General features: G+C 39.3%; 2 protein-coding genes across 3 annotated transcripts; both read left to right on the top strand.

The window, feature by feature from the left end:
- The first annotated feature begins 16,626 nt into the window (after positions 1–16,626).
- LOC114647887 (serine/arginine-rich splicing factor 3-like) lies at positions 16,627–30,366 on the top strand. The gene is made up of 6 exons (XM_028796565.2): positions 16,627–16,750; positions 19,067–19,280; positions 22,390–22,524; positions 22,739–22,777; positions 29,010–29,096; positions 29,966–30,366. The coding sequence occupies exons 2-6, from the start codon at positions 19,075–19,077 to the stop codon at positions 29,991–29,993; spliced, it is 495 nt and encodes a 164-aa protein (XP_028652398.2). The 5' UTR covers positions 16,627–16,750; positions 19,067–19,074; the 3' UTR covers positions 29,994–30,366.
- Positions 30,367–37,681: 7,315 nt separating this feature from the next.
- LOC114647886 (serine/arginine-rich splicing factor 3) lies at positions 37,682–43,631 on the top strand. 2 transcript variants are annotated; one of them, XM_028796564.2, is made up of 5 exons: positions 37,682–37,887; positions 38,159–38,293; positions 40,792–40,830; positions 42,344–42,430; positions 43,097–43,631. In XM_028796564.2, exons 1-5 carry the CDS (start codon positions 37,682–37,684, stop codon positions 43,122–43,124), a joined length of 495 nt encoding a protein of 164 aa, XP_028652397.1. In that variant the 3' UTR covers positions 43,125–43,631. The 2 variants fall into 2 exon arrangements, with proteins under 2 accessions (XP_028652397.1, XP_051780484.1); XM_051924524.1 differs by lacking the exon at positions 40,792–40,830.
- The last annotated feature ends 28,458 nt before the right edge of the window (positions 43,632–72,089 follow it).

Below are 72,089 nucleotides of genomic sequence, written 5' to 3'. Positions count from 1 at the left end.
ATGATAGCACCACCGGAACAAGAGGGACATCAGCTCTCCAATAAATGAAAGTTATCGCAAATATACTAATCACCCAATTGTGCTTTACTCACTCAGAATATGGAACCAAATTAGGAAGCATTTTAAGATGGAAAATCTTTTATCAGTGGCACCTCTGCAAGAGAACCACCTCTTTCAACCTTCGCAAGTATATCCAGTTTTTAATACCTGGAAAAGTTTTCGGATTTAAATGCTCAGAGATCTTTATATAGACAACATATTTACATCTTTTGAACAATTACGTTCAAAATTTAACCTCCCAGCTACACATTTCTTTTACTATCTTCAAATTAGAAATTTTGTTAAACAGAAATTGCCCGATTTCCCCCACCTTGCACCCTCCACACTGCTGGAAAAAATACTGCTCAATTCCAAGGAAACAAACACTATTTCCGCAATATATAAAATCTTATTAGAGTCCCTACCTTTCAAAGATCCAAGAGGACATTGGGAAGAAGATCTCTTAATCAATATATCAGAAAACGAGTGGAAGGTAGCAAAGCAGAGAATTCACTCGAGTTCTATATGCGCAAAGCATAGAATTATTCAACTAAAAATTATATATCGAGCCCATCTGTCTCGCTTAAAACTGTCCAAAATGTTTCCAGGCCAGGATCCAACCTGCGAGCGCTGCAACCAAGCTCCTGCCTCACTGGGTCACATGTTCTGGGCCTGCACCAAACTAACATCATTTTGGACAAAAATTTTTAAGTGCCTCTCAGACAGCCTTAGTATCACAATCCCTCCTAACCCACTAACAGCTGTGTTTGGTGTCCTTCCAGATGGACTGGAATTGGAGAAGGACAAGCAAACGGTGATTGCATTCACTACACTCTTGGCACGCAGACTTATTTTGTTAAATTGGAAGAATCCTAATTCTCCTCTTATAAGTCAGTGGGAAACCGATGTTTTATATTATTTGAAATTGGAAAAAATCAAATTTTCAGTTAGAGGATCTGTACAAAATTTTTTCAAAACATGGCAGGATTTAATCAATATTATTTTAGAATAAGAGAAATAACTATTATTGCATTTAACTCCCTTCTCCATCTCTTATTTATATAGATATTTACTTCTCCCCTTCTTTTGTCTTATGTTGCCTTATTAAAAAGCTTAAAGAAATTTTCCTTTAGCTAAGCTCTCCTTCTCAGGGGTGGGGTTTGATTCGTTTTCAAATTTGTTGGGTTATAAATTGATCTGTTTGTATGGAATGATTACAATGAAAATTAATAAAATAAAAATATTTAAGAGGGACATCAGCCAGAGAACGAATTACCTCACTTCCGGCTGTCAGTCATCAAGCCCTGACCTGAACTGGGTTCACTTCCCGGGTCCTCTCTGAATGGAGTTTGCATGTTCTCCCCATGTCTGCGTGGGTTTCTTCCCACAGTCCAAAGACATGCAGGTTAGGTGTGTTGGCAATCCTAACTTGTCCCATATGTGTGTGTATGTGTGTGTGTCTGTGTGTGTGTGTGTGTGTTCTGCAGTGGGCTGGTGGGATTGGCTCCAGCAGACCCCCGTGACCCTGTGTTAGGATATAGCAGGTTGGAAAATGACTGACTGACATCATAAAATAGCATGTTGCAGATTGAACCATCATTTTACTCAAGAGTGGCTTCTGCCTATCCATTCAATTATGAACTCCTGATTGATGGGGTGCTGTTGAGATGGTCATCCTTCCATCAGGTTCTCCCATTTCAGCAGAGGACTTCTACTTGGAGTTCTGCCCAAAGAGTACAATTTTGTCTCTTCACACCGGACAATCTTTTCCCTTGCATTCTCAATGTCCTTTAGACTCTGTTTAGAAAACCCCAAGCAGGTGTTAGCTACTCTGTAATGAACACGTAATGAATGGAGCACTGCTGAGATGGTTGTCATTCTGATAGGTTCTTCAATGTCAGCAGAGGACTTCTAAAGCTCTTTTAGAGGGACATTTGGGTTTTTGGTCACCTCCATGACCTTCTTGCCCAGTTACTAAGTTTGGCTGGATGGCCAAATCTAGGAAGAGTCCTCGTGGTTCCAAACTATTTTTATTTCACATTCATTTAGGCCACTGTATTACTGAGAAAGCTTTAGAAATGATTTTATACCCTCGCACTGATCTATGCTTTACCATAATTTTATCACAGAGGACTAAGGAGGACTTATTGTCTTAAGGATAATTAAAGCAAACAGGATGCAACTGATCACAATTTGACGTGCAGCAGCAAAGGATCTGAATCCTTATATAAATGAGAGATTTCAGTTTTTGATAAACAAAAATTGCAAACCTTTCTCAAAACATGTTTCCACCTTGTCATTATGGGTCATTGAGTGCAAAGTGAGCACAAAGGGCAAATGTATCCATTTAAAATTAAATCTACAGCACAATCAAGTGTGCAGAAAATGAAGAGATCTGAATGTGACAAGTGTCTGGTCACACTTATAGGCAATCTACCCTAAACATAGTTAAAATATCTGACTACACCACCCAGTTTTATTAAGTGTCGGGGAACTCTAGAAATTTAAAGATAATAGCACACAGGTTTCTTTAAATTTGGCAGTGAGTAAACATACAATGAAAGACACGGCAGCAATTTCAAGAGAAACAACAGTAACTTGTATTACACAAGACAATATAAAATACACCAAGAAGATAAAAGTAGATATGAGTCTAAATAATATCAGGAGTGAAACCTTTTAAAAGGAGATTACACAGTCCACATTTTAAAAGTCAGTTAAAACATAACAATGGAGGACTGTGTGATTACCTTCAGTGGTGTAAAGTTCAAGTTGGGCACTGTGTTACCAAAACAATTAATCTTCAAACTGTCCCACTGAAACATTCTGTTCACCAAATGCTTGTTTTCCAACAGAAGTCTTGCTTTTTGTCCACCAGTTACACACAGACCTTTGAGTCTCTCACTGGACCTGGCGCCTCTCTGGTGAAACTGTTTCTGTCTCCCAGGTTGTAGGTGTCACCGTCCATGTACCTTTTGTCCTTATCACCCATATAATCTGCCTGCGAGTTCCTGTGCTTAGTGCGAGTGATCTTGACAGCGTTCTCAGTGGACCGTCTCACCCTACACCACCCACTGCCCAGAAGTATTGTATATACTCGTCTTGAAACCCGAAAAATCGATCATAAAATCAGACCCGACTTATACGCCCGTTCAAAAATACGACACTTAATTTTTTAATATTTTAAAATTTCTTTCGCCACTTCAATGACTTTTAATTTAAAATCAGCTTCATATTTTCTTCTGATCGAATTTTCCATCGTAGATAAGGGATGCTCTTATGATAAAGGTGTATGAGGGTGTGAGATACAAAAAGTACAAAAAGAATAGTTTGGGTATTACCGTGTTGTCAGGTAAGCATGATACATAAAAAAGAAGAGGCAGTGTCCTCTGTGGTTACTCTCTCAGGTGGGTGTTAGCATATCGTAATCTCTTGGACCAATAGCATGAGTTTTCCTCATTCGACTTATACAACCGACATTATAAAGTACCGGAAATTATACCATTAAATCAAGCCCCGAAATATCCGTGGGAAAACTTAAATGCAAGTATATACAGGGAACCCCTCTCAGCCTGCATAATAATTTACTCTACTTTCAGTAAAAATGATAACAGTGGTATGTCTTTCATTTCCTAGGAACATCTGAGTACTGGGGTGTTTTCCGAACAAAGATTTTTAGTGAAACAGTATTTATTTGTATGAAATTAAATCAAATGTGAAAAACTAGCTGTGTAAAAATTTGAGTCCTGTTGTAATTTTGCTGATTTGAATGCATGTAACTGCTCAATACTGATTACTCGCAACACCAGATTGGTTGGATTAGCTCCTCAAGCCTTGAACTTCATAGACAGGTGTGTCCAATCATGAGATATAAAGGTATTTAAGGTGGTCAATTGCAAGTTGTGCTTCTCTTTGACTCTCCTCTGAAGAGTGACAGCATGGGATCCTCAAAGCAACTCTCAAAAGATCTGAAAACAAAGATTGTTCAGTATCATGGTTTAGGGGAAGGCTACAAAAAGCTATCTCAGAGGTTTAAACTGTCAGTTTCAACTGTAAGGAATGGAATCAGGAAATGGAAGGCCACAGGCACAGTTGCTGTTAAACTCAGGTCTGGTAGGCCAAGAAAAATACAGGAGCAGCATATGCGCAGGATTGTGAGAATGGTTACAGACAACCCACAGATCACCTCCAAAGACCTGCAAGAACATCTTGCTGCAGATGGTGTATCTGTACATCGTTCTACAATTCAGCGCAATTTGCACAAAGAACATCTGTATGTCAGGGTGATGAGAAAGAAGCCCTTTCTGCACTCCCCCACAAACAGAGTCACTTGTTGAATGCAGATGCTCATTTAAACATGCCAGATTCATTTTGGAACAATGCCTTTGGACTCATGAGACAAAAGTGCTTTGGACTCATGAGACAAAAATTGAGTTATTTGGTCATAAAAAAAGCACTTGTCATGGTGGAAGAAGAACACCGCATTCCAAGAAAAACACCTGCTACCTACTGTCAAATTTGGTGGAGGTTCCATCATGCTGTGGGGCTGTGTGGCTAGTTCAGGGACTGGGGCCCTTGTTAAAGTCAAAGGTCGGATGAATTCAACCCAATATCAACAAATTCTTCAGGATAATGTTCAAGTCAGTCACAAAGTTGAAGTTACGCAGGGGTTGGATATTCCAATAAGACAATGACCAAAACACAGTTCGAAATCTACAAAAGCATTCATGCAAAGGGAGAAGTTCAGTGTTCTGGAATGGCCATCACGGTCCCCTGACTTGAATATCATCGAAATTCTATGGGATGATTTGAAGCAGGCTGTCCATGCTTGGCAGCCATCAAATTTAACTGAAATGGAAAGATTTTGTATGGAAGAATGGTCAAAAATACCTCCATCCAGAATCCAGACACTCATCAAATGCTATAGGAGGCGTCTAGAGGCTGTTCTATTTGCAAAAGGAGGCTCAACTAAGTATTGATGTCATATGTCTGTTATCATGTAATATCTCTGTTGGGGTGCCCAAATTTATACACCTGTCTAATTTTGTTATGATGTATATTGCATATTTTCTGTGAATCCAATAAACTTAATGTCACTGCTGAAATACTACTGTTTCCATAAGGCATGTCATATATTAAAAGGAAGTTGCTACTTTGAAAGCTCAGCCAATGATAAACAAAAATCTAAAGAATTAAGAGGGGTTCCCAAACTTTTTCATATGACTGTAACTCCTTCAGTCTCTGCCTGGATCAACATGACGATCGATTTAACAATGGTACATATGAATTTCCTTATGTTATCAATAGTGTAAACACATTTTCATTGGTTAAAAGAAAAGGGAATTGTTCTCAACTATTAGGAAGTACATATACCTCTGTATGCTGATAAGAAGTCAATGTCCCCAGAATCACAATTTTGTATCTTGATGAGATACCAATCAAAACAGTCTGACCTTCAAAGCAGGTGACTCTTTTGTAAGATAGTAAATATCTACGTCCTGTAGACAGACATAAACAATAACCTGTAACCAGCATCATACAGGAAATTTGCCTTTTCACTTATCACCTGTTCTCAACAAAGGGTGCCTATTGCTCCTTTATCTATTTGCTTTTTAACATTTATTATTTACCTGTTTTTTTCCCTAAGAGAAAAATAAAATCACACATTGTACAAAAATATTCTCCCTCTGACATGAATACTTCATGAATCCACTGTACATGTAAAAACAATAATTGCTCATAAAACCTGGAGAAATCAAGGCACTCAAAAAAGTCAGCAATCCTATTATAAAAGAAGCAGCAATGCATTTGAGTTGGGTTTGCATATAATAAAAGGTAACATACAGGGCCGGCCCTAGACAATTTCGGGCCCGAAGCAAACTGATACCGAGGGCGCAGTGGGTCCCCTCCAGCTGTGGGCCCAAAGCGGTCGCTTCGTTCGCTTCGCCCTAAGGCCGGCTCTGTAACATAAAAATGCAAGAACATCCCATAAAAGTCATTCTTTCCATACATGAAAAAAGCATCAACAAAAATGTACAGTATAGCGAAATCTTATCCAAAATAATCCAAATGAGTGTGACTAACCAAACAATGGGAGGACGGAATATTAAGAAAACGAATGCAATACCCAACACTGAATAAAATAATAAGGATTTTAATAATGCAAAAATTTAACATTAAATGAGCTAATGCACAAAAACCCATTGGTGGTAGTAGATTTAAAAAGGTACCACAATTAATCTGAAAATCAACAAAAAGCAACACATTTCTAAAACTCAAAAAGGTAAAGCCTGCAGAAAACCATGAACAATAATGTCACAGGTGCCCAAAGATTAGTCTGCCATCTAAACAATCTTCAGAATACAGTTGTTTGTCATGGGATGGGTGACCTAGAGTACCCTATTTTCCGTTTCAGACTTTTTACTACATAGACCTTAACAGAATCCCCTTGTATGTTTATTTTTATCAGCCTGATCACTGTCAGGATTGACTGCTATTGTAATTCAATACTTCCCCTTTTTTTAATTTATGACCCTAGGGAATTAGACAGAGTACCAGCACAGACAGGAGAGTAAATTTCATTTCGTATTCATATATTAATGCAAGATTTCCAGTTGTGCCCAAAATATAAGCAGAGTAAAATGACTGTGACAATAATAACAATGCAACATGGACAATAATCTTGCTTGTTTAGGCTACCAGGAGGCTCTTTGTCTTAGCATGTTGATTGGTCTGTGGTCTGATGTGGCCTGGCATGGCCCTTGGGTGAAATAGCACAGACACAACATGGCCCCTCTATGGATGTGATAGCAGAGACAACATTGGCGTTGAACCTCTAAGTCTACATTTATGCTAGTCTGGCTTTCCCGATGTAGTCCCCAGGCAAAAGTGTAGTTCAGCCTCAGGAATGACTCAGCCACTGTTCCATCCCTGGTCAGATTGTCCTTTCATCTTGGCCACCTATATTCCATCAAACCTTCATGTTACCTCCAACAAAACTCGATCCTACCTGCCACCTCCAACAAAACGTCATCATCCGTCCAACAAAACTCCATCTTCCCTCCTGCATCCAACCTCTGCCAAAATTTCTAACCCCACTTCTACCTCAAACACAAAACATGAAAAACAGAAGATGAAATCATCAGAAAGGAGCAGAGCAGTCAGTAGTTTATATGATACAATACAATACAATACAGTTTATTTTTGTATAGCCCAAAATCACACAGGAAGTGCCGCAATGGGCTTTAACAGGCCCTGCCTCTTGACAGCCCCCCGGCCTTGACTCTCTAAAAAGACAAGGAAAAACTCCCAAAAAAAACCTAGTAGGGAAAAAATGGAAGAAACCTTGGGAAAGGCAGTTCAAGAGAGACCCCTTTCCAGGTAGGTTGGGCGTGCAGTGGGTGTCAAAAGAAGGGGGTCAATACAATACAATACAATACACAGAACATAACAAATCCTCAAAAAAAAAAAAAATTTTTTTTAGAAGTACGGAGCAGAATTTAACAGTAGATGATATCACATAAAAAGATTTAGATAAAAGATGATGATGAAAGCAGTTAACTCACCCACATTTTTCCTACCAGCCAAATACTAGGGTAAAGATAAACACCTGGGACCTCCTGGATAAACAGTGCGTACATACAAAAATTTTGTGTATGCCCGTTTCCACGCTCACATCACGATGTATAAAAACTAAACTTGCTGTAAAGCCACGAACATTTTTATGCCAGCTCAATCCCTGGAATACGCAAGTTCTCCGCTCGGTTTTACAAACTGGCAGCACCCAGTGATAAAGCAGTGCTATTGTTCCAGTGTGGTTTCCCTTTCTTTTTTAGATCCACATCCCTGATGCGGCTTAATCAAAAACACTGAAATTAACCGCATATCGTTTATTAGTTTAAGGCATCTGATTGTTATCAACCTGTAACAATATAATAGTCCACGGAATGGCCAAACTATTCCAAATACCATAGCTGCTTTAGCATTGTTACTCTCACTGCACCACTCGGAGTATTTACCCTATTATCTGAGTGTGAAATCACAGCTGTACAGCAGCTGATCGGAAAGAGAATTATCAGTATACAGCATCAAGCACATGCTGCCTCAGCCATGAGCACTGTCTATTTGAACCTCTGCCATACAACAAAGAGCCTTTCTTGTAGATACCTCGCGGTTCAGAAACAGTTTCATCCCAAGAACTATAAACACACTCAATTAGTCCATCAAGTGCTCCTTGTAGAACTGTTTGTACTTATAAGTACAATAACCTCACGGTAAAATTGCGATACAGTTATAATATTGCACAACCTGAGCCACTTTATAAAGTGTGTATTTACATATGATGATGACTGTCTTCTAAGTCAATTAGATTTCCAAGCGCTATCTTCTTGGAGCTCTTGATATCATTTTTAAGATGAAATGCAGCAAAGTATGTTTATTACATTATACAGATAAAATTTTAACATCATTTAAATAATCTATATGGTCAATAATTAAATAAGTGAGGACACAGTGGACAGTGGTATCGACAATCATAGCCCCGTTCAGGGATTGTTCCTGCCTCGCGCTGTTTCCTTGCTAGGGCTGGCGCGAACCAGGATAAATAGATGAATAGAATAATTAAACATGTGCTACGAAGATATTTCAATGTTCCTTAAAGTTTTGAGGAATCAGCGTTCTCGACTTACAGATGGCTTTACATCTATTACAGAGCTGATTGTGTGGCGATTAGTTACTTGGAGAAAGAAAAGTAAGGACAGGAATTGGAGGTTATTATGATTGACAGTACTGCTGCAATAAATTATTTCATCGAAGGTTGCACACGGCGCAGCAAGCATCTTGCGGAGGGCTAGAAAAATTTCTGGATGGGGTGCCAGTTCGTCACTCTCACGGCGCCAATGTGTTCTCATATTTAATGCATGCTTTAATTCCTATCATCATGAAAATGATGTCAAGTGTACACTTTAGTATTTAAATTGTTCAGCGAGCTGTGATATCATGAATGTAATGTATTCTGTGTCCTGTCGGAGGAAGAGAAATCCCATTTAAGAAGCACATAGTGATTCACACACAGAGTACATAGAAGAACACATACAAAACAAAGCATTTAAGGTGCTACTTAAGTTACGATGGAATTTGAGAAACTAGTAAATTAAACGATTTTAAGATGAAGTTTATGACATTCTACTTTAATGACAAAGTAAGCTACAGTATGTGATTAAAGTGAAATTTCGAGATTAAAGTTTACATTTTTAGCTTTTTTTCCCACTGTGATTAAAGTGAAATTTAGAGATTAAAGTTTACATGTTTTTCCTTGCCTCCAGTTGGTTTTCAGTGAAATTCTTCTATTTCCCCCCTTGCTTTTACCATTGTCTTTTCACAGAACACTGAACTTAAGGGCTATTTATATTGATTTGCATATTCAAAGAGGTGTAATTCTGGGAAGAGATGGGGTGGGACAGCAGGCGCGTGCACGTGTGTTACTTTTCACACTGACCGGGATTTATGGAGCGGAAGAACGTGGAAGTTAGCGTAAGCACAGATTTATGCATCTGGATTTTTTTGTGCGTACAAACTTTTCCGCTTTTGTCCGTACACCATGTTTTAGTGTGAATTCTACCCACGGTGTCATGCATGAGGCTCCTGTTGATTTTAATTTTATACTCCAAACATTCTCTGTTTGTGTAGATATATACAGTAATACATTTTCAACAGCTAGTTACCTTCATCCCCTTTTTGAAAAGGACCTCCCTGTAGCTAACACTATGATTTAGGAAATTTTGCTTAAATAGCTTTTATTTATAATCCATGTTTCGACAATTTGTTGTTAATCAATTAAAAATTCTGTTATGTGCCAAATGATAAAATTTACTTCCCAGGTGTTTAAAGTATAGTTCTGTTTTTGTAGGGTTTTGTTTCTATTATTTAAAGTTGGTGGGCTCTTTAAGTACTGTACTGTGCATTTTATAACAATGATGTATTTTTCTAACAATTTCAATCATTTACAAAAACTGTAATCATATTTCAGAAAGAAACTGTTTCCCATATAGTTTTTAACAAATACATCATACTGGAAGCAGTATGTACTGTATTTTAATATAGTGTTTTTTATACCAAACATGTGGTTTTTCATGTTTTGTTCCAGAGGTAAGAATAAGGAAAGGGAACAAAAGACACAGAGAGGAAGGGTTTTGTTAGAGGTAGCAAAGAGAATGAAATATTTCTGAAGAGGGCATCCAGTTTTTTTTATCATTATTTGGTAATATTTGTTTTGAATATCCTTAAATCAATATTAGTGTCGATCAGCAGGATTCACTGAAGCACTTTTCACAGCGAATTTGAAGGATTAAGCAAATTTTTCCAGAAAATGTGTCAAATGACCAGCTTAGGTGAACTTTTTTTCCCAGTACACAGACACTGATATAATGATGATCTGTTGCTTATCAACATGTATCTCTGCCCATACTTTTAATGCATTATGTAGTTTTGAACAAAGCATGCCAAGTGTCAGCATAGGTGTCAGTGTATGAAGTACACAGCTAGCATCAGCTTTATGCAGGGGAAGAAGAACATGCGAGATGGCACATTGTGGACAAAGCAATCCACCAAGAGAATTGAGCTCACTTACCTTGTGCTCACAGATGTGGCAGGCATGACAGTGTATGCAAATGCAAGAATAAACAATCAGTGACATCAGATCATTTATGTGATAAAATACATGAAATTGTGTGTGTATGTAATTCAGTACTTATGCCAGCATTTTTATGTATCAGTGTTCGAATCATATTTTTCTCTTGAAGAGTGCTTCATTTTCAGTCATGTACACAGTTGCATTGTTCCTTCTATTTTTTCATAAAAAGACCACCATTTATTTATGTATTTATATTCATTATTGAGGCTGCCATGTCTGCAATAACCTTGAGACACCATCCACTGCTCTTCTCTTTAGTAAAGACTTGTTCGCTCAGTCCACTACTGTATGTGCCACTTCCTAACGTCAATGTTATTCTGGCTGTGTACTTCATATTCCACAATGTGGGAAAAAATTGCAATACTTTTGAAATTGAGTTTATGAAATAACTGGAGCTGCAAAGTTTTCAGATGTTTTTTTCTTCAGCACAATTAGTAAAGCAATGTGAGTGAGTTTTGTAGGATAGGACCTATTGGTTGTTTTTTTCTGTTTTTAAAAAGGACTTTTATTTTGTCAATACCCTGCATCAGACAATCAGTCATTTATAAAGAATTGTATTTCTGTGAGACGTGTGTGAACACAGTTCATCCAGCATTTCTGTGACTTCTATCTGTGTGAAAGTGTGTTTTCCTGTTTTTAACTGAGCCATCTCTAGAAAATAACAATGCAACCCAATAAATGACATAATTTATTTATAATCATAGCTCAGGTCACATTTTTGGTAACAATAATCAGTCCAGTATAGCTTGTAGATGCTTTCCTAACCCTCAGGGACAGTTAAGACCATTGTACCATTATAGTTGACTAAAAACTAGTGCAATCTCTCCTTCCCCATTAACTTCAATGCATTTCACAAAGTTTGCTAAATTTCCTGAACATTTTCACATTTTCATCAAACTCTGGGTAAAGCAAATTCTGCAGGGATCGCTGATAACTAATCAACACTGTAATAGAGATCATTGGTCCCTTGGTTGGAAGAAGATTGTTAATAAGATTAGTCATTAAAGGCTGATAGGGATTGCTCAGAATAACAGAGGAACAACTTTTAATCAACTAGAAGAGCACATAAGAATGAACTGCTGACTATACCTTGTCACAGGTAGGTTATAGCAGCCAACGATGATGTAGGCTAATGAACTTTTCACGATTAAAGTTAAAAAAAACGTTAACTGTTTTATTCATGCTGATGGGACAACCATGATTTGCCACTAAAGCCTTCAATAAGTCGTAGAAGAATAACAGTTACTTCTTAATAAAATGTGGAAACATCACGTATTAGTTCAAGGCAACTTTTGAAGGATCAGAAAGAAAACACTGTTTGGAATTTAGGTCAATTCACATATAATTTGTCTCAATGACATCAAAGAGGTCTTAGAGCAAATAAAGGACCTACTCGCAATTAGAAAAGCAAAAAGTATCTTTTATGTCTAAATGTATTCCTAAAGTATGTAAGGGTGCCATGGTGGCACTGCTGCCTCACTGCAAAACAGTCCTTGGTTTGAAACTTGATATGTGTGGAATTTGCACCTAATCTCCATATTTGCATGGGACTTTCTCCAGATACAATGGATTTCCTGTTAAACAATTAGACTTGTAGATGTGTGCATGAGTGGGCATAACAATAGACTGATGCCTTTTTCAGGGCTAGTTCCTGATTTGCTCCAAATACACAAAATTTACCTTTTTATTAATCGACTGGCTATTGTGGAAATCTGAAGCCAATGTGGCCTTTAATAACTAAGTTGAGAATGAGATGTGTCCAAAGTGTTAACATTTTAAAAATATATATAAAACATTACATTGTGATTTTTCATCTATTTTTGAAACTCAAAATTGGCCTCATGTGAGTGTAAGTATAAGTGTAGATGAACAGTATACTGTAGCAACCCACCTAAGAAAGACACGCTTCCCAAGTGGCCACAGACTGTGTGAAGGGGTGGGAATACCTGGAGAAGGCAGTTATTAAAATCAGTTCTGTGAGCAGCAAGCAAGGAAAGACTGGCACAGGTACAGCACTTAGAGGTCACTTCAATCATGCCACCTAGCTGCTAAAGCCCATTGGTCATGATGTGTGGCTACCGGCACACCTTTCATGTGGACCCTGGCATTGAGTCAGCTCACTGAATGGAGCATAGTGTGATATATAGGTTGTCCTTGGACCCCCTGTGAGCAGAGTGAAAAGGAATTGGGCAGAATGTTTGAGAGAACAAAGGGAAAAAGCAGCTGGGTGCGCAATTCGATGTTGAACGTCAGGGCAGCACAGTGGAAATGCACTGAAGAAACCAGAGGTCCTTTTTAGGGCCACTCTCCAGCAATAAGTGTAAAGATGCTGATTCCATTCCTACATCTCCATCTATCTTGTTACACTGGTCTAAACCCTAGAGATACGGTTGTGCTTGAAAGTTTGTGAACCCTTTAGAATTGTCTATATTTCTGCATAAATATGACCTAAAACATCATCAGATTTTCACTCAAGTCCTAAAAGTAGATAAAGAGAAACCAATTAAACAAACGAGACAAAAATATTATACTTGGTCATTTATTTATTAAGGAAAATGATCGAATATTATATATTTGTGAGTGGCAAAAGTATGTGAACCTTTGCTTTCAGTATCTGCTGTGACCCCCCATTGCAGCAATAACTGCAACTAAATGTTTCCGGTAACTGTTGATCAGTCCTGCACACTGGCTTGGAGGAATTTTAGCCCATTCCTCCATACAGAACAGCTTCAACTCTGGGATGTTGGTGGGTTTCCTCACATTAACTGCTCGCTTCAGGTCCTTCCACAACATTTCAATTGGATTAAGGTCAGCACTTTGACTTGGCCATTCCAAAACATTAACTTTATTCTTCTTTAACCATTCTTTGGTAGAACGACTTGTGTGATTAGGGTTGTTGTCTTGCTGCATGATCCACCTTCTCTTGAGATTCAGTTCATGGACAGATGTCCTGACATTTTCCTTTAGAATTCTCTGATATAATTCAGAATTCATTGTTCCATCAATGAAGGCAAGCCTTCCTGGCCCAGATGCAGCAAAAAAGGCCTAAACCATGATACTACCACCACCATGTTTCACAGATTGGATAAGGTTCTTATGCTGGAATGCAGTATTTTCCTTTCTCCAAACATAACACTTTTCATTTAAACCAAAAAGTTCTATTTTGGTCTCATCCGTCCACAAAACATTCTTCCAATAATAATAATAATAATAATAATAATAATTCATTACATTTATATAGCGCTTTTCTCAGTACTCAAAGTAGCCTTCTAGTTTGTCCACATGATCTTTAGCTAACTGCAGAAGAGCAGTAATTTTGTTTTGGAGAGCAGTGGCTTTCTCCTTGCAACCCTGCCATGCACACCATTGTTGTTCAGTGTTCTCCTGATGGTGGACTCATGAACATGAACATTAGCCAATGTGAGAGAGGCCTTCAGTTGCTTAGAGTTTACCCTGGGATCCTTTGTGACCTCGCCGACTATTACATGCCTTGCTCTTGGAGTGATCTTTGTTGGTTGCCCACCGAGGGTAACAATGGTCTTGAATTTCCTCCATTTGTACACAATCTGTCTGACTGTGGATTGGTGGAGTCCATGCTTTTTAGAGATGGTTTTGCAACCTTTTCCAGCCTGATGAGCATCAACAACTCTTTTTCTGAGGTCCTCAGAAATCTTCTTTGTTCGTGCCATGATACACTTTCACAAACATGTGTTGTGAAGAGCAGATTTTGATAGATCCCTGTTCTTTAAATAACACAGGGTGCCCACTCACACCTGATTGTCATCCCATTGATTGAAAACACCTGACTCTAATTTCATCTTCAAACTAACTGCTAATCGTAGAGGTTCACATACTTTTGCCACTCACAAATATGTAATATTCGATCATGTTCCTCAATAAATATATGACCAAGTATAATATTTTTGTCTCATTTGTTTAACTGGTTTCTCTTTATCTACTTTTAGGACTTGAGTGAAAATCTGATGATGTTTTAGATCATATTTATGCAGAAATATAGAAAATTCTAAAGGGTTCACAAACTTTCAAGCACAACTACAATATGCTACTCTAAATGACTCGTGTGTTGAAATAGACCTGGAAGGTTTCAAAACATAACGCTATGCTACCTGTATTTTACAGAATTTGACTATATGCTGAATTTTATTATGTTGATATAATCAGTAACGTGGCATTGAGGGTTATTGGCAAGGCTTTGGATTTCAGCATGTAAAGTTGTCAGTTTACTTGGTGCCACATGCTCATTATGTAACCCATAGTAAGATGCTACCAGTGCTGCAGTTGTAAAATTGAGCAATATCTCTGCACTTACAAAGTACTTTAAAACACTGTTCTCTACACAAATAGCCATTTGCAAAATAAGGTTTATATTGCTTATCCTCTTTATATATTTTTGTCTTTAGCCTTTTGTTAGTTAAGGTTATTACAATAGGAAAATGTAAGATTTCATTTGGAAAAAATGCCTCATTATTTGAACAAAAATATCCTTTGTGATTCATATAGTCAATGTGGACTGAATATGATTGATTCTGAAACTTCCAGTACCATTTTTAAGCTTAAGTAGATATCAAAAGACAAATTATGGTACATCTCTGACCTTGTTTTTCAAAAAGTTGGTGGTAATGGATTCCTCCTCTTTTGCAATTTTGATGTTAATAAACTCTCTTTTAAAGTAATCTGACATCCATAAGCAATCCTCAGTTTCTTAATTCATTACATACAAACACAATTCCTCCCCTCATATATGTTTAATTTGGAATAAAAACATAAAATATAATACTTTCCTTCAGCAGCTGGTTTAGAAATACTATGTTATTAATAACACATTTTTCATAATAATAGCCATTTACTTCTTATTGAGAATTTTTATAGAAATCTCGACTCCCAATATCAATTAAAGAATATGCAACTGGATTTGACACCGTAATGTCCGGGCTTATTACATTCTTATAAAAGTAATCATTGTGGATTGAAAGCTACATGTTGAGTTATACCTAATGTTAGAAGGTATGATTCGTTATTCAACTCTGTGCTGTGTGGCATGTTGGCATGATGCTAATATGACCTGTTAATGTGAAAGATTCACATGTCTTATACTAAATATGTAAAATCAAGAGAAACTGGCCTTATCTAAGCTACCTCAGTCACTAATTCAGAAAAGGGTTAGAATGAAAACCTAAAACCACAGTAGCGCTCTAGGACAGGAGTTGGGGGACCACTGGCCTAGGTGGATGTAAACCTTTGGACCCAACTGCAGCTCTAGAGACTCCTTCTCTTGTTTAGATCTAACGGCCTCGGGCACACCGCGCAAGTGCTACCGGCAATTATGCCTTTGAAAACGGGCGTCACGTATATAAATCGAGGATAACAGTTCTGAAGCATTTGCGTATAGCGTCAGTAGTAAAAACAACACCTTTTATAGCTTGTGATTTGGCGTACGTGAGTCAAACAGCAATGCATACTTAACACAGTTTTCAAAAACTACAAGAGCGACAATAACAAAAGTCGCGCCCCTCGCGTCCGTCACACGCGCGCTTCAATTTGTTCGCATTGACGTCATTTTGCTGGCTTATCCATTGGCGCTGATGCAGACAGGAGAAGCGTACCTGTACACCAGGCGCAAGCCGGCTTAGCGAACAGTTTCATTCATTAATTCTCCCCTGATGTTTTAAAAAATAAAAATTCTTAAAGCAGTGTGCACCTCTGAAACTTTGCCGTATTCACCATAATTGAAAATTTCCCCGAGTTTCATTTGGTTAAAATATAAAGCTCTCAATAAGATCGCGACCGTCAGCCAGTCATTCGCCTTTTCTAGACTCCCCACTAGAGGCGCTATCCTCGGCTCGCGGCCCCGCTTTTTTTTTTTTTTTTTTTTTTTTTTTTTTTTTTTTGTTGGAGATTCCGCCAACTGCGTGGTTGGAGAGAGACTTCCGGTCGGCAGCCATTAACAGTTTGTGGAGGCGAGAAGCTACTGGAAGTACTGGGAACAGAGGACTAGGGCAGGTAGTGATCCGTTGTGGGTTGTATGCTTCATTTGGAAACGTTTCCTCTTCTGAAATACGAAATTCTGATGTGTAATATCGCGGTAGAATACAGGCGGGAGAAACTGGGTATTCTGGGGTTGTTACGGCCTGCTAAGCTAACGAGAATGGCACCTTGCAGCCTCGGCCGCAGAAATATTTAAATAATTTAATCGACGGTAATAGGGAATTTGTGTACACCTTTAGATGTTTAGTATACATGGATAATTTTACTTCGTCCGCGCAAAGCTTATCATATAGCGACTTCTATTTTATTTGGCCCCATTGTTGAGCTCTTCATTCAGTCGGCCTGTATTGTATTGTCTTGTCTTGGTTACACCCCGGTCATAATTTTTTTTTTTTTTTTCGAGTATCGTATGGCTGGTTCTTTCCAGGTAATCATTTTGAGGTTCTTGTGTGCCGTATTATTGTTAGAAATACTGCATTGCGGTATTTCCGATCTTTCTTGTTTTGTGTCTTCTTAGTCCACCAGTCCGGGAATTGCATTGTAAAGCACGAGGCTGGCGGTTCGCCTCACGCAATCTGCGTCGCTCTTAATTCATCAGCAGTCGGTGCGCACATTGTATAAGAGGATAGAATCTGCAGCAATGTAATATACGAATTATTTTTAATGGTTTAAACTAAGTACATGTAAATATTACAGGGTCAAAAGATTAACTTCTCATAGTTTTGGCAATTTGAGATAAATAAACGTAAATATTACAGGTTTGAAACTTAAAACTTCTCAAATAGACCAATGTCTCTCTTTTTAGGGCTCTTAATCTTAAATCCAGTTTATTCCTGAAAGAACTATTTTTCTAAATTTTAATTAGCATGTTTTTGCGGAAGAAGGTAATCTGTTTAGTGTAATTTGCATTGAAGAGCAACGTCTGCTGTTGGAGACAAGGCACCAGATTATTAAGGCTCTCAGTCATAAATAACAAGTTAATTAAAACTGGAAAAAAAATTATTTAGCGGCAAAAATTGGTTACTATTTTAAGAAAATGGTTAGAATGAAATTATGCAGCCACAGTGGCCCTCCAGATTTGGGGTTAGACACCCCTAATTTTTATAAATTTATTAATATGCATGATGTTGGTGTAGCGTAGTGGTTAATAGTTTGGACTTAAAACCCCAAGATTATGGGTTCAAATCCTACTCCTGACACAGTGTAACCATGCACAAGTCACTTCACCTGCCTGTACTCCAGTTTGAAAAAGTAATGTAACCCATTTTATTTCAAATGTTGTAGGTCACATTGGATAAAGGCATCAGCCAAATAAGTAAATGTAAGTGATTTACAAGTGTTACAGTAAGGCAAGGATCTTCACTCATGGTCCTGAAGGGCTGCGCGTTTTTGTTTCATCTAGTTTCCTAATATGACTGTCCTTGCTGATTACGGAATTTGGTATTTAACTATATTTCTTGTTAGTGCTTTTTTTTCTTACAAGACCAATTTTAAATACATTGTAGAAATCAATGAAAGCGAAAAGGGGAGCATTATGAGGTGAAAAATCTATTCTGGTCTACAGAACATTCGGAAATTGAAACTATACAATGTTATTAAAATTTGACTTGGGTGAATGAAAGCACTAACAAGTAATGTAATTAAATACAGCAAGTTTCTTTATCAGCTAGGACTGTCTTCTAAATATGAAACTGGTTGGAACAAAAACCTGAAGTGATTGCGGCACTTTGGCATTATGAATGAAGATCCTTGCTTTAGGCAAATACACATCTGAAAATTAAAGGTAATGTATGTATTTGTAACAGGGTTATGCAGAAAGACTATTTACAATTTTTGCAGTGCTTGAAATACACAGGTTCTGAACAATTATATAGAAATTGTCAAGAAGTAGTTGTTATAGATACCCACTAAACACTTTTTTTCATGCACAGTCCAGTGTAACATGAAATAATTAACTCTGATCTCAAGAGGAGCATCTCTTTTGTAAGTTGGTTGCAGTGGGTCCACTACTGGCTAATGTATTACACAGGTAATGTAAGACGTTAGAGGTTAAATCACCCACCTGAGTTATCATGTGGACACCCATCCCCACAATCGCTTAACTAACCAGATTCCATTAACAGGAAAACTGTAGTGCTTTGCACATTTGTGATTAATTTTAACTCTGCCCAATAAATGAGTACTTGAGAAATTTAATTTGTAGTGCATTATCCTGTACATCCTTCTCTGAGATGGACAGCCCATGGTGGAGAAAAAACATTCTTGTCTTTGTTCTGGGTATATTTTAAGGTAACATATACTCTATTTATTGTTGTGTTTTTCCTATTACAGACTTAGCCATGCATAGAGACTCCTGTCCACTCGACTGCAAAGTCTATGTTGGAAACCTGGGGAATAATGGGAACAAAACTGAGCTAGAGCGTTCCTTTGGCTACTATGGACCCCTGCGCAGTGTTTGGATCGCAAGGAATCCAGCTGGCTTTGCCTTTGTGGAGTTTGAAGATCCTCGAGATGCAGCTGATGCAGTCAGGGAACTTGATGGGAGGTGGGTGCCCTTGCAGTTAGCCGTTTGTATGTTGTATGGTAGCACAGCACACAAAATATCTTTGTAAACCACATTTCCTAGGACTCCACTATCTTCAGAATAAAATGTGCATTTTGGAGTGGTATATATTTGTATTGTTAGTCATCACTTATTTAGTAAACAAAATAGTGTAAAAAAAAAAAAAATTTGAATGCATTTAAAAAATAAGCCGAAAATATTTAACTACACACTCGCAGCTGTGGTAGTTTTCTTTTAAATTTCAAGCATTCATTGTGTCTCCACTAGATTGAGGATTACTGCATAATTTCAGGACCTCCCAAGTAAAAATCACAACTGTGATACTAAAATGAAATGGGAAGGTATTTGTACATGGTGCAAAATAGACCTTTTGGAGTATTTACTGCTGCATTTGCACGAGGTTCTTCTCAAAATTTGTCATTTCTGCTTCTATAATATCTTAATATCTGCATATTTTTTCTTAATAGCTGGCACATGTTTTTCATTGGTAAGTCTGTTGAACTAGGCACCCAACCCTTTATAACTAGTGTCAGGGTGGAGACACCAGGTTTACAAGTTCTGGTTCCGATTCTGCCTTCTCTTTCTGACAGCAAATCAGTGACAAGGGATGTCAAGTTTAGCCCTTAAAGATTTGTGTGTTGTAAATAACATTGTGACATCTCATGAAGTTTTAAATTGAAATTTACACAAATCAATATGTGAAAGCATAATTTGCAGTTCTTTGGTTGGGATCGGATAAACTATATTTAAGTTTGAAACGTAATTCCACCCTTGCAAAAAGTTTTAACGAGTGATGAGAGAGATTAGTATATGTAGTGTAGTTTGAATGAACAGTTTTTATAAACAAATAAATGTTGACTAAAATTATTTAATAACTACATTATTCAATCATTTGGTGCTGTTTGGTATTTGATACAGTGCACATAAATCTTCTAGGGAACTGTCAGATTAAGTTTTAATGTCTGTTCATTATATTGGCATATAGCACTGCATGGAACCAATAGTCTATAATTGCAACAAGACTTTTTGATTTGCAATTATAAAATTATATATTTTAATCTAATAGCAATATGAAGACTGCTTTTATTTTGATGTTTTGCAATTAAAAAAAAAAAAAAAAGGTCTGCAGTTACTATATGGGTAATTTTACAAAGACAAACCTTTTTAACAAGGAGATTGTGATTGGTGGAAAAAAGTTTCAATGAGTTTTTTGTTTAGCTTTACTAGTGTGGCAAACATTGTTTATTACTTTAAATTTAATCAAACACTATTTTCACCTTAGTGTGTCAAAGGAAAGAAGGACGAGAGAGTTCAGGGTTCTTTTTCTTTTCCGATATCTGATATAGTTAGATTTAAATTTAAATGTCTACCGGGACTTTTCCTAACTCTGAAACAGTACGTTAATCCAGATAGTGCTTCTAGCACTTTTAGTCTGAGCATAGCAGTACAAACTACTATAAAGTCTTTCTTTTTTTTTTAACTTGGTATTGTAAAGTTTGGCGTGTAAACTAACTGATTATATGTGGAATAATCTTCCCCCTTTGTCCATATAAACCAGTTTACTATTACTTTAATCTTTTGTTATAGTCTCTCTCACACAAGCTTTCTCAAGCTATGTGATGTGTGTGTATTTTGCTGGCGAACAGGAAAATCTGTTTTATTGTAATGAGCTGGACTAGCTAAAAATGAAAGTACACAGATTTCTTGCAATATAACTGCCTTGGATTATTGCAGTGTGCCTAGGCAATTTGAAAGTATCAGCTTTATTGTAGGAGTTATTTGCTTATAGATGTACATCATTACATATGGCTATGAAGGTGGATAGAGAAGGGAGGTGTACAATGCAGTATTTCAATATGTTTAGCTTTTTTGGTAACCTCTTATTATCCCTTTTTAATACTACTTAGTTCTCATGTTGCTCTCTTTCACCCTGTTTCTCACTAGATAAACAAATGTTTATTGTACATAAATTTAGATGGCATTGTTTTGTATTCACTAACTCAAGTTCCAACAAGCTTAAAGACCCCCCAAATAGATAAAAAAAAAAAAAAATGAAACACTGACCAGGTATGTAGTTATAGCTAAATAAAACACCAACCAGGTATGTAGTTATAGCTACAAGTCATGTGTGTGGATCTTGATAGAGTAAATATTCCCAAAACTTTCCATAAAGCATCAGAATACTTTGGATGCTATTCCTTTCCTCATGGTGCAAACAGTGTGAAGTGATCCCCTGCCTAGTTATTAGAATGGGCTGATATTATTCAGCAAACATCTTTCTCAAAGGGAAAGTGATAAGCAGTGCAGACAATTTATATTTGTCAAATCTTTTTTCTCCTCAGTGTAGATTTGCCAATTATTATTGTTAAATCGCCTTGCTGCCTCATCCCGTCGCTTCTTCTGAAGTGCCTTCCTGGACTTCACCACCAGTCAGCTGATCACTCTTTACCAGGAAGACGGGGCTCCTCGAGGCCTAAAATTGCTTCCCATCCAGCAGGGGGTCTCCCAAGCATGACGCAGTGGGGGTCTGGGTCTATTTTGTTTCCTTTACTCCACTCCTCATCTCTGGGACAACTAGTGCCAACCAGCAGAATGCTCACTCTATGAGCTCAGAGCTAAGGTCAGCAGGCCTTCTGCAGCCCGGATTCACACCTGCAGGCTCCAGATATCTCATCCTGTGCTTGCTACAGTCGTGACTTCATTAGGTGAGCCATGACCAGTCACTAAAGGTAAACACTCGCCATGGGTAGTCTTGGGGGCACGGTCAAGCTGCTGACAGCCTGTCAAGGGAACCTAGTCTTTACATTCTGCTTGCGCTGCTGGTTTCTATTTTGGCACCTGCTGAAGGCTATCTTGCTAGACTGAAAGATGCCGAAATGTGAAAGTCTGACTTAACCAGATTGCTCTACATCCCCAGCCTGGAGAGGACTGTGGGTATAAATGGGATTTCTTGAAATAAAGTGTACATTTCTTACAGGTGAAGTTGCCTTCCGTCAGGACCTGTGCCAATAAGTTTGCACGTTCCAAGAGTGCTCTGCATGGAATAGGATGCTTCATTATGATTGTTGATTTAATCTTTGTTGTTATACAGGACACTTTGTGGATGCCGAGTCAGAGTAGAGCTGTCCAATGGAGAAAAGCGTTCACGTAACCGGGGCCCACCACCTCCTTGGAGCCGACGTCCCAGGGATGACTATCGTCGCAGGAGTCCTCCACCTCGGCGAAGGTGAGCAACAAATATCTGAATTACATTAACAATACACGTAGTCTACCTAAACATAGTCTACACAGCCACAATGTCTATGCTATGCAGTTTCTGAATTTTTTTTTTTTTTTCGTCTCTATAAATGCAAATTGTTAGAGATGTGTTTCATACTCCAGGTAATGATTGTATTAACAGAACTCCACTATGACACTAGCTGTGTATTCTTGTCTTTCAGATCCCCACGTCGACGGAGCTTCAGCCGTAGTCGCAGCAGGTAATGTTGCATTCAGTAGCTTCTGTTGACAGTTAAGTTGAACTGAAATTGGACTCTCAGCCATGAGCTACAGTGTAAATCTACTTTGTTCACCATGAGTTGCCAGAGTTTTTAAACTTGTCTGCAATTGGAGGTTTTCTGTTCTGTCATGTGCACTACCCCATATGTACTAAAATGTTCATTCAAGATGATCATATGAAGAAGCAGTCTCTGGGCTAGGTGAAAGTGCAAACTACATTTGAGCAGACATTTAAAAAGTTTTAATGCTTATTGCAAGTTGAATCCTCATTAAAATATTTTCATTTTATGCCATTAATATTTCTTAGTGTAATGATAGCAGTCAGCTTTGTAATGCAGTAGTACAAAGTACAACCAGCAATCTTGCACAGCTGCTTGGTCTGAAGCTGCAGCTTCTGTTACTCTGAACTAATGCAGAGTGTAGTATTAAGCTCTGTTTTACTTATTTATTCTGAGAAAGTGTAACTTTATTTTTTTTTACCAAGATATAAGAAATTTTGCTCTTGGTAATCATTTGTGACGGCATTCAATATGACACTGATTTAGAAATCGGTAAATTAAAGACTTTACAGGATATTGTCTGTTAGTACTGACAGCCAAGCCATGTTTAATTAATAACATGCAGTGGATGAGATGAAAATCAAGCCAGTGGCAAAATGGTTTCTGTAACTAAGAAAGTTGCAGTGCATTTCACTAACATGAAAGATTTATGCCAATTATATAAGCACTAAAAACAGTTATGCCAATTATATAAGCCCTTGTGGAGCAGTAACAAATTGCGTTTCATTTAGTTTTACTTCTGAAATGTTAATGTTGTTTACAAAATCATCACACTACTGAAGGAAAGTTTAATTTAAACAGATAAATATAATTACAGACATTAATCAGCTTTGATCAGTGCAGTTTATTCTGCAAAGACACTTTTTTTTATTTAAAGTGGTTGTATAAGCAGCTTTGTCTGCCATGTTAATCATCTTTGGTCATGATTGTGGGGTTTGGATGTAATCCCATTTATTGCAATGCCAGTATGTTTTTCTGAAGTTTCAAGGTGGTACTTTGCAAAAACACTGCAACATTTATTTTGTTGATTTTAAATTGGTGTTTTCACATGCCCTGTAAAGTACCTAATGACGGTGTGCTTTGTGAAGTATAATGTATGGTAGTGCTTTCACTAGAAGCTATTACTGACTTTCTCATGAAGTTTGCATATTAAAGTATACATTTTTTTTTCCAAATACATGTGGCTGTGGCTACATATTTGTTACTTTCTCAAGTACACATGGCTTTTAGGGAGACTTGGTAATGTGCTGTTTTCACAATTTATGAAATTTTGCTTAACATTACGGTCTGAAGAATATGTAAGAGTTACTCAATTTATTCTCAGTACCTGTAACAGTTCGTTGTTAAGTAATTTGGGATAGAATTTTATTTTTTTGTTTTGTTGTAGCCAAATTTACAGTTCACAAAGGAGCAGAGCACAGTGTGAAGTTCTTATAGTTTGCCCATTCTAACTTTGGGTGCACATGTGAAGTAGTGAATACTGCAGTATTCAGGTGAATGTAGTAGACCAAGCACATAACATGTTAAGTGAATTATGATACAGACCTCTGACAACACCCAAAAAGAAGCAGTAAAAATTGACCAAATAACTGTATGCAATGTCTTTGACCAATCGAGTAATTTCATCAGTTTTTTTCTTCATATAAATGTTTCATCCTGTTGTATACAACAGGAGGGAGACCTAAGTAGTGAAGTGCAAGCTTCTCCAATTTCTTACTGATAACGTCAAAGTTAGAACTGTTCAAAGTATGAATCAGCTTTGAAGTACCTACCATCATGTACTCTGGAGTTTACAGGTTATAGTGTTGCATATTAGATGGCTTTTCTGGTTAAAAAAAGAGTTGACTTCAACTCTAATAGACTCTGCAAAACAACTTGCAGGGAAAGGGCTGTTTTTTTTCTCACTGAGCAAATGGCTATTCCTTTTATTGATGACAAAAGTATAGATGTCAAACCAAAAGCATAAGTACGCTGATACTGGAAGTGTTGTGCAAATCTGAGCTAACAATCAGAAAAATCCAGTAATATTACCAAGTGACATAGAGTTACAATACTTGGCACTGATTGAAGACATTTGCAGTTTCAGGGTCAGTTTAGGAAATAAAAATTGTGATAAATGGTTGCGTTAATCAGAAATTTGTTTAATAATTTGCCAGGTCCTACTACACAGTTTAAAAGTTTACTCTGTTTTAGAGAATAGAAAGATTTAACAGACCTGAATCTTGATTTTCTGCATTTAACATTTTCTCAAACAAAAAAAACTGACCCAATTTGAATGAGTGCAGTTGTGTGTACAGCTATGTCTGAATATGCACAGCTTTTTATCCAGGGCTGGTTCCTCCTTTTCACCTGATCCTACCAGGATAGGCTTCAACTCTCCTAAACTGTGTGGTTGAAAAGGAAAACAAAATGACTTACAAAACGTTCTGAAATTGAAAACCCCTAACGGTACAGGGTCTCTTTTTTTGCAATGGTTGTTGCGACTCACTGAAATCCTGTCAATTTATTAATTTTAATGTTATCTAATGCAATGGCCATTGCCTTTTCAGCCGGAATTTGATTCAGATCAAGCTAAAAGTTGCTCCCTGCTGTTTTTTTTAAACGTATAATAACTCAATGAAGTTTGTAAGGCTTTTCTTGCCTGCAGTATCCATTTATTTAGCTTTAATTGCTAATAGGTGAGCAAGCTTAAATGCTGTTGAGTTATTCATATATTGTTGGTGTTATGGTTCATTTGAATCAGGAAAGATTTAGTTGGTAGTATTGAGAAACATTTAACATAGTGTTGGGCGATGTGTAAGATTTCTGGTCAATCGGTTATCCCCTTAAATATCATTGATTGACAGTGTTTTCGCTGAGGTGTGGAAATTTAGAAAGGGGGAAACCACCATTTTAAGCCTGCATTGCTTTTCTGCAATTCCTGTAATTTTCACAAAAGGTATCACCATTGTTAATAGCTGTTCACTGTGACAAGGTATGAAGATGCCTTGTTTAATATAGAAAGGTACAGATTGTCGAATGGTTGGCCAATTCACATATTTGGCAACACTGTGGCCTGAAAGCAAATGAGCATGGTGATCCAAACTATTTAAACAAAATTATTTGTTGATTAAGCAAGATAGGGTGGTGTTTCTTTTGCAGAAGATTCAAAAAGGACAGACTTGATTTGTGTGCATGCCATCCAGAGCACTATGCAGGTTTAGCCAATGCTACTACTAGCACAAGTGCTGAAGGCTCTTCTCATCAGCTGTTAATTATGTCTGCTTCTGGTTTTTTAAAAAAAAAAAAAAAAAATCACTAAGTTTAACTAGGGTAGCGTGAGATGGACACAATGGTACCACAGCTGTTTTATATTTGTGAATAAATTATATTGCCTTTTGAAGCATTTAAAAGCATACGTATTTTTCATGTTAAGCTGCATACGTCAACCTTCAGCTCCTCCAAAATGCCCATTTGTACAGAAAATGAATGGTCGGCTAAAGGCTAGAGTTAAATTAAATGGGATCTGTTTCGTTTTTAAGAACCCATGTGAAATTCTTTTTGGAGTGGTGATGGGGATATGTGAACCACTGATTGCACTTCTGCACAAAGTCACATCCCTTAAGGAAGCCTCATGTATGTCTCCTGCACAGCTGATCCTATTTCCAAACACACTGGCTCACTGATGGTTTATTCCAATAAGATTAGATAAGTTGTTTCAGCAGGTACCAATGGCAATATAAAATAATGCTGGCTGCAACACAATTTTTGACAAGTCTGTTTTCAAAATCTCATATCTTCTTGGCAATTTCAGGCTTCAGTCTTTCACAAATACAGAAAAATGTAAGGAGTTGCATGTTCAAATTGGTCAGCTGTAGTGGTCATTGAACTAAGCAGAATTTTACCTCAAAACTCTTGATTCATGCATCCAAACTTACTGCAGCAAAGTTGCAGCTTTGGCTTGAGCTGTCACAATTGCAGCATTTAGAGTACAATCTCTGTCTCTTGTCTTTTTTTTTTTTTTTTAACAATACGCTTCAAGTGGCTTCTTCCATGGGCCTTCATTATCAAAAATATAAACTGTACAAAACAGTATGTCTACAATTTTTGAACCTTGCAACAGAAGAGATTGTCAGATTACTAATTTGTATTTTGAGAGGAAAAATGTAATCGGATTTGTACCTTTCTGCCAAAGGAAGGCTTAAAGTCTCTAGTTAATACAGTGCAAATACCGTGTATCCATATTTAATCAGGGTCCAAATGCTTAGTGTTAATGGGGTATTAATCATTTGGTTCAAATCTTACGCAGATAAACATTCATCAGCGATGTAAGTAATCAATCATCGATTGCTGCTGATATCGCCTCTGGGCACAAGCCTACTAGTAAATTGAGAATAATTAGTCTGTGGCATTCCCACAGTATTACTGGGATCATTGATAGGTCATTTCTGCTGTCTTTCATTCTCATACTTGTTTAATCCATGAGCTGAATAGTACCCTAGCAGCATTGGGCACAGAGCTGCAATCAACCATGGACAGGATGCCAAACCATTACACAGGGCATACATTAAAGACATACATTCAGTTGACAGTCTATACAGATATATAAATGCATACTGAAACAGCCATATTCAAATTTAGGATCCCCGGTGTTCTGGGACAGCATAGGAGAGATACATGACATGAATCAGCACTGGATAGGCAGCAGTAGATGACAGGTACCAGGCATCTGTCCAAGTATATTCACTCACCAATGACCAATTTTAAGTTTGTTAAAGCTGAAAGATCGAAATCTTTAGGGCAGAGTGGTGGCTCTGAGGCTAAGGATCTGTGCTGGTATCCAGAAGGTTGCCGGTCCGAATCCCCGTAACTGCCAATAAGAGATCCTACTATGCTGGGCCCTTGAGCAAGACCCTTAACCTGTAATTGCTCCAGGGGCGCTGTACAATGGGTGACCCTGCGCTCTGACCCCAAGGGGTATGCAAAAACTAACAAATTCCTAATACAAGAAATTTGTATAAGGCGAAATAAAGAACAAAAAAAAAGTCTGTCTGTGATAAAAGGTAGCAGTCTTCTTTTTAACTACTCCTTTTGAATTAGTCTTTTGTTCCTAGTGCTCCAGATAACAAAGCTAATGTGTAAATTGATTTGGATAAAAGTGGTTAATCATAAATCCTTAAATGAACTGTAGGTGCCTTATTCTGGTAAGAGTTTAGTCAGACGTGTTTGCCTTCAAACATGTAATGTTGAATGAAAAAAGTAATCTATAACAGTAAAGTGTTTTTGGATGCTGTCATCGTAATGTTCTGTGTATTCATTCAGTTGAAGCCTTTAAGGTTTTAAATGCAACTGTAAAAACTGGGTTCCAAGTATTCTTGTATTTACTGATTTAATTTTTAGATTGCAGGGTTATATTTTTCCCAGTTTATAAAATCAGTGGCCGAAAGGCCTAACCAAAACCTGAAAAACAGCCCCAGACCATCCAGATTTGTTCTTCAGACTACCAGATAGTAAAGCGTGATTCATCACTCCAGAGGATAAGCGTCCTTTGCTCAAAAGTCCAATTGCAGTGGACATTACAGCTCTCCAGTCGCCTCTTTTCATAACACGTTGTAATTCTAGGTTGTGTTCAGCTTCCCAGCTGTGGAACCCATTTCTTAAGCTTCTATGCACAATGCTAGGGCTGCTGTTGCTTCTAGAGGCAGTTTGAAACCCTTGTCTACCATTGATGTTGATGCTCTTGGACACTTTCACTTAAAAATATTGTTTACAGTTGACCTAAACAGATCTAGCAGAGCAGATATTAAATGTACTGACTTGTGGCAAAGGTGGCATCCTGTATGGCTCATTCTACTGGTAATGTCTGTCAATGGTGGTTGCCTGGCTGTGTGCTTGATGTTATGCACCTGTTAACAATTATGCACATGAACTCAATTGTTTCAAGTTAAGGATTTGGCCATGTAGTGTGTGGTTTTTTGATAAATTTTTTTACAAACCTATTCTTAATTATTACAATTTTCAGCAGATAATAGTTTTAATTGATATATTTGTACTTGTCAGCTTTTTCAAAAATATGCTTTTTTTTTTTTTTTTTTTTAAAGATTTGTATATTTATTGTATATGTATTTCTATTAATGGATTTCATTGGTACATTTTTTTTTTTTTTTTTTATCAGATCTTTGTCAAGAGATAGGAGGAAGGAACGTTCTTTATCTAGGGAGAGAGACCATAAACCTTCGCGTTCAGCATCTCGTTCTCGTAGGTAAGTAGATAAGCCAATAAGTAAGTGTACAGGCTAGCAGAAACAAAGAACATGCCAGTAACTTTAATTTACATTAACAGTAACATAATATAGCAGGTCATTTGTGGCCCTTTCTTGGCCTCATCCCCGTTACCTCTCCATCTAGCCATCCCTTTCCATGCCTAAACCATTTTAGTCTGTTTCTCCCCTGAACAACACCTATCACCTCCACACCAAGTCTTTTCCTTAACTCCACATTAATTTTCCTCTCACCATGTGATACTCCATTTATCCATCCGTCTGATCATTCTCACCCCTGTTCTGTCCAGCATTCCTTCTTGTTTTGCTTTCATTGGTCATGTCCCACATTAATAGAGCATTCTACTGCTCACAAACATTTCTCAAACTCTGTCCTTCAATGTCAAAAATGGTTCTTTATAAGAAAAAATTGGGGACTGCTCCTGGAATATCATCAAAGCACTTTCCCACGGTCATTATCTCTGATATGCTTCTACCTCCATCTACAGTATGTTAGACTCAACCATCCCCTCTTGCATGTTATAAGTATGTAAAGAGGATTAGACTGAAGAAGGGCTTATTGCCTAAAAAATCTCTTCTAGAAAACCCACTTAATGATGAGACTATTTAATGCTCACAAAGTGAAAATAAAGTTTTCCAGAATTTGGTGAATGTAACATTTTATTCTAAAATCTGTTCTGTAAAGCAGTTATGTCCTTATTTACCATTTTGTTTTACCACCCAACTTCAACCTCTTTTTGCTTTTAATTTGGGGGAAAATAATGCTGTACCTTTTAACACTTTAAAAGATTTCTTTGTATTCGTTAATTAAAATTAATGTAAAGTTCACTATTTTCTTTTGTCTCATGCAGTCATTCCCGGTCACGTGAAAGAAAATGAAGGCTGATGTTGGAGACGTTCATCAACGTTCCACTTTAAGCACTAAATGTGCTGTCCTTTTATCCTTTTCCCTTCAACCCCAGTTTTATTTTTATTATTTTTTTTTTATACCTGCTTTGTTCTCAGTGTTGATTGAGGCAGTTAGAGCGTCACATGTTCTCTCGTGCAAGAAAATACGACGAAGAAAATGCATATTTTCCTGCTGAGGTTTTATAGAGATCTTTATAGAGATCTGAAAGTAGAATTTTTGTTTCACAGTCTTTTATAAAAAGTATTTGCCGCCTCATAAGGTTATACTTGTTATTCATGGGCTGTTGTGATTTTTTTTTTTCTTTTTAATTAGTATAAATAAAGGTGTCTGAAACCATCAGAATGTATATTTGTGTGATTTCTTTACTGGTATCTTTATATTCAGCAAGATAAACTTCATTCTCAATAATGGATCATTAAATGAGACCCACGGCAGCACTCTACAGCTTGTCACAGAAGTCAAAGGTATCTGCAGATTATTGAAAACTGCATCTTTTAGCAAAAAAATTTGGATGGTCATCGGTGACAATTGACCATTGCATAGTCCAATAATGTGGCCATTCAAGATTTGCAGAGTTCTGGAGCTAATCTGCTACATGCATAGAAATAAGTTGCATTAACTATGCATTGACTGTACGGTTTCGACTTCTATAACAAAAATGCATACCTCAATTTTTTTGTTGCCTATTAAACACATTGAATGTACAGTAAATATTCCAACAGTTTTTATGTAATATCTATATAATATGGATGCTTTGTGAGATGTGTCTACCCCACCCATATTAATAAGAAATTGTATCAACACCATGAATATGAATCTACTTTGATAGTGGATTGAGCTCCAGACAATTGTGGACAGCATCTCTCCTTTTTGTTTTAAGGTTTCATTATATTGTAATTCATAATGGCTGTCATTTAACAAATGAATTCTACAAATATTTTGATCTACACTATTAATTTTTAATTTAAAGAAAATGCCTATGTATTAATGTTACAAGTAAAGCCATTTGTGCCAGATAAGAGAATTTCATGGGCTTCCTGGCATAGCAGTGTGCCGTCCAAGCAGCCTTTATGTAGTGCCTCTCTCTAGCATAGATGTACACATTGATCAACCGGTTTAGAGAGCCAAAGATGGCAGTTTAGATATTTCTGGTGCAGTTTAATGGGTCTAGAGAGGATCAACTGCCCAAATTCAGGAGTGCAAAAATTGTGGACAATTATCCAAGAAGACTCTAAGCTGTGATTGGACCCAAAAGGGCTTCTACAAAGTACTGACTACTTAACAAAAAATTTCAGTTTTGATTTTTAATAAATTTTCAGAATTTCCTGAAAACATTCTCTCACTTTATCATTCTGGGTTATTAAGTGTAGTGCAATGGCAAATTTATCCTTTTAAAATCACATCGACTTACTGACCTTTATGCAAAATGCATGTTTAAGCATTCAGTCACTTTGATCAGTTTGGTTTTTCAAATAGAATGCCATGTTGTTGTTCTACTCTTTTTTTTTTTTTTTTTTTTTTTTTTATTCCTTTAAGATTTCCCAGCCCAAAAAAATAAGATTCACCCATAAATTGATTTAAATATTTTTTTGCATCTCTTTATGTAGACTTAATGGTCATTTTTCTATTAATCATTAACTGCCTTTGTATATAGTACCTTCAGATAGTATTCAGACCCCTTCACTTTTTACACATTTTATGTTGCTACCTTCTCTTTAAAGTCAAGCAACACTCAATACCCCCAGAATGACAAAGTGTAAACATTATTCTAAACATTTTTTTTTAAATTTATTACTTTATTAATCCCAAGGGGAAATTAACAATTTTATTAATAACTGAAATCTCACATTGATAGAAGTATTCAGACCCTTTAACTCAGTTCTTCATTGAAGCATCTTTGGGAGTGATTACAGCCTGGGCTCTTCTTGGGTTTGACAATGATATGCTTCACACACCTGCATTTGGGAATCTTCTGCCTAAGAGAAGATCTCCGCGGATTCTCTCAAGCTTTGTCATAGTGGAAGGAGACTGTTCGTAGACAACTATTTTTTTGGTTAGATCTTTATTGTCATTGTCACTTTTACAAAGGAACAACGAAATTGAAGGGGCAGTCAACTCAGTGTGAGGCCTAAGAGTTTAAAAGACTAGAGAAAATAACAAACCGAATAGTAATAAAAGTACTTTACAAAATATACAAATTGCACTTGTTAAATGTACAAATTGCACTGGTTGACTTAAGGTCTACAGTATATTGCACGTTGGGAGAATGGTATGGAGCATTTTTATTCTGAGTTCAGGGCCATGATTGCTTTTAAATAAAAGCTGTTTTTAAGGCAGTTTGTCCTGGCTTTCATTGCTCTGTATCTCTTGGCCGATGGCAAAGGCTGGAAGAGGCAATGACATGGGATATGATGAATCCTGTGAAATGTCTATTGCATTTTTGCGGCATCAGCAGGTGTAGATTTGTTCCAGAGTGGGGAGGGTACAACCAATTGTTCTCTCCGCTGTGCTGATGACCCTGTGGAGCACTTTCTGAGGAAGTGCAGCTGCTGTACCACACACACAGTCCGTACGTAAGCACACTCAGTGATAAAAGGCAAGGAGCAGATTTTTGGGGAAATGGTTCTTTCTGAGGATTCTCAGAAAATACAGTCTCTGCTGCGCCTTCTTTAGCAGCTCCTTGGTGTTGGTGCTCCAGGTCAGGTCATCCTCAAGCTCAATGCCCAGGAACCTGAACACCGGGACCCTCTCCACACAGGCCCTGCAAACGATGAGTGGGTGGATGTCAGTTTTGTTTTATCTAAAGTCAATAACAAGCTCCTTCATTTTTGTGGTGCTGAGGAGCAGGTTATTGACTCTGCGCCACTCTTGACATCCGCTCCACCACGTCCCTGTATGCCAGCTCACCCTCCTTGCCTGAGATGAGTCCGACCACCGTCGTGTCATCTGCAAACTTTATGATCTTGTCGCTATGGTGAGTGGGGACACAGTCATGTGTGTAGAGGGTGTAGAGGAGTGGGCTGAGCACACAACCCTGCGGCATCCCGGTGTTGAGGCTGACCCTCTGGGAGTGACCAGACAGGAAGTCCAGTATCCAACTGCAGGTGAGTGATGGAAGTCCCAGATCTGCCAGTTTGGACACCAGTCGTTGTGGGAGGATGGTGTTAAACGCCAAGCTGAAGTCCACAAAGAGCAGTCTGACGTAACTCCCCTGCTGCTCCAGGTGGGTCAGGGCAGCATGAAGGGTTGTGGCCACAGCGTCCTCCGTGGATCGCTTTGCTTTGTAAGCAAATTAAAATGGGTCCAGGTCTGCTGGCAGGCAGACGATATGACTCTGCACCAGTTTCTCAAAGCACTTCATGATGACAGATGTGAGTGCCACTGGGCGGAAATCATTCAGACTGTTCATAATGGATTTTTTCGGCAGCAGAACAATAATGGAGGACTTGAGGCAGGATGGGACAGTGGTCTGGGACAGGGACTGGTTGAAAATCCTAGTGAAGATTCCGGCCAGGTGATCTGCACAGACTTTCAGCACCCATCCTGCCACACCGTCAGGTCCTGAAACCTTCCTCGGGTTCACCTTTCTCATCACCCGCCTCACCTCACACTCTTCCACCGTGAGTATGTTGCTGTTGTGAACATGCGGCTGTGATGAAGCTGCTGTTGGTGTCGCCTCAAAGAACATGTTCAGCTCCTCTGCCAGAGAAGCGTCACCCTCAACGGCTGAAGAGTTGCTGGATTTGTAGTCGGTGATGTGCTGGACACCCCGCCACACCTGCCTGGTGTTGTTGCTCCTCAGATGGTCCTCTATCCTCCTTCTGTACTCTGCCTTGGCCTCTCGGATGCCTATCTTCACATTCGCTCTGGCTACACTGTAAAGAGCCCCATCCCCAGACCTGAAAGCAGTATTCCTGGCTTTCAGAAGACTCTGGACCTCCCTCATCATCCAGGGCTTCCTGTTGGGATAAATCCTTATGCGTCTGTCCCTGGTGACATTGTCCGTGCAGAACCTTATCTAATCCAGGACTGCCATAGTGTGGTTCTCCAAGTCTTGGTGATCGAAAACCTCTCAGTTGGTTCTCTGGAAGCAGTCCTGCAACTGTTGGGAGGCCTCCTCGGGCCATATGGTAACAGTCCTGGTCATAGGAGGAGCTTGTTTCCTGAGGGGGTATATGCAGGGATCAGAAGCAGGAACGTGTGATCAGTCTGGCCAAGGTGTGCTAGGGGTTTAGCCTTATAGGCCTGCCTGATGTTTGTGTACAGCTTGTCCAGTGTTTTTACTCCCCTGGTTGCACACTTTATGTGTTGATGGAATTTGCGGAGAAGTGCTTTCAGATCTTCATGATTAAAGTCCCCAGAAATGATGTGAACAGCCTCAGGCTACTTTCTCTGTTTACTGCTGATGGTGTCATGCAAAAGTGTCAGAGCCGAGCTAGCATTAGCATCTGGTGCTATGTACACAGCAGTTAGCAGTATGGCGTTGAATTCACAGGGGAGTTATATGGGAATGTTTTCAGGTCTCTCCAGAGATGCTTGATTAGGTTGAAGTCAGGGCTCTGGGTGGGCCACTCAAGAACATTCCTAGAGTTGTCCCTAGGCCATTCCAGTGTTGTATTTGCTTTATGCTTAGGGTAATTGTCCTGTTTGAGGGCGAACCTTCTCCCCAATCTCAGTACTTTGCTTTGTTCAGCTTTCCTACAACCATGACTAGTCTCTAAGTCCCTGTCACTAAAAAAACAACCCCACAGCAAGATGCTGCCCACCACCATTGTGTTGAGCAGTGCTTAGTTTCCTCCAGACATGGTGCTTAGAATTGAGACTAAAATATCCAATCTTGATTTCATTAAACCAGAGAATCTTGTTTGCAGTAGTTTGAGAGTCCTATAGGTGCCTCTCTGCAAACTGCAAGCAAGCTTTCATGAGAAGTTTCTCTGGAGATCAACCAAAGTGACAATTATGTTCTTCTCCATCTATCTGAGCAAGACCCTTCTCCACCAATTGTTCAATTTGGCCGGGCAGCCAGTTATAGGATGAGTCATGGTTGGGCCAAACTTATTCCATTTAAGATTTATGGAAGTTGCTGTGCTCTTGGGAACCATCAAAGCTGCAGGAATAATATTTTGTAGCCTTCCGCAAATCTGTACTTTGGCACAATCCTGTCTCTAAACTCTGTAGGCAATTATTTTGACTTCGTGGCTTGTTTGTGCTCAACTGTTGGACCTTCTATAGACCATGTGTGTGACTTTCCTAATCACGTCCAGTGAAGTGAATTGAATTATTCAATTATAATTATATGAATTATTTTCTGTAAACTATATTTGTCTTTGTACCGTTAATGAACAATGCCGTGGGGCTGCTGAGTAGTTCTCCACAATTTAAAATCATTTAAATTGGTTTAAACCTGCATTGACGTTTTTTAATTGATTATTTCTTCAATCGGACACCATACTTATTATAGGCATGTACGCGAGTATGTCTAGTGATGGATTGTCACTCTTTTCAGACTTGCTTCTTGCGTTGCTCCCTGAGGACTCGTTATTAAGATGAAAGAAAATAATTGGCTAAATGAAAGAAATTGCTCCGATTCTATGGCTATGGTGAAACGATTCTTTTGGTTACACAGGATTTATATCTATTCCTTATAAATAAACACGTTAAACTGATACAAAATATAACCAGGGTGTACAGAGTGTACAAAATATAACCAGGGTGTACAGAGTGTAAGTATGAATATTTCATTGACGTTGGTACCCAAAACTGAGCAATCCGGCAAGCGCATGCGCATGAAGAAACCTTCCCGTCTTGAAGCGAGTTCAATTGGGCGGGGTGGGCCAAGTGGCGTCATGAACCGCTCGTTATAAAAGACTCGCGTGAGCTGGCGGCCATTTTATGTTCGTAGGTTTTGGTTAAGGCGAGTAAGGTGAGCGAAAACACCGAGGACGGCGTACGCGGTCTACTGATAAAGACGCAAAGACTGCATTGAAGGATAACCGGTGAGTGTGAATATTCTTTGCAGCGATAATGTACACGCTTAAACAAGTGAAAAATAGGTTTATTTCGTTTAGTTAAGGGTAAACCTGTTCTGGCATCTTTGTTTGCTCTGTGGTATGGTAGCCATCTTTCCTTTTTCGAAAAAGCGACGGGGGCCCCTTCTGAGAAGCATTTTTGGTGACATAGTGGCCTACGTGCGACTTTGTGTAAAATGCGCGTGTTTATCATTTACCCCAATGTTGAGCTGTGAATTTCGTGTATATGATATGAGAACGATTATACGCATATCGGAGGTCCGGAGCCGCCATTTTCAGCGAACAAAGGGGGCGTGATAAGTTTAAGGTAGTGTTTTGTAATATCAGCTTTATTCGTTTGATGTTAGTCTTATTGATATAAAACGTGAACAGATTGCTGCTAAACGAACGGTTTATTCGTTTAGATATTTACTGGAACTATGCGTTTGTTGCCTTAAATCTCTGCTCTTCAGTTTCATTACATGCATGATCTGAAAGGAAAGCACATCGTGTATGTTTTTTTTATACGTTATTTTACAGGGATATGACGCCGTTTTGTTATCAGGGTCTCTCGACCGTTTATTTGGTTTTGTCAGAGTCCAGAATACACCTAGATTTACTTGAGCGTTTTATCGGAAACTAAGCGCTTACCAAAGGCAGGATGTAGGCCGCTTGTCTTGTTAAACCATCGTTGAATGATCGTTTAAACCGTCAGCGTTGGAGCCTGATGCAGCGTTGTATTGGCCGGTTCGATTTAGATGTGTGTGCAATTGGAAATGTTTATAAACATTAGTGCGTTTAGTAAGTGGGTTCGTTTTTTTTATAAAGTAGTTGTAAACTAAGTTTCGGTCCTTAACTACATCTGCCTTGCAGGTACTTTCTTCCTAGAAGCCATGTGGTATGGCGCATTTCCTAGTAGTAATCTGCACACTGGAGAGTCCCCTAGCGACATGACAGTGGTATTTCAGACAGTTTGTGTTTATACAGTACACAATCAACGTGACCCTTCGGTTTTATCTTCAATGGATTCGTCTTTGATAGCGCGATGTAGGGAGTACTGGCATTTAACTGAAGGGTTTGTTTTGGTTTACCGGATTCATTCATCTGTGTCCAAATTATGCATGTTTGAGCAGTTGACGATTGTACTGTTGACTGACTCTTGGTCGTGGTTAAAGATACACAGAAAAACAGACCTACTAGAATTTCGTATGTACCCCGTTTGATCCTCGATAACTTTATAATCACATCGTTTTATTCTAGGTACATATGTTGCAGCGTTCAGTTGAGGAAAATAGTTTTCTGGTCTTAGTAACTCGTTTGGTGGGTGAGGCCCTGGGTTTTTCTGTCGAGTTGATCACTGCTGTTTTATGAAATCATGTGGAATTAGTTTTTTGGTAACTACAATAATTTGACTTTAGTACTTATCCTAACCTTTGTATTGAGATGTAGTCGTTTAAGTTCTATTTTAAGGGAGACAATTTGATAGGTTAGTTGAACTGACATGATTTTCAACTGTAACATGTGGCCTTGAAATGCAGTAACAAATGTATCGCCTGTTTTGATTTAATAAAAATTTTAATCTTGTAAAAATGCTCCTTTTATTACCACGTCAAGGTTTTTGACTATTTACTTTTGTTTCAGGTTCAGCCATGCATAGAGACTCCTGTCCATTGGATTGTAAAGTTTATGTTGGAAATCTTGGTAACAATGGTAACAAAACAGAGTTGGAGCATTCTTTTGGTTACTATGGACCTCTGAGGAGTGTGTGGGTAGCCAGAAACCCACCAGGCTTTGCATTTGTGGAGTTTGAGGACCCAAGGGATGCAGCAGATGCTGTCAGAGAACTAGATGGAAGGTATCTCTTTCATCAACCCAGATTCTGAAATCTAGTTTTAAAACCTTTTTTTTTTTTCCTTGCCACTCTTCCACCTTCTGATAGCAGGTCCTCAGCTAACATGTAAAAAGGTTAAAAAAAAAAAAATAGCTGAGCACATTAAATGTTTCATGTAGTAATGATTGGCAAATGTAGTAGATCAACAAATGAATTGTTTGGGTTGATGGGTAGTGTGATTATATAAATCCCCAGTCTGCATACAGTTTAAATGTTTGAATGTTTGCTTGTACAGGACCCTTTGTGGTTGCCGGGTAAGGGTTGAGCTTTCCAATGGTGCAAAGCGTACTCGCAATAGGGGACCACCCCCATCTTGGAGCAGACGTCCCCGTGATGATTATAGGCGCAGAAGCCCACCTCATCGGCACAGGTATTTACATTTGTGGTTTTTGTGCTGTGGCTAGATATTAAGGTGTTCTGTCACTTTAATGGTCAAGGTTACATTGATCTGGTAAGAGCCTGTCTCACAGGGTATAAATCATTTTATGGGTTAGCTGGAGCCCATGATCTAAATTTTAATTATAGAATCAAGTGATGTTTCCACTAATTGACACATGAACCTTTTTACATTTATTAGATGTAAGGAAGGGTGGGATAAATGTCATAATGGGAAGATTTTGACCAGTTTTTACTGCATTTCCTGTTAATAGGGATGGGCATTTTGTCTAGGAACTGCATTTGTATAAGCAGCTCTTAATTGCTTGAACATTTAAATTTATTGGTTACCATCACAGTATCTTTAACAAGAATAGTGCTCTGAAGGTGACTTTTTTTAGCGTAAAGCTTGTGAGCTTAGCTGACATGTGATTTTAAAAATATTATCCTTTCTCATTTTCTGAAAGGCTCTTGCACATTGGCTCATAAAATTGAGCTACTGGTCAAGGTTAACTATTTACAAATGTTTAAGTATTTTAAACAATAAGTAAACATTTTCCTCAGTTTTGTAACTTGTTTAATTCAACTGTGTGCTTTCACTGAACATTAATGCTGTATTAATGTGCACAATTTGTACGGTACTGTTTGATTACACTGAATTCAGGTTTTTGGTATGCATAAAATGCCTTAAAGTGATAGTGTTGGCACATTAGCAGATGTGTCAAGTCACCTTAAATGCATTAAGATGGTTATAGAGATACTGTGCTGGTTAACTGCATGCAGTTTTCATAATTAGTCGGTGTCTAGTGAGTTTAAATGTTTAATTGACAAGATTTTGATTGACTATTCAACTAGACATGTTTTTAAAATGCCCAGCCCTGTCTTGTTCATTTGCAGCAGAGATAAATGCTAGTCTGGTTGTAATAAGTTTTTGTGTTTCATTTTAAAGGATGCTTTATTATTTTTTATTTGTTCCATCTATATTAATAAAAATGAACCCCCGTTGCAGAGTCACCATCATGCCTCTTCTCACCACCCTCTGAGTCTGCATTAGCCAGTCAACTAGCCCACTTTCAGCGTCATGTGACCACTGACCAGCGTGCCCCAGTCAGCTTGGTTGGTGTCTTATCACATGACCCCAGGCATGGCCAGTCGTCAGGTTGCACCGCCCTTTGGTTCCTGAGCATGCTGTTTTCTGTCAGCCTTCTCGCCAACCTTAACCCAGTCGGCAGCAGCCGCCGCTTCGACCGCCCACTACACATCCCTGACCAATCTGCTGTTTACTATGCCAAATGTCTACACAGCAACCTACAGCAGCAGCCTTCGGCTAACCAATAAAAGCAGGAAAAATCCACAACCAACCCCCTCTGCCTATCAACTAAACACAGCGCAACATCTGGCAAAACCTTTTCATCAAATTCTACCTGGCCGCCAGTCTGGCAACTTCATTTCTAGCTTGTTGAAAACCAAACGACTAGTAAGTTTTTCCTGCTTATACAGTTTACTGCTGGTTACTGTTAAAGGAGTAAGCTGCTTCATAAGGAAATTACAACTTATTCAATCAGTAGCTGGCTGTTTATATAAGCCTGTTTTTTAAAGGTGAAAAATCTGAATATTGTCAACTCTTAACTCTGGAGTGTTTTTTGAGCCATGTGATTGAGTCTAGGATGTACTTTGGAATTCTCACCTTTAAAAATACAAATCTACAGTCAGTTGGTGCATAGAACATAGGGTTGTTTATTATCCAGACATTAAGGTGATGTCTAAGCATTTGGCTTCAGTTTTGTTATCAGCTCTGATACTAATTTCAGTTTTCAAGTATCTTCCTTTATTATGAGACACGTGCTGTTGTGCCTATTTTAGTTTTTTGGACAGTTCCCATTTGCATTTATGTAAAAAGCTCATTGTGGTTTCAGATTGTGGTTTGCAGGCATACATAGGAAAAAGCAGTCTTGAATCTGATCTAGCCAGACCTGCTGTTTGCAGCATGTCATCTGTTGTCTGCTTTCATCCATTTTGCTTGTCTGGTTTTATAGCTTTTAAAGGTAGCAGCTGGCTTTACATAAGTGAATGAAGAGATTAGGGAGCTAGTAATTGCTGGCTGGTGGGGATGCTTATTGGCATATGTAGCAGTGAGCTTTAGTTAGCTTTGTATCATTAACCATTAGGCACACTAAGTACTGAAGAGAGAATGGGTTGAAAAGTAGTTTTGAACATGAGGTTTAATGGGGGTGGAGAAGGGTTGGTCTTTGGGGTGCATTATCTTCATGAGGTTTGAACTTGTTTTTTCCCCTTCCCTTTGTAGGGTTTTTGAAGTGTTAGCATTGTTTTTGGATGTGCCGAAGTTTTACTATTATAGTTAATAGGATAGTTCTAAACTATGCAGCGTGCTGTATATCGCATGTCGTGAGGCTTTTATCCCGGTGCCCTTGTGTTGCGTTGGGTGCAGCTATTTAAACGTCTGTTATAATAAACTGTTGTTCTGCATTCTAGATCACCACGCAGGAGAAGCTTCAGTCGAAGCCGTAGCAGGTAAACTATTTTCCTAATACTTCTAGTTTTTGTGTGCTTTTGTGGTCTCTGCTTCACTTGTACATCAGTTGCCTGGTTGTAATAAGTTGTAACTTCTACTTTGTGCCAAACTTAACTCATTAACCATGCATACATTGTCGTCGTTTTCATCCATTTGCATACACTGTGACCAAATGTTTATTACTTGAGATGCATTTGTTGCTAGTGTAGTGCACCCTGATGTATTGATAGACCCTGATTATGTGACTTATCCTGCATTTGCTGAAATTGGTACATACTGTGCCACGGAGGGTGGTTTTCTTTATTTTAAAGCTTTTAATTTAGTTCTCATTTTTCCTAATCAGTACAGATTCTTGTATTGTCTGATATACACATGCACTCTGCATGTCACATTATTCAGATACTTTATACTACATTATCCCTTTGAATTGTACCTTTGTCAACTTAGACTTGTGGTTGACGATGACAGCATCCTCTAATTGTGTGGTTACTGTAGAACTAATGTGGTTAGTTTAGATGAAACTGGCTTTTAGAACTATAGTGGCTGAAAAACAAGTCCATATTTTTGAAAGAACCAAATTTCAGCCATCCACAGAAGGAAGATGGGGGAAACTGATCAGATGTTAGTGGGAGTTTACCTTTGCAGTGCCCACTGGCATGTTTTATGTTACATGACATCCTGTGCTAATTGAAATAGCAGAAGAGAGTACTCTTGTGTTAAAGCATAAGCTTTCAGCTTGTATTAATACGTTAAACATCTTACAAACGCTGTAGGTGGTGTCAGTGCATATGGGAAACCTTTTCAGATGTATTAGTTGGTCAATGCACCAGTCTGTCTTCAACCATGGGACAAGACCATTCCCAGTAGAATAGATACCGAATTAACTGTAAATATGGGCAAATTGACTTTGGACTATAATGTTGCTTAATATTGTGTAAAACAAAATGACAAAACAGCACAGCATAGTTTTTGTAGTAAGTGAATTGTAGAAGTGCTGTTAAAGAACCAGCTTCTGTAAAAACTGGTTTTGTTTCAGCTAGGTTTAAAGTACCTGTTAAGTCAAGAAAATGCACCTTGGTCTTAACTAGGTCATTACTCTTGATGTTTTAGTAGGGCACAAGTGTTGGGGTAGGAAAAAGTAGCTGAACTGCTTAGGATAACCGCAGACGGTTGAACTGATACCATTTTGAAACTGTATAATGCAAAAATGTATTTATATTGGGTAGAGTGAATTTATACTTGTAACATTTGCAACAATTCGAAATACCTAAATACATTGCATTTTTGGAATTGTACATGGCTCTGTTTGTGACAGAGCCTATTTATATCATCTTTTCAGACTGATCCTCTTAGTTGCAGTGACTGGTTAACATGCACTTTAGTATAGTATAGCAGAAGTGAAGTTTTGTAGTTCACTGCTGCTGTTCCAACTGCTAGAAAGTGGGTGGTTAGAGGGTGGGGATCTTAATTTTATGGAATTGTGATTTTTTTTTTTTTTTCCTTCCCCACTAGGTCTCTCTCTAGAGATAGGAGGAGGGAGAGATCCTTGTCAAGAGAACGAAATCATAAGCCTTCACGTTCTTTCTCTCGATCTCGCAGGTGAGGCATTATGCTACATTGAACATTTATTCAGGTTTTAATTTTTAGTTTGATTGCTTATCTTGATTGAAGTATTTAGTTGTGTGAATTAGTCCTTCAGACGCATTACCTAAATTAGTGACTATGGCTGCACTGCATCTTCACTGAACCTTTTTAGACCAGTTTTGAATATGGTGCTAAATTCAGTACAGCTATAGGACTTGAATATGACCCAATACTGTTGAATTGTCTAGATATTACACTTCTATGGTTGTGGCTTCTTGGGGAAAATGAATTTAGGATATTTAGTCATCTGGTGGGACTGTGCATTTGTTATACAAACAAGGCTGGCAAAATTATCATGTAAACTTTTCATGCCAGCTTCAAGAACAAATCATTGCCACACATCCACTGTCCACACTACTGCTAAATACACTGTCGACCCTGCACATCTCTGATCAATCCGGAGCATCTTACCGGCAGACATTTTCGTTATATTCCTCCAACAGAAAAAAGAATCCAATTCGTACCTGTGTGGTGTGCTGTTCAAAAACGGATAAATCTGGAAAGAAAATGCATAAAAACATGGGCATATTTGAGGAACCTCATATTTGTTAGTGGAAATTGCTTTAGTGCATTACTTAGTTTTACCCCTTACACTAATTTAGTTTTTTTTTTCCTTTTCAGTCGTTCCAGGTCTAATGAGAGGAAGTAGTTATTGGAGTCACTGTACAAATCAACACTGTGGATCGTTCCCATTTAAGACTTTATTGTAGCTGTGCCCTTTTTTTTTTTATTCCGGTTTTATCTGTTCATCTTTGATACAAAGCACAAGCAGTAACTTGGAGCTCTTGATTGTGTACAGTCCAGGTTGGAGGGAAGTATTGAGGGTTTTTTCTGGTTTTTCCCCCATGTTTTTTTTTTTTTTTTTGTAAGTAAATCTACCATTTAAACATTTCTGGTGGTACCATGTTTACTGAAAATTGTTAAATGGGTGTTCACTGGGTTGGGATTCTGTTAATACATTTCTGCATTGATGCCTGTCTTGTAAATAGTTGGGTCATGTGCTTTGTGGAGCTGTTACTGTTTGTATGGGCAGACTTAATTGATTTTGCATACCTTGTACCACCTTTCAAAAGACAGTGGTTTAACACTCCAGTGATTAATGCTTTTGGTTTTTTGCTGTTTCATTTGTAATGTTGGATTAAATTTGATACCTGGAGATGGTGGTCTAGTTTTTTTCCTTAGGCTTCTTGATTTGAAGGAAAAAATCATACTGCAACATTGTATTGTACCAATTGCCTATTATGTTAAATAGGGTTAAAACCAATTTTGCCACATCTTTAGTGTAAAGAATCAAATATATAATTTTCAGAATTCTGAACTCTAAAGCAAATACACAAGCTCAATTTGAGGCTTTAATTTTCAGTGTTTTTGCACTCGTGGCTTAAACTGGGTAGGGCCTATTTACACTGTACAACAGTGTTTAATTTACACCTATGTGCACTCATCTTGCTGCATTCTCCATGAAATGATTTGTAAGAGCTACAGATACAGAAACTTTTGCATATTCCTTGTTGACATTTAAAGTAAAAAATGCAGCAAGTACAACACACAGTGATTTTAAGATGGTGGCCTTTATGAAATATCCATGGATTAAATGTTTAATAAATGGAATTTGCAAAAGTTTGGTACTGTTTTTAGTTGCCTGATCCAAGAACTTGCTAGGCTGTTTGTCTGTTTTGCTTATTAGTTAGGCTGGCCCGGAATCGTCAGCCAAAAGTTCCAGTGTTTGAAATTCTTGCACTGTTCATACTCTAAACTACTCCAACCATGTGCTTGAAGCCAGTAGGTGGTCTAAAATTAAACTAATGTCTACAAAGTAAAGGCTATAAAGATATTGAAGCACTTTGAGCCTGCAATTTTGTCTGAATTGCAGTTAAGGGGAATCATGGAGATGAAGACCAGATCTGGAACACCAAGAAAACAGAAAACTTATCTATACTGGACAGGGGTGGTAAAGCATAACTCGGTGATTTCAGAGGAATTGTAGGCAAATATGCAAGATGGGTCTAGTTGTAGGCATTCTCTGCTGGGCCAAATGCAGAGGCTGGAAGGACAATTTGTTACATTGTTTGCAGAAATCTGGCTGTAAACCAGACTGGGAACTCCATTGTGAGATAATACGGCTTTATAAAAAAGCATTCAGTCCTTTCTCATTAGTTGGCTGTGTGGCTGAAATGAACAAGTTCCTTTGTTGGACTTTCAGTATTAACTACTTTTGAATAAACATCTGACTTGCTTGATGTAATTTCATGCTACAAAGTGTTGATGAAAATTGAGATTAAATAGCCTAATTTGTGCTTTGTTTTTAAAAAAAAGATGTAAATTCCATAAATTACATTTCAATTTTACATTTAAAATTGAAGCTTCATTAGTAGAGTAAAGTTAATGCCTTTAAGTCAGTTATGACATTTCTGTATTTATTTGAAGAGCTGCATTAACAGACTTGAAGATGATGTGTGGCCTGATTTCTGCAAACCCGAATTCCATTTGGTCTCGTGCTCTGTCTGCAGCCATGCTGTTGACTAAGTCTCTATTATATAGTGCCTTTCATATCTAATTTTTTTTTTTTTAAAAGGATTTTTTGTTCTCGTGTGATGGGTGGATCACAGATTTGCACAACCAACGGGGTGAGACCAGGTTTCCAAGAAAGTCAGCTTTATTGTGAAAACGGGAGCAATCTTAAGCTCTTATCTAAATGGGAGTTGTCACTGTCAGCACTGAAACACATAGCAAGTGGTGACACTGACAGTTGTCTTGCATTAGCTCCTTTCTTCAGATTTTAAATGTTCCCTATTACATTTTAGCCTGCGACCTTGCAGTTGACCTGATGGCGGACAACCAATTTCAGTCTGTTAAGAGTTTTGGTGGCAGGGTCTCGCAACATCCCTAATGTTTTTGTCCCCAATTCTTTCAGCATCAAGAAGCTAGCTCCTTCCATGTTCTTACCCCTCATCCCTTTTCCTGATCTCCTTTCACCTCCACCTTCCCATCCCTTTACACTCTGTGCTTACCCCAAACCACCAGTTTGCATATCCTTTAGCAGCACCCCTATCACCTCAACACCAAGTAGTTCTCTTAATTTGGCTTTTTGTGTTTCCTGCACTTTGACTTTTTCCCAGCTTTGCTTCATATGAAATTTTTCATCCACAATGTCCCCCTACCAAACAGCATACTCTACTCCCCCATCTTTTATAACTTTATATACCCTTCAATGCCAAGGAGACATTTGTTTAGAAGTCAGAATGAAGAGATGGCTCTGCAACTCCATATGTACTCTGCATATGACCTAAAGCCTATGTCTCATTCAGTGACTTTTTCTCGTGGGGTATGTCAGTTTTGTTGATTGCAGTTGCCGTTCTTGTTGTTGCTCCATGTAAAATTACACAACTGAAAATCGCAGCCTATCAGTATTGAACTTCCATCCCAGTCTTGCTTGCCCCTTTTTCTGAGAGCCAATAGCGTGCTGCCTTACAGAACCAGCAATATACAAAGTTCAGCAGTAACCTCTGCTCTTTTGTTTGATTTCCTTGCATTGTGAGGGGGGGTCAGTTACGGTACTGCGGCCATATGACGCAATTACCCGAGGGTGATCCGACTCATAGGATCGTCATTGTTGAGGGCCCAAGTGGCTGGACCAGGCAAAAGGGACGCCCACGTAACCCCTTGCTGCGGCAGATAGAGGGTCATTTCCGGAGGGTGGGACTGGGCCACGTGTCTGCCTGATGGGCTACCAGCCAGGATCCCAAGCAGTTTCATCATGTGGTGGGTGTGGCAACGCACTGTACCAGTGCATGCTCCCTGACCTGACCTGACCAGCATTGTATGCTTTCATCCTCTTACATTTCAGATCATCTCTGTTGATTGGAAGAGGAGCCCATGGTTATTCAGTGTTACCAAAATGGTTGATGAGTCAGAATTTATGTAGATCTGGAACTGGAATAGAATTATTAGTTGACAATCACTGATGATAGCCCTTTATGTATTTTACAAGTCCTAATAAACCAATTCAGACCTCACAAGTTGAAGAGATTCTGAGAAGGGTAGAAGTGGAAGGGTGCCCTGCTTTGCACAAGCCTTTTAAGCCACACACGGTAATGGGAGTATTCCAGGTAGCTTGTTAGGAAGGTCTGGAATCTCTCCCAGATGTGGCTGAAGCCCAAAGAAGGGCTCTACAGCTGTCCCTGGCAGCTCCCACAGAACCCAACAGGGCTGTGGTAATCCACAGCTTCCATAGAGCCCTTTGGGAATCCGAGGTGCCACTGCAACCCAGGGGGGCTGCCATCTAGCACTCTGGGGGAGGCAGTTTCCTGTGCACATCTCCTCCCTGGGTCTTTCCAATAAATCAGCCAGTCAAGGGCCCCAGTCGTCTATCACAATATATATACCGATCAGCCACAACATTAAACCACTGATAGGTGAAGTGAAGAAAACTGACTATCCTGTTACAATGGCACCTGTCAAAGGGTGGGATATATTAAGCTGCAAGTGAACAGTCAGTTCTTCAAGGTGATTTGTTGGAAACAGGAAAAATGGGTGAGCGTAATAATCTGAGCAGCTTTGATGAGGGCCAAATTGTGATGGGAAGCTGACCGGGTCAGAGCATCTCCACAATGGCAGGACGTGTTCCCAGTATGCAGTGGTTAGTACCCACCAAATGTGCACCAAGGAAGAACAACCAGTAAACTGGTGACAGGGTCATGGACGCCTAAGGCTCATTGATACACATGGGAAGTGAAGGCTAACCTCTCTGGTCTGACCCAGAGAAGAGTTACAGTAACACCAATTGCTGAAAAACTGGTCATGAGAGAAAGGTGTCTGAACACCCAATGAACTGCATAAAGACTGTTCAGACCATGGACACCCCTTCATGGCAACGGTGTTCCCTGGTAGCAGGGGCCTCTTGCAGCAGGATCATGTGCCCTGTCACACTGCAAAAAATGTTCAGGAATGGTTTAAGGAACATGACAAAGAGTTCAAGGTATTGACTTGGCCTTCAAATTCCCCAGATCACACTCCGACTGAGCATCTGTGGAAAAACAAGTCCGATTCATGGAAGCCCCATCTTGCAAACTTATGGGAGTGCTGCTAACGTCTTAGTGCCAAATACAACAGGACACCTTCAGAGGTCTTGTGAAGTCCATGCCTCGGCATGTCTGAATGATTTTATATATACAGTCATATGAAAAAGTTAGGGAACCCCACTTAATTCTTTGGATTTTTGTTCATCATTTGGCTGAGCTTTCAAAGTAGCAACTTCCTTTTAATATATGACATGCCTTATGGAAACAGTAGAATTTCAGCAGTGACATTACGTTTATTGCATTAACAGAAAATATGCAATATGCATCATAATAAAATTAGGTGTATAAATATGGGCACCCCAACAGAGATATGACAATACTTAGTTGAGCCTCCTTTTGCAAATATAACAGCCTCTAGACGCCTCCTATCACCTTTGATGAGTGTCTGGGTTCTGGATGGAGGTATGTATGACCATTCTTCCATACAAAATCTCTCCAGTTCAGTTCAATTTGATGGCTGTCGAGCATGGACAGCCTGCTTCAAATCATCCCATAGATTTTCGATGATATTCAAGTCAGGGGACTGTGACGGCCATTCCAGAAAATTGTACTTCTCCCTCTGCATGAATGCCTTTTTAGATTTTGAACTGTGTTTTGGGTCATTGTCTTGTTGGAATATCCAACCCATGCGTAACTTCAACTTTGTAACTGATACTTGAACATTATTCTGAAGAATTTGTTGATACTGGGTTGAATTCATCTGACCCTCAACTTTAACAAGGGCCCCAGTCCCCGAACTAGCCACACAGCCCCACAGCATGATGGAACCTCCACCAAATTTGACAGTAGGTAGCAGGTGTTTTTCTTGAAATGCAGTGTTCTTCTTCAGCCATGCAAAGCACTTTTTATTATGACCAAATCACTCAATTTTTGTGTCACAGTCCAAAGCACTTTGTTCTAAAATTAATCTGGCCTGTCTAAATGAGCATTTGCATACAACAAGCGACTCATTTGTGGCGTGAGTGCAGAAAGGGCTTCTTTCTCATCACCCTGCCATACTGATATCCATCCATCCATTTTCCAACCCGCTGAATCCGAACACAGGGTCACGGGGGTCTGCTGGAGCCAATCCCAGCCAACACAGGGCACAAGGCAGGAACCAATCCCTGGCAGGGTGCCAACCCACCGCAGGACACACACAAACACACCAAGCACACATTAGGGCCAATTTAGAATCGCCAATCCACCTAACCTGCATGTCTTTGGACTGTGGGAGGAAACCGGAGTGCCCGGAGGAAACCCACGCAGACACGGGGAGAACATGCAAACTCCACGCAGGGAGGACCCGGGAATCAAACCCAGGTCCCCAGATCTCCCAACTGCGAGGCAGCAGCACTACCCACCGTGCCGCCCGCCATACTGATATTCTTTGTGCAAATTGCGCTGAATTGTAGAACGGTGTACAGATACACCATCTGCAGCAAGATGTTCTTGTAGGTCTTTGGAGGTGATCTGTGGGTTGTCTGTAACCATTCTCACAATCCTGCCCATGTGCCCCTCCTGTATTTTTCTTGGCCTGCCAGACCTGCTGGGTTTAACAGCAACTGTGCCTGTGGCCTTCCATTTCCTGATTCCATTCCTTACAGTTGAAACTGACAGTTTAAACCTCTGAGATAGCTTTTTGTAGCCTTCCCCTAAACCATGATACTGAACAATCTTTGTTTTCAGATCTTTTGAGAGTTGCTTTGAGGATCCCATGCTGTCACTCTTCAGAGGAGAGTCAAAGGGAAGGACAACTTGCAATTGACCACCTTAAATACCTTTATATCTCATGATTGGACACACCTGTCTATGAAATTCAAGGCTTAACGAGCTCATCCAACCAATTTGGTGTTGCGAGTAATCAGTATTGAGCAGTTACATGCATTCAAATCAGCAAAATTACAAGGGGACCCACATTTTTGCACTGCCAGTTTTTCACATTTGATTTAATTTCATACAACTAAATACTGCTTCACTAAAAATCTTTGTTTGGAAAACACCCCAGGACTCAGATGTTCCTAGGAAATGAAAGATATACCACTGTTATCTTTTTTGTTGAAAGGAGAGTCAATTATTATGCAGGCTGAGAGGGGTTCCCAAATGTTTTCATTTGACTGTATATGGTACAATCATATCAAGCATCACAATTTTTCCATCTTTCTTTCCGTGATAAGTGTGCTGTTCGTGACGATTATCTCTTCAGCGATAATCTAGAAAGCCAGCCTTAGTCATATCTGTTGATTGAATGAACGCTTTTGGAAATTTCTTTAAACACTTTTTCTCTTTTGAGTCCCAACATACTGAATCTTTAAAGTGTAGTCTGTGAGACATGTGTTTAATGACTTTGTACCATAATTCAGGATAGGTCTCTGGAATTTCAGCACAGACAAAGCGATCTTCATCATCAGCAGTTAATAATTTATTTTGCAAAGTAACCAATAAATGCATGTGAGGTAAACACCGTTTTTGAAATTCAATCGTGTAAATGTATGGTCTGATTTGACCGAACCCCGTTTCAACTCTATGTTGCATAGCTTCTCCGTGATCATTAATATATATTGACCGAATTGTGGTGTCTTCGAAATTAAACTTGTCGTAGCTTTAATCGTTGCGGGACCACAGATTCTCATAGCGTATCGTCCATCTTTCTTTTAACAGTAATTCAGCCAGTGGGAGTCCGGACGGTGTTAATGCTTGTAGATATTCTACGGGATATTGTAAGTTGATGTTTTTATCTTCCACACTATCCGCACCAACTGCTTCAGCATAGTCTATTGATACGCATTTAACCAATTTGCCGTGTAATCGTTCTACAATTTTTGTGTTAATTCTTTTGACTTCATCGTTTCTCGTATGGTCCTGAATCATGTAAATCTACGTTTTAAGTATTGAATGATGTGAACGGCAAAAGATTATTGTAGACTCAGATATTTTGCCTGTAGTGTTTGTGGATTTCACTTTCACCAAACAACAAATCTTTTAATTATCGTGGATGCACCTCCGTCATATACGTCTGACATATCACTTATGTCCATATATTCGATCTCTTTTTGCTGTTCTGTTATTTCACAGAGTAATAATTTCTGTTTGTTTGTGCTAATGCAATCCTTATTAGCCTATCTTTTTTTTTTTGATACTCTCGAATTTTCCTACTTTCATAATCTCTAACCTGCTCTGCGTGTGTATCGCTTGAAAGTTTGTGAACATCATCATGTCTTTAATTTCTGACCTGGATTTGACCTATGAGCTTTTCAATTCCACTTGGCCCGGGCTGATTATTACTTTCCTTATTTTCTGAATTTGCACATAGATTATTATTGTTCTCTTGTGCATCCTTTTTTGCCTTCTTTTCTCTCCAACGCGTTTGTGTTTCTTTTTAACGCACTGCTCTTTCTTCTTCACTTAGTTGTTGACGTGCCATCGTATAACATTTTTAAGAGCTGGGAGCACATGAAGTGTGTCTGCCGAAAGCATTCCATCAACTGCGAGATTAGATGTCCATGAACTTGTTTTAAATTGTTTGTAAGTAGGACGTGAAATGCAAAAGTCACTGTCTCACGGGTCTTGCTTCCTAAGGTTGTAATGTCTAGTCCCGTGTGACGTCAAAGTGTCTCTCCGAGATGATCATGTCTCGACCCAAGATTTTTTTATATAATAGACTAGGGGGCTTCGCCACCTGCTCGCTTCGCTCGCCAACCCCCGTGTTTGGTTTTCCGGATACACACTTTTAAGATTTTTTTTTTCTTTGAATTGTTGCTATTTCATTAGTTTCACTTTTATTTCAGAACTTCTGTAAAAACAATATTTGTAATCTTGTGGGTCCCAATATGCTGAATCTTTTTAATGAGGTCAGGATAGGTTTCTCTGTTTGGAATTTCAGCACAGACAAAACGATCTACATCATCAGCAGTTAATAATTTTTTTTTACAAAGTAAAAAAGTAAGTAGAGTTCTGCATTGGACTCCTGTCTGTAAAGTCATGCTATTTTCCTCTCACAGTTCCAAAAGTACATGGGATTACCAAGGTGATACCTCAGCTTTTGTCTAGGTTTTTGTACAAGGGCTAGACAGAACGTTTTTGACTCCTGGGGTAAATGTAGCTTTTTAAATAAGCAGACAGATAAATATATATACATGAACAAAGTAACCAATAAATGCATGTGCGGTAAACTCCGTTTTTGAAAATCTCAAGATTATTTGTCACATGCATAGTTATACAGGACAACACGCAGTGAAATGCATCCTGATCCGCTTATCAAAAACTGTGCAAAGTTAGAAGAATATCAGTTAATTAACAAAAAGTCATAGATTTAAAGATAACAGTATAGTAGAACATAATAAATAAGTAAAATTATGTGAATAAAGTAGAATTAAGTGTTAAGGTGCAATAGTGCAGTAATTATTGTGCAAAACCAAAGTTAGACTGGTGCATAGTTAAATGAGGCAGTTTGTTTGTTTGCGCTACTGCAATCTTTACTTTCTTTTTTTATATTTTCTAATTTTCCTACTTTCATATCCTTTAACTTTCTCCACATGTGTATAGTGCCGTTTTTTTTTTTTTTTTGAGCCTTTCTAATTTCACTGGTTTCATAGTCTCTAACCTGCTCTGCATGTGTTTAGCGTCAACGTTTGTAAACGACTTTATGAAGTTCTACTTTGTCATTTTACTCATTGTCTTTTAATTCTGAGCCATACAGTACAATACATAGAACAGAATAAATCCTCAATACAGTATAAAAATAAAAATTCTAGAAGTATGGAGTAGAATTTCACATTAGATGATATCACATAATATGATTTGGATTTGTTTTAAGTCCTGGAGACCTCATTCATCAAGCTGCCTCCCCCATTTTGCCATTCCACATCTGAAATAGCGCTAATCCAATGAAAGGACCCCTCATTCCCACATCCACATTCATCAGGGATGACTTTACTTTAGGCAGGCAATCTACAATTTAAAGAGATTAACAATTACTTTAAAAACTTTTGTAAAAACAATACTTGTTTCTTTATTTCCTGCCCCGCGTGAGGTTCCATCTCTTTCTTCCCAGACGTATAATACTGCTCGTGTTGTGAAGGGTGTTGCGGCTGAACGTACGCTAAGGATATGCCTTTGGATCATTTGCTGTCTTTTTGCTGCTTGCTAGCTGCCTCTTCTGCCTGTCGCATGTCGTTGTTTTAAGAGCTCAGAGCACATGATGCTTGCCTGCCAAAAGCAATCCAACAACTGCTAGCTTAGAGGTCTGTTGACTTGCTTTAAATGATGGCTCACTGCCTGGTCTTGTGTGACGTTGTAAAAGCAATACCTGTCTTTTATTTCTGGCCATGGGCGTGGTTGAAGTCTTTCATGCAGGATGTATAACTCTGCTCGTGTTCGGTTGGGGTAGCTCCTGTCGCAGCTTTCTCCACATGTGTATAGCGCCGTTTTTTTGTTTTTTTTTAGCCTTTCTAATTTCACTGGTTTCATAGTCTCTAACCTGCTCTGCATGTGTTTAGCGTCAACGTTTGTAAACGTCTTTATGAAGTTCTAATTTCTTTTATTCATTGTCTTTAATTCTGAACCGGATTGGACATGCGTTTTTTTCAATTCCACTTGTTCCGGGCTGATAATTACTTTCCTTATTTTCTGAATTTGCACCTCGATTATTCTTTTTTGCTCTTTTTTTCTGTCCAACTCATTTGAGTCTCCTTTCTCCACGCCTGATTGGACGTGCTTTTTTTTCCATTCCACTTGTTCCGGGCTGATCATCACGTTCCTTATTTTCTAAATTTGCACCTAGATTATTGTTTTCCTTTTTAGCATTTTTTTCTCTCCATCGCTTTTGGGTCTCTTTTCTCCACACTTTTCTTTCTTCTTCGTTTAATCGTCGACGTTTCATTTCTACCCTATTAATTTCTACCGTATTGACCTTATACACTTTATATGCACTGAGAGCCCTGGAGCTGTGTGTGCTGCATGACTGCCTTTACACTACTGATTTGTTTTTTTTTTGATATTGCTTGTAAGTAGGGTGTGTCTTGCAAGACTCTCGTTCTATGTTCCCATGAGACGCACCGTGGCAGGTCTCTTTCGTCTCGCGGGTCTTTAAATTATCTGCCGAGAAGATCACGTATCGTAGACTATCAGGACAGGGGACAGGATTTCTTTTTATAATAGAGATATATATATATATATATATATATATATATATATATAATCAGAATCAGAATCAAAAAACTTCATTCCAAAGGAAATTACTTATGTTACAACTTAACAACAGACAAGGGACATGTTACACTAAGACCAAGTATAAAGTAATCGTGCAAATATAAATAAAGTATAATAAATGTAAGTATCAAACTAGAGTGCAGAGTGTTGCACCTTTAAGTTAATATTGCACATTCTAAGAACAGATGAGGTTATTTTCATGTGAAGAGAAGACAATTTATTGCACAAGAACAGATAGTATGTTGCACATTTCAAGTACTTGAAAAATGTGCCTGGATATCCAATAAAGAAAAAGGGTAATAGCTTAAGTATGGGTGAGTGACCGGAAAAGGAGTTATAGAGTCTGATGGCTGTGGAGAGGATGGATTTTCTGTGACGTTCAGTGGAGCACTTGATGCTAGTCAGTCTACTGCTGGAAACGCTCCTCTGTCCAGCCACAACACTAAGAAGTGGGTGGTTAGCATTTTCAATAATAGACCAAAGCCTAGACAACATTCTCTGATCTGCCACAGTTTCCAAGCTGTCCAGTTTCTCTCCTACCACACAGGAAGCCTTCTGAATTAGTTTATTTAGTCTCCTGATGTCTGCCACTTTCGTGCTGCTCCCCCAGCATGCCACAATGAAGAAAAAGGCACTGGCAACCACACTGTCATAGAACATCTGCAACATAGTGCTGCTGACACTGAAAGATCTGAGCTTGCGTAGGAAATACAGCCTACTTTGACCCTTCTTGTATATGGCCAGTGAGTTCCTGGACCAGTCTAGCTTATTGCTCATATGCTCCCCTAGATACTTGAACTTCTCAACTATCTCCACCTCCATACCCTTACTAGACAGGGGAGTGGCTGGAGATCGCTTCACTCGCCAAGCTGACCCCCCATCCCTGGCCTGCACTATGCACCAGCCACTTCACCTCTCTGTTGCTCACGTTGTGAACGCACCCCAAGGAGACACGGTCGCTCCTCCGAAACCCCCTCTTAAGCAGTGATACAATGGGAAACAAATACAATTTTATTTTTTACCTCCTCTTTGCTCAATCAGCTGCTGGATTGCTGCTGCTGCTGCTGGCATGCCGTGTGATCTGCATCTCGCGTGGCACTTCGAACATTTAAAAGCCTGTATACTCTTTGTCTTTTATTTCTGGCCCTGGGCATGGTTAAATGCTTAGGTACAAAGTCTCGTCTTGCGGAACTTGAGTTCTTGATCTTTTTTAGTTTATAATTTAAAAATGGAATAAGAATCTGAAAATCTAACAAAATTACATTAAAGTTCAATAAATTCTGAAAAGAATGATACCAAACATATATGTAGGTTTTAAAATAAGCCAGATTTAAAGTGTGAATAAAAAGTGACATAAAAAGTCACAAAAAATTCTTGCACAAAATCGTTGCACTTTTAGGATTTTATATATGGAGTGTAGAGATAGATAGATAGATAGCAAATAATATGCTAATTTTAAATGATCTAACTCTGTGCATAATAATCTGTGACAATCATCAAACTAAATTAATTGTGTAATCAGAATTTCAAAATGATCATTTATGTTTGCTAAATATAATAGCAGGATTCAAACAATTTCAAATGTATATTGCAAGTCTGTGTTAATTTTAGACAGGCATTGTGACTTGTGGCGAGGGCCTACAAGTTTAAGCATGAAGGGTATGGGCTTAGTTCCCAACTCCCTTTCACCGTGTGACCCCAGAGAGCTTCAGTTTTTAGATATTGCAGCAACCCTGACATTTTCAAAGACTTGCCATATTACAGAGTATGGTGATATTTTGCTAAGTAAAGCAGACGTAGCCACAGGCGTTTGGAGGGGATGACTTCGAGTGATTAATGGCTCTTGGGTCCAAGGGCCCCCGCCTCCATCAGTTCTTCGTGTTAACATCCTCTTAAGACTCATGTGCATCTTCAAAGGAGTCCACCCTGTCCCGCTATTCAATCCGAAAACTGTGTAACTCGCACGAAACACCACAGATGAAACCGCTCTGCGATCAGTAATAATATATTCATTAACTGCCTGGCTTGGGTGCGACATTTTTACCTTTGCCTAAACTAGAGCCGGCCTTGATTGTAGTATCACCGGATTTCCTTCACTTTATTCTCAAACCCGTTCAGTTTACCTGAAAACGACCCTTGAGTACACGTCACACACACGGGGACCAGTTTGGATTGTAAAATAACTCAGCCTGCGCATCATTCGGACACTGAAAGTAAAATTGCGTCAGTCTCCGCCAAGCCGTGGAAATCTCCACCAGGACAACGTTTGACCGCGAGATTCGGTCGGTAAAATTTACGTCCGCGCTACTGTCGATTCACCAATCAGAAAGCAGTACCCGCTAGAGCCCGCCCTTTTACCGATGACGGGGGAGATGAACATTTTAATTTCATGTTACATGTGCTCTCACTGAAATAAAAAAAATGAAGAAATAAACATACAAAGAAACATGCAACAAAGATGTGTAATTAAACGTTTGCATCAGCAAATTCGCTGTACTTCTTTTTTCAGTTATGCGGCATACACGTAGCCTCCAGGTCTCTCCTCTACCTTGTGATTTTCAACCTCTACTGTACATTATTTCAAAATGAATTTGCATACTCGGAGCAAACTAACAGTTGCAAACTTTTACGCAATTGTTACTCGCAGGGACAGATTAACAAGGTAGGCTTTGGGGGCAACCACACAGGAATATGATCCTGAATTTGCAATATAACATCACAAGAGGGCGCTGCTGTATTGCTTACGGGCATATCACAATGTCGGTTTAGTTAAGTTCTCCAAAGCCATTCGCTGCTCCTCTTTACAGAGTCGAGATTGTTACTTCTTCTTCTTCTTTTGGCTGCTCCCGTTTCGGGTTGCCACAGCGGATCATCAGACTCGAGATTGTTACTAAAATCGTGAAATTATAGTGCTGAGACTGTTCGATTCTGGTAAGCTCAAATTCTTTTATTTTTCAGACTGAAATGCATACACAGTTGTGCCTGGATTCAGAAGTTTGTTGTTTTTGCTGCCGTAGTAAAAGCCTGATGTGAGAGCCTGCTCTGAGATGGACTGGAATCCTGTTTAGTTTCGATTCTTGGTTTACTTCCTAAACTGGGCAAAGCGGGTATACAAATTGATGCATGCCACTCTTAAAAAGAAAGGTGCCAAAGTAGTCCTTCAGAGCGAAGACCTGAAGCAAATGGCACACTTTTGAATCCAAGCACAACTGTGTATCTGCCATAGGGGAACTGTTTTTGGCTGAAAGTTCCAAAGGGAACAATTTATTTATTTAGATCCGTAACAGGCTCCATACAATGAATAGCCATGAATATATAGTAACAGATTTGTGACATATGTGACCAGGTGGCATGCCATCTTAACCAAGACCCAACACAACACTCACAGACACAAGTCCAGTCTTTTATTGTTAGTGGGAAACAATTTCTTCTACTGGTTTGCCATCAGCCTAGCACAGTTCATAGTGCAAAGCACAATAAACATAATTGCTGCACCAAGCACTTTGTCTTCTCTCTTTTCTTCCTCTGTCTTCCTCTCCCACTCCATGCTTCCCAATCCGTTCCCACAACCACCACAGTACAATGTGTACAACATATTCTCTTTCTTTCTTTCTTTCTTTCTTTCTTTCTTTCTTTCTTTCTTTCTGCCTCCACTCCATCTCTGGCAAGCTTCATCCTCTTCCTCCCGACTCTGGCTCGCACAATGAAGGCAGGCAGTTCCTTTTAAGCTGCACCTGGGAGTGCTCCAGGTGGCTCGTTCCGGAGGTCTGGAATCACTCCCAGGTGTGGTGAGAGGCCAAAGTAAGGCTCTGCAGCTCCCCCTAGTGGCTGTCATGGAACCCAACAAGGCTGTGCCAGACTCCAACTCCCATTGAACCCTGTGAGGATCTAAGGTGCCGCTGCAACCCAGGGGTCCTGCCTCTAATGGGGAGGCTGTGCCCTGTGTATATCTGCTCTCCAGGGGCCTCGTATAACGCCGTGCGTAGAACTCACACTATAACATGGCATAAGCACAAAAGCGGGAATGTGCGTACGCACAGAAAAATCCAGATGCAGGAATATGTACGTACGCAAACTTTCACGTTCTTCCACTACATAAATCCCAATCAGCGTGAAAAGTAACGCACGTGCACGCGCCTTCTGTCCCGCCCCAACTCCTCCCAGAATTACGCCTCTTTGAATATGCAAATCAATATAAATAGCCTTCTGAGAAAAGACAATGGGAAAAGCACGGGGGAAAATATAAGAATTTCAGCGAATACCAAGTGAAGGCAAAGGAAAAACGTACTGTTTGTTGGTTTAAACAGTGGTATAATCAACAAAAGGAAGTTGATCGAGTGACAGAGTGTCGGAGAAACTCGAAAGCTCAAGTTCTCAAAGTCACACAGTGCCCGAAATAAAAAAGAAATCACATATCAAAGTCGCTGTGAAAAGGCAAGTCATAGCCCACCGTCTGAGTGTCATATGAAAGCTTATTAGGGTACAGACAAAAAAATAGGCACACAGTGGGAAAAAAGCACGAAATGTCAACTTTAATCTCGAAATTTCCACTTTAATCACGTAGTTTATTTTGCCATTAAAGTAGAACATCATAAACTTCATCTTAAAATCGTTTAATTTACTAGTTTCTCAAATCCCATTGTAACTAAAGTAGCACTTAAAATGCTTTGTTCTGTATTTGATCTTCTTTGTGCTCTGTGTGTGAATCACTACCTGCTTCTTAAACGGGCTTTCTCTTTCTCCAACAGGACACATAATCCATTACATTCGTGATATTGTAATATCTCTGAATAATTAAAATACTGAGATGTATACGTGATATCTTTTTCATGATGATAGGAATGAAAGCATGTTATTAAACATGGGAACACAGTGGCGCAGTGCTTGTTCATATCTCAAGCAAGAGGCTTGCTGCGCCATGCGCGACCTTCAATGAAATAATTTATTGCAGCAGTATTGTCTCTTTCAAACGTACTAACCTCCAATTCTTGTCCTTACTTTTCTTTCTCCAAATACCCAATCGCCACACAGTCAGCTATGTAATAGACGTGAAGCCATTTGTAAGCTTAGAACGCAGATTCTTCAAAACTTTTAAGGAACATTGAAATATCTTCGTAGTACGTGTTTAATTATTCTATCCGTCTATCTTTCCAGTGTCACATCAGCAGCAGCAATAATACAACGCAATGCAGGAACAATCCCTGAACTAGCTAACGCTGCGGCACCGTGTCCTCACATGTTTAATTATTAACAATACAGATTATTTAAATGAAGTTAAAGTTTTATCTGTATAATATAATCAACATATTTTGCTGCATTTCATCTTAAAAATGAATACCGTCATCATATGTAAATACGCGCTTTATAAAGTGGCGCAGGTTATGCAATATTATAACTGTAGTGCAAGTTTACAGTGAGGTAATTGTGCTTATAAGTAAACAGTTCTACAAGGAGCACTTGATGGACTGATTGAGTGAGTTTAGAGTTCTTGGGATGAAACCTTTTCTAAACCACGAAGTCCGTACTGGGAAGTCTCTAAAGCATTTTGCCGTGGCTCAGGCAGCGTCTGCTTCATGCTGTATACCGATATCTCTCTTTCCGATCAGCTGCTGTTGTGATTCCCCACTCAGATACAGTGATATAAATACTCCGATTGGTGCAGTGAGAGTAATATGGAAAAAGATGATCTGCTGTGGCAACCCTTAACGGGAGCAGCTGAAAGAAGAAGATGCAGTGAGAGTTACAATGCTAAAGCAGTTATGGTATTTGGAATACTATGGCTGTTCCCTGGACCATTATATTGCTGCAGGTTAATTACAATCAGATACATTACACTAATAAACAATATGCAGTTAGTTTCAGTGTATTTATAAAGCTGCGTCAGGAATGTGGATCGAAGAAAGAAAGGGTGACCACACAGGAACAGTAGCACTGCTTTGACGCTGGGTGCCGCCAGTCTGTAAAACCGAGCGGAGAAATTGCGTACGCCAAGGTATGAGTTACCGTGGAAATGTGCGTGGCTTTATGCCAAGTTTAGGTTTTATACATTGCGATTTGAGCGTGGAAACGGGAGTACGCAACATTTCTGTGCGTACGCACCATTTATACATGAGGCCCATGGTCTTTAAACTACAACGGCCTCCCGGCGTGGAAAAGCCCCAGCCTTCCGTCACACATACCAATGAGTAATGGTTTTAAAAGGACTCCGGCTGCATACACTAACACAGGTTTAAGTTCAGGTTTTCTTAATCTGCTATTGTCCTGATAGGTAGCTTACCATTAAAGATTTCAGTTTTTTTTCTACATATTAGGACGTTTTTCAAAGCACAATGAACTAACTTCATATGCAAAGAACCCATCCCAAAATAAAATGGTGGTTGATCAAGTATTAGTTCTACAAAGAAGCACACAACACTATTTCGAACCTTGAAATTCCATTAAAGAACCAGGATTTTTAAGAATGTGGGGGGATTTATTGTGTTCGCTTCATTTAGTAAAATAAAGAATTTATCTTTCCTCTGATGCCATAGACCATGGAAACCAGGGGGGCCACCCAGGCCAAGATCCATTCTGCTTTTTGTATATTATTAGTGATGAGTCAGTGATTTGAGTAAAAATGAATTCCTTTTGCTTAGCAAAAAGAATCGTGGAACTATACCATTTAGGAACAGCAGTGCTTAGTATATTTTAAAACACCCGAATCGGTCATCTCCTGCCTCCCGTCCCTGTATTTTCATCTCATCTGCGCCTTGTAACAGTGCTGGCCCCTGGACTAAAACCCATCAGAGTAGAAGACCTGCACTGTGGCTGATGGGAGGATGCCATGCCCACCACACTGCACAAATTTTAAATAGAAAGACCACGGCTATAATGGTTTCTTCTAAACTAATCTGGATAACAATTTTGTGGCCTCACTGGACTATCGCCTTTGTCTACAGCAATTCCACACAACTACGTTTTTGCTTAAAATGCTGTTTTTAAATGAAAACATCTTCATCCACACAAACATTTTCACATCATTTATGAAAGTATCTCACACTAAAAAAGCCCACACTAAAACAATAGAAAATGCAAATGACATAACCGTTTGCCGACATTGGGCATCAGCGGAAACAAAAAGAGGACGTGTCCTCCACCCTAGACATTCATCTGCAGCTTGTGTTTACACACAGAGAACTGCAATGGCACCGAATACAAAAAGCAAAGAAAACTTATTTTGTTTGGATTGATGATGAGGTGGAATTGTAATTGAGTGAAATACATGAGTATACGATGAGCAAAATGACCAAGAAAATGTAATGGGCAGTAGCCAATCAGGGAAGAGCTTGTGTAATAAGCACTAACCAATCAGAATGGGATCAGAGTCTGCATTTTCAAAACTCTCAGTTTTCACCTTTCCACACTGCAATGCTGAGCTGGCATTTTCAGAAATATACGACTTTGCAGAACGTTTTCAAAAGTCTCAGTTAAAAATGGCGGGGTAGTTTTGGTGGAAAAGCAAAAATGGAAGACTGATATCTGCATTTTTAAACTGAAACATAGCAGTGTGGACGTAGCATAAGAGTATGCCTTTTTGTCTCATCGTGAGTTTTGTTTTGCTGTGTTGCGTTTCCAAGACAATTTTTCTTGTACATTGTCATCTGGAACTTTTTCTGAGACATTCATGGGTTCAAAACGAATGTACAGTATAGTGTTGTGAAACTATTAGGCAGTAATGTTCATTTTTTTGCAGCCCCCCAAAACTTCAAGAAGCGTCTTTTTAGTGAGTTTCGCAATTGCAAAATTGTGAGTGAAACAATTTCTTTTGTCAACTTCAGCAAACTGTACTCATCACTGCCCAATCTTTATTGTGAAGTTATATTTTACATAACCTCATAGCTTCATTTTAGTTTAATCCTGAAATTCTGTATATGCTTTCAGTTATCATTCATGGTGGCTCCGTAATCCATACTAACCCCTACTTTCTCTGCTGTTCTTTTTCTGGTTTTCTGTGGTGCCGACCTGTGCCACCACCCGATCAAAGCACCGTGATGTCCTTACATTGATGGATTGAAGGCCAGACATCCACATGACCATCATCACCAAATTCTTCCATGAGAACCCTGAATACCATGAGGACTGATTGAGGTCATTGATGTTAGGTAGAATGCCTAGAGGGGGCTGGGTGGTCTCGTGGCCTCGGAAACCCCTGCAGATTTTTTTTTTTTTCTCCAGCCGTCTGGAGTTTTTTTTTTTTTTTTTTTTTTCTGTCCTCCATGGCCATTGGACCTTACTTTTATTCTATCTTAATTAGTATTGCCTAATTTTATTTTTTATATTTTGTCTTTTTTCTCTGTCTTCATCCTGTAAAGCACTTTGAGCTACATCATTTGTATGAAAATGTGCTACAGAAATATTGTTGTTGTTGTTGTAACCTACAGCATGAGATTCTGGCTGCCAGACTGCAATGGTGCGATACTTGTTGGTCAACTTTATCATATTGTTTACACATAAAATGAACTGATAACATTAATTATTTTTGTATAAAACCAAAGACTATTTTTGAAAAAGTCAACATCATTAATTAACTAATAAATTATATTTATATAGCGCTTTACGTGCTACTCAAAGCGCTTTTCATAGACAGAAGGGAACCACTTCAACCACCACCAATGTGTAGCACCCACCTGGATGGTGCAATGGCAGCCATTATTGTGCCAGTATATTTACCACACATTAGCTGTTAGGTGGTGAAGTGGTGAGAGATATAGCTAATTAGTGAGAGGGAATGATTAGGGGGCCAGAAACACTAGGGCGTGGTGGGCAGTTTAGCCAGGACACTGGGTTAAACACTAAATTCTTTTAAAAGGATGCCCAGGGATCTTTAATGACCACAGAGAGTCAGGACTTTGGTTTTACATCTCATCTGAAGGACAACACCAAATTTATACAGTAGCACTGTGTCCTTATCACTGCACAGGGGCATTGGGATATATACACAGACCACAGGGTAAACACCCCCTGCTGTCATCATCAACACCACTTCTAGCAACAACCCAAGCTTTTTCCTAGATGGTCTCCCTTCCAATTCCATTGGAACATTTTACTGCTCAGTGGTTGATCTTTGATGGCTCATTGAGGTTTCATTTAGGAATTGACTTTGTCATGGATGTTTCTCCTAAAATTCATTAGAGGAAATAAATAGCCTTAGACAAAAAAGGAGACATGATATATAAATGAGGTAAAAGGAGTCAATATTGAGAATTAGGTTTGAAAAGCATGTAATATTTTGAGAGATCTCTTTCTTGTCTTGTTTTAATTTCTTTCAATTCCCTACTCGCTTCACTCGCCCACTCCACCAGCCTGCGCTACGCGCCAGCCACTTTGAGACTTTGCCTCTCCCGTATGTGGATTTCACTTTCACCAAACAACAAATCTTTTAATTCTCGCAAATAGGCCTCTTCATTGGAAAGAAAGACTACTTTTCCCTGATGGTAACACGAATTAGACGATCTACAAGTCTCCGACTTAAAGTTTAAAGCCGAACAAAATCTACATACTTCTGTCATACCACCTATGTCCATATATTTGATCTCTTTTCTCTGTTCCGTTATTTCACCAAGTAATAATTTCCATTTGTTAGTGCCAATGCGATCTTTACTATCAGTTTTTTGAGACTTTTGAATTTTAGTACTTTCATAATCTCTAACCTGCTCTGCATGCGTATCACCCCAACGTTTTTGAAGCTCTTTACGACGTTCTACTTTGTCTTCTACTCTTTGTCTTTTATTTCTAACCCTGCTTGGAGTTGAGAGCGCAGGTTCTGTGTCTGACAATAGCATTCACACGAATGAGAAGTGAGTGGACCGTGGGTGTTATTGTAAATGTTTGAGAGGAGGGTGGGACTTGTCAAAATCTCTTGGCTAAAAGTCTCATCTCGCGGGACCTGAAATTATCTCAGAGAAAGTCTTGCCCCAGGATTTCCTTTTATAATAGAGAGACTTCATTATTATTGGGTTGATGTCTTTATCTGAGATGACTTATTGAGAGCAATTGGCTACATTTCTTTTGTTTTTCTAATTGGGACACACACAGATTAAGTGACTTTCTTATTGTCACTCTGGTGTCAGTAGTGGAATCTGAACCTACAATCTCAGGGTTTGATGTCAAAAGTCTTAACTGTTTTGCCACACTGCCTTCCTTTTCTTCCAGAATGAGTCTGATCCAATCAGAGCACAGCAATATAAATTGGAGCAACTAATAGTATTATTCAGAAGAGTCTTATAATTATGGTAAAGTGTGTTATTACCACAAACAACTGTCCATGCATTTCGTCATATTTTACTGAGCACACTTTGCAATTACTTTCAAATTGCAAAAAAAGATACTATTTAGAAAATCTGAGCCCATTGTGTGACTTCTCTGAGATCTCTGCTGAAACTCAAGAGGAGACTACTTAAGTCATTTTTTTTATCTTATATTGAATTTATTTAAAGCATATAACATTCCATACAATCAAGTCAAAGTTAACAAACTAAATTAAAATCAACATCCACCCATGAGAAAGAGAGGAAAGCCAACAACCAGAGCAAAACCATTGAGAGTAGTAAAGTGAGAAAGGAGTGTTTCCTCCAATATAAATACTTATTCTAAAATGTTATTTATCAGATCCTGCCAGATTTTGAAAAGGTTTTCTGCAGATCCTCTAAGTGAGAATTTGATTTTTTCTAATTTCATATAATATATAACATCAGTTACCCACTGACTTAAAAGAGGTGAGTTAGGATTCTTCCAGTTGAGCAGGATAAGTCTATGTGCTAATAGTGAAGTAAAGGCAATTGTAGTTTGTTTGTCCTTCTCCACTTTAAGCCCCTCTATGAGCCCACCAGACACAGCTGTTAGTGGATTAGGAGGGATTGTGACACCAAGGCTTTCTGATAGGCATTTAAAAATTTTCTGTTAATTTGGTACAGGCCCAAAACATGTGGCCCAGTGAGGCTGGAGCTCGATTGCAACGTGCACAGGTTGGCTCTTGCCCTGGAAACATTTTGGACAATTTTAAATGAGAAACAGGTGCTCGATAAAAGATTTTACTACTGGAGCATTTTGTCTCAGAAGGAAAATCTGAGAGGAATCAGAGAAAATAACATGTCTCCATTTTATTTCTTCCTAATGTCACTGTCTAAGAGAAACCAAAAAGATATTAAGGACATCTCTTTTTTGATTTTTCATTCCTATGGGAGTACTGGTTGGGCCTGAACATGCTTAGCTTCAGGTGGTTAATGTGTTCTGAATCACAGGTGCAATGTCCCCCTGCATATCATTACGAAGTCTGCAGTACCGATCAAAATTCAATGTTACGTGCTTTTCACAGGTATTTGTGTGCATGGACAATAAGAAAAATGCTCAAGCTCAAATTGTGTGATAGAGCTAGGACATGATGAAACAGAATGAAGTGTGGTTTTTTTAGTGCATCACATGCTGAATTGGTGTTGGTCAGACTATGACAGAGAGTGACTGCGGATGGCATTTTTTTAGTAAAAATAATTACTGTATATACTCGCATATAAGCTGGGTCTTGACACCCGAAAATCTATCATAAAATCAGAACCTGACTTATATGCCTGTTCAAAAATGCGAAACTTTTTTTTTTACATCTTCTTGCCTCCTCCAATCTCGCATCAGTTTCTCAGACGCATCAAATTTTGTTGCAGCAGCGTAGTTACCAATTTCTTTCACTACTTTAACGTTGTTTAATTTAAAACCAGCGTCATATTTTCTTCTGATCGAATGCTCCATTGTAGGCAAGGGATGCTCTTACGATAAAGGTGTATGAGGGTGTGAGATACCAAAAACACAAAACAAATCAAACGTTGTTTCAGAATAGTTCATGTATTACCATGTGGTCACGTAGGCACAATACACAGGAAAAAAAGACCATGTGCTCCGTGGTTACTCTCTCAGGTGGGCATTAGCATATCATAATCTCTTGGACCAATAGCGTGAGTTTTCTGCATTTGACTTATACGACTGACATTAATAAAATACCGTAAATTATCCGGTAAAATCAAGCCCCAACTTATCCGCTGGAGAACTTATCCATGAGTATATACGGTAGTAATTTGTACTAATTTGACTTGGCAGAAATTTATAAAAGTCCATTTTATACTGAGACTGTTCTACTTTTAGGCTTCAATGCCAATGCAGAGTCGTGATTTGTAGCAATTTTAAGTTAACATTGCCAACTATGCTGGACTGATTATTGTGGCCAAAAATGTGACCTGAGCTGTGAGGCATCAGTGCTGACCGCTATGCCACTGTGTCTCCCTGAGATAAAATGATGTTGTGTATCAGGCTGTGTTGCTGCTTTCTAGAGCTGGTTCAGTTACAGAGGAAACACATTTTCATACAGACAGAACTCAGAGAAATTCTGGATCCGAGCAAATCTTCTGTCAGGGTGTTCTGGGTATGTGCTCAGGGGCCCTTCATGACAAGGGGCCTTTACATCTTGCCATCACGCAACCACAGCCCCTCTCCACCTACTCATTGAAATGATCGAGTGTCTGCACGTCTTAAATCACCAAAGGAGATCTCCCCCCGGCTAATGAAACTACTGAGTGTCTGAGTGCCAAATTAACCCTCAGTGCCCCCCAAAACAGACCTCACTTGATGCTACCGGGTTTCTGTGCACTTAATTGAATTGTTAAAGTAAGGAACTTACTGTTAAGGAATTTTATTCATTAAGTCTCCTAGGGGCCTGTGGGGGTCATAATCCGGCCTTGCGCTGGATCAGCTATGGTCATACACAAGTCTCATAGCTCATGATAATAAATACCGTTTATAAGTGACTGACTGTGTGATGCCTTTGGAATAACCCATCTTAGATGCTTACCTCATGGGTTGTGCAAATCCACCCCTCAGCAGGGGGGCAACTCACTGAATTCTTTCAATTTCAGGATTACACAAATGGGCTTGCACTCCTTTAAAAAGTAATCAATTTTAGCTTTTATCACAAAAGACTCCAATTTTAAGAATAAGGAGTATTTTCTTTAAAGAACTGTTTCAGTTTTATTTGTGCAACACTGGATCCTATATGCAATAATTAATAGTGCCATGCATGCACACCTGGGGACCACCTTCTTGGTCCTGGAAAGGTAAAGAATACCATCTTGGGATGAGAGGGGGTGCTAGCGCTAACCATTTCTTCTCTCTCCTCTGCAATTCTGAGGACAACGGCTATCCCTATCCACAGTGCCCATAGAAGGCTCCACCCCTTCCACCTGGGATTCTTTAAAAATGAGTGGTCCATGAAAGGCAGCTTTCATTTTGGACATGGACCTCAAAGGTGACAGAGCTCCTGCTGAAGTACCATACCTTTGGCTGCTGAAGGTCCTCTAATTGTAGTGCTGAGAGTGCTAATCATTGATTAATTTTTTTTTCTACAATTAAATGGGGTTGCTAAGTTGGCACACCAACCTCTCTTGTGGCTTCCTTGGTCTGTTCACAAGTGGCGTAGTCAGCAGGATGACCATGCCTACTGTCCTTCTGTCCAGGGGTTAAGAGCTGGTGAAACAGATTGGGCAGCTGAACACCCAATACATCTTTTCACTGTGTCCCATGGAATTACCCCATGACATTATGCTGGGTTTGTTCACAGGGGCAGCTCGACAGGGTTCTTGTGGTGGTCATGCTCCCTTTTGGCCTTCCTATGCTGTGATACTAGGCAGAGACTGGCCCCAAAATAAAAGCGATTAGAACACACAGAGCCTGGCTGTGGATGGCTTTTCCCCTTCCCAAATTGTTTCCCCACCATGCAAGAGAGCAGGTAAGGGCATGGCTAACCAATGGGACAAGGCTGACTTCCAACCAGTGGCCAATGTTTTGCCAAGCACTACCTTGATCCACCTACAGGGGGCAAAAGGCTCATCCCCTGGGCCTGCATCAGACCTTCTAGCCACTCTCCAGCTTCAGTTTTCCTCCCCGCCTTCCCCTGTTTGATGATAGCAGCAGGTCAATGCACACCAGGGGACCATCTCCCAGACTCTGAGAAAGTAAGCAATACTACCTTGAGATGACAGGGGACACAGTGATAACCATTTTCTCTCTCTCAATCACAGCTGCAAGGAAATGTCCAAGGATGGTAGCTAGCCCCACCCACTCTGCTCAGAGAAGGCTCTGTACTTTCCACCTGGGACACCATAAAGACAGGCGGTCCCCGGAAGAAGGTGTTCATTTTCAACCTGGAAGTCAACAGTGACAGAGCTTCCACTGAAGTACTATACCTTTGACAATTGAAGACCCCAAAATTGAAGTGCTGATAGAACTAATCATTTGTTTTTTTTCCTTTCCTAGAATTAAACAGAGTTGTCTGGTTGGCACCCCAACTTTTTCTTCTAGCATCCTTGATCTGTGCAACTGGTCACAGCAGTAAATTTCTTGCAGACAGTGGCAACAGGAACAAGAAGCATGAATACACCTGGGCTTTGGTCCTACAGCTACATCCAAGATAACAGTGATAGACTTTAATATTAGAACAGTGAAATGTATTGCAAACAACAGAAGCAGGAAGCATGAATTCAATGAGCTTTGGCCTCCAGTGCACATTAAGGGTTACAGAAAACCAGATGGAGAGCAATAGAGAGGGACAGACAAGGGACTCATCTACTCTCCAGAATCAGCTGTAGGGCGCTGGAAATCTCAGCTGATGCAGGACTCATTCTTTCTTTATGAATGCCACTCTGTCCACAGAATCACAAAGCAATTGTGGACAAAGATCTGCCAGTTGAGGATGCCGCAACTCACCAATTTACAGAGGGGCATCATGTCAGGCAGCCGATAGGGTAGGAGTTGCAGCACAAACATCTTTGCTAGGTGTCCATTTAGTTGCTAGATTTGGAGGTGGCTGGGCAGGAAAGGAATCTCATAATACAACATCTGGGTGATGGAGGACATGCACTACATGCTATCAAGAGGGGTAGGAGAGGGTGTGGAAGAGGAAGAGCTGCACACCGGCTGCCTTTCATTGTGCAACTCTGCCTCCTGGTCTGCAGCTGAAGGCTAGAAGACTCTGAGACTGTGATAGAAGAGATCAGTGTCATATACTTGAGCGGCTACAACTCTGTGATGTCACACAAAGCCTTGCAAAGTATCATTGGGCAATGGGAAAAATGCTTTACCCATTGTGGCTGAACCTTGAATTTTCAAGGAAAAATTCTTCTTAAATCTTTAATTATTGAATACTGATGCTCCGACAGTCTCCTGGATCATAAACTTCCTGACCAACAGAGAACAGTTTGTGAGGCTAAAGGATTGTGTGTCACAAATGGTGGTGTGTAATACTAGAGTACCTCAGGGAACTCTGTCCTGTCTCCCTTTCCTGATTACTCTCTACACTACTGGCTTCCAGCACAATACCATCACTTGCTATCTACGGAAATCCATCATAGTCTGTATGAATAATTGAGATGAATCTCAAAACAGGAAGGTTGTGGAAGACTTTGTGTTGTGGTGCAGGGAGAACCACCTGCAACTCAACATTAGCAAGACAAAAGTGCTGGTGGTGGACTTTCAAAGAGCCTCTGAGACAAGTCACCATTCAGGGGGAGGATGTGAAAGTGGTGCAGAGGTACAAATACCTGGTGGTTCACATAAACAAACTGGTCTGACAACACAGTAGCACTGGACAAGAAGGGCCAGAACAGACTGGACTTGGTAAGGACACTCAGGACTTTAGATGTGTGCAGCAAGCTGCTGGAAATGTTCTATCATTCCATAGTGGCCAGTGTAGTGTTCTACTCTGTGGACCCCTGGGAAGCATCTTGAGTTCAAAAGAATCACAATGCCTGAACAAACTCTTCAGGAAAGACTGCAGCATCACAGGGTGAACCCTGCACACACTGGAAACTGTAGTGGTAAAGAGGACAGTGGCAAAATTGAATGCCATCATGAAAAATCCCCTCCATCACCTCCAGGTGGCACCGTCTTGGAGCACTTTTAGCCACAGGCTCAATCCACCACAGCATTCTAAAAAGCACTTCTGGGCATTTTTTCTTCCCACTGCTATCAGGAAAATCAATGCTTTCACCTAATGCACTCATCAAGTGTATCCATTCATCCATTATCCAGCCCGCTATATCCTAACTACAGGATCACGGGGGTCTGCTGGAGCCAATCCCAGCCAACACAGGGCACAAGGCAGGAACCAAACCCCGGGCAGGGTGCCAGCCCACCGCAGGGTGTGCACACACACACACACCAAGCACACACTAGGGACAATTTAGAATCGCCAGTGCACCTAACCTGCATGTCTTTGGACTGTGGGAGGAAACCGGAGTACCCAGAGGAAACCCACGCAGGCATGGGGAGAACATGCAAACTCCACACAGGGAGGACCCAGGATGCAAACCCGGATCTCCTAACTGCAAAGCAGCAGCGCTACCCACTGCACCACCATGCCACCCTCAAGTTTGTTTATTTATTTATTTCTCTATCAATTGATTTATTTGTCCTCTGAGTCTGTATCTTTGTTTTTTTAATGTTTCTGCTACTATATGCATCTGAATTTCCCCATGGGATTAATAAAGTTTATCTAATCTAATCTAATCTAATCCTATGTCATCTAATCTAATTTTATCTAATGTGATCTAATCTAATCTAAATCTAATTAAAACAAGGTCACTGGCAAACTCAGCAAATCTGAAGGAAATCTGCAGCAACTTTGCCAATCAACACTAATCTCTATATTTAAATTATTCACTGATTATTTCACAGACTGGGTGTCACATTGAAAATGCAGATCACTAGTGGGTATCACTGCGGTGGGCTGGCGCCCTGCCCAGGGTTTGTTTCCTGCCTTGCACCCTGTGTTGGCTGGGATTGGCTCCAGCAGACCCCCGTGACCCTGTAGTTAGGATATAGTGGGTTGGCTAATGGATGGATGGATGGATAGTGGGTATCATTAGTTTCTTGTAGACCGGGGATGCTGACATTATCAGAACCAATTAACCTAGTTCAATGTCATGGGGTCCAGATCCATCACTGTACAGGATGCCAGTGTGTGTTTTTGGGATAATGGAGGGGAAAACACATAAACAGGAGTGGAACATGCATATTCCACACTGACACTGTGACTTATAGAGAAGCAGCTATCCACAGTATCAGTCTTAACTAAAGTAATTTTTAAATGTGGGAAGAAAACCCAAACAGACATGGAGAGAACATGAAAATTCCCCACAGACCATAGGGATGTGAGCCCACTGGACTCTTTATCTGTGAGGTGGCAGCAGCAATTTAATCTAGCATAACAATTTATTAAGCTACCAAAAGACTGTCTAGTCTGTTTCAACCTTGCAGTCAAAGCTGATGGGACAGCATCGAGTCTTAATGGTATATTGGATTAAATGTTTTGTTTTATTTATTTATATATATAGTACATTTAAAATAATAATAATAATTCATTACATTTATATAGCTAATAGTTGACCAAAGTGCTTTACATAGAAAAAAGGTAACAGTATGAAATAAACACCAGATAAAGGATTATTAAAAAAAAATAGCATTATACAGTGCATACATGAAAACACATATACCAACACACAAACATAAATCTACTCGCTATATATAAAATCCTAAGCCTAAAAGTGCAATAATTTTGTGCAACGATTTTATGTGATGTTTTCATGTCACATTTTTTTTATGTCACATTTTTTGTCACACTCTAAATCAGGCTTATTTTAAAACCTGTGTGTTTGGTATCATTCTTTTCAGAATTTATCAAACTTTAATGTGATGTTGTTAGGTTTTCAGATTCTTATTCCGTTTTAAAATTATAAACTAAAAAATATCAAGAACTCACGTCCCGCGAGACTAGACTTTGTGCCTAAAGATTTAACCACACCCGGAGCCGGAAATAAAAGACAAAGAGTAGGACAGCTGCTGTACAGGCTTTTAAATGTTCAAAGCGCCGCACGAGGTGCAGATCACACATCATGGCAGCAGTAGCAAGCCAGCAAAGAGGAGGTAAAAAAAACTGTATTTGTTTCCCATTGTGTCACCATTGTGTAAGAGGGGTTTTCGGGAGGAGCGACCGCGTCTCCTTGGGGTGTATTCACAACGCGAGCGGCAGAGACGTGAAGTTGCTGGTGTGTAGCGCAGGCTGGGGGGTTGGCGAGTGAAGCGAGCAGGGGGCGAACCCCCTAGTAGCTTATATAAAATTATGTAAAATAAAGAATTCATAAATAGGATGAACACAGTATAAACAATATAAACAGAAAGATTTAACCACTGAAAATCATAAGCTAAAAAGCAACTGAGTAAAAGTGCATTTTAGCAGAAACTTAAAACTATGAAGTGTGAGAGCTGACCTT

Source organism: Erpetoichthys calabaricus, chromosome 3 (genome assembly GCF_900747795.2).
Source record: "Erpetoichthys calabaricus chromosome 3, fErpCal1.3, whole genome shotgun sequence".
Lineage (NCBI taxonomy): Eukaryota > Metazoa > Chordata > Cladistia > Polypteriformes > Polypteridae > Erpetoichthys > Erpetoichthys calabaricus.
The sequence above is the reverse complement of the archived record's forward strand: the minus strand, read 5'-3'. Positions and strand labels throughout refer to the sequence as shown.

Coding starts and splice junctions, on each gene's coding strand:
- LOC114647887 (XM_028796565.2), top strand. CDS start 19,075: ATGCATAGAGACTCCTGTCCACTCGACTGCAAAGTCTATGTTGGAAAC. Junction 22,778..29,009: donor TTCAGCCGTAGTCGCAGCAG/GTAATGTTGCAT, acceptor TTTTTTTATCAG/ATCTTTGTCAAGAGATAGGA. Junction 29,097..29,965: donor TCAGCATCTCGTTCTCGTAG/GTAAGTAGATAA, acceptor TGTCTCATGCAG/TCATTCCCGGTCACGTGAAA.
- LOC114647886 (XM_028796564.2), top strand. CDS start 37,682: ATGCATAGAGACTCCTGTCCATTGGATTGTAAAGTTTATGTTGGAAAT. Junction 38,294..40,791: donor AGCCCACCTCATCGGCACAG/GTATTTACATTT, acceptor TCTGCATTCTAG/ATCACCACGCAGGAGAAGCT. Junction 42,431..43,096: donor TCTTTCTCTCGATCTCGCAG/GTGAGGCATTAT, acceptor TTTCCTTTTCAG/TCGTTCCAGGTCTAATGAGA.